Source organism: Saccostrea echinata, unplaced genomic scaffold, assembly GCF_033153115.1.
Source record: "Saccostrea echinata isolate AGI-Se365-2 ecotype Australia unplaced genomic scaffold, CSIRO_AGI_Sech_v1 ptg000054l, whole genome shotgun sequence".
In the NCBI taxonomy this organism is placed as follows: domain Eukaryota; kingdom Metazoa; phylum Mollusca; class Bivalvia; order Ostreida; family Ostreidae; genus Saccostrea; species Saccostrea echinata.
This window is the reverse complement of record NW_026889803.1, coordinates 39,088,745-39,140,000: the sequence shown is the minus strand read 5'-3', so window position 1 is coordinate 39,140,000 and position 51,256 is coordinate 39,088,745. Positions and strand designations below refer to the sequence as shown.

Sequence of the window (51,256 nt, the reverse complement as noted above, 5' to 3'; positions counted from 1 at the left end):
TTTTACCTGACTAAAGGAAGAAATACCTGCTAAAAATCGCAAAAAGCAAAAAAAAAAAAAAAAAAAAATAATAATAATAATAATAATCGTGGAAAAGCAGTATAATTTGTCGCGGAAAAGCGGGATGGAAAAGCTGTGTCGAATCGAGGAAAAGTAAAACCGCGACATAGGGCACATGGCGGACAGGGGATACTTACTCCTCTTTGGCACCTGATCCCACCTGTGGTGTTTTCAGGGGTCCGTGTTTTGCCCTGTTCACGATTCGTTTTGTTTTTACTGGAGGCTAATCACTGTCTGTTATCTTCACCTTTTACGTTATCTTCACCTTTTACTAGTATATGTTATCGTCACCTTTTACATGTTATCTTCACCTTTTACATGTTATCTTCATCTTTTACATGTTATCTTCATCTTTTACATGTTATCTTCATCTTTTATATTTAAGGAGTGAATGAAATAGCTATCCAAGTTATACTGTATAACCTGGGTTGCGGCAGTTTACACTTTATAAACCGCGGAGAGGTTTATAAGAAAGCGTAAACTGTTCCAACCCAAGATATACAAGTATAACTTGGGTAGCTATTAAATTTATTCCTTATAATTTAATTTTCTATCATTACGTGTAAAAAATAAGACAATTTTCCCTTCAAAAAGGCCTTCAAATTCTTCAGAATTTAAATATAACGTCAAGCGGATTGATACGTTTTTGACGTCAATCATTGTGACGTAGGCAACACGGGTTATACGATATAAACGAATTTTTCTATCCAATCAAGTGGAGTGTTACAACCAGAATTAAATTATTACTTCTTATTTCATTCCAATCCAATCCAAAGAATAGTTTGACAAACTTGATTTTTAATTACATTGATTTTGAATAACTGTGGTCTTACTGTTCTTCAAAAGAATTTTTAAATACAAATTTTGAAAACATTCCTCAGCAGGGCTCTCACATCACTTTTTGAGACCTGGGCTGGGTCCTTAAAAGTTGGGAAAATAAACGATTCTTTAGGGAATTTTGGGAAAATTATTTTACTTTAAAATCGTTATAATTGGGTTTCTGGTGACTGTTATCAATCTTTTCTGTATGAATTACAAGTTCAGTTATTAGCTCACCTGAGCCGAAGGCTCATGAAAGCTTTTCTGATCAAAATTTGTCCGTTGTCTGTCGTTGTTGTCGTCGGCATTGTTGTTGTCGTAAACTTTTCACATTTTCATCTTCTTCTCCAGAACTATTGGGCCAATTTCAACCAAACGTGGAACAGAGTATCCTTGGGTAAAGGGAATTCAAGTTTGTTCACATGAAGGGTCACACCCTTTTCCAAGGGGAGATAATTAAGAAATAGTGAAAATTGGGTGGGGTAATTTAAAAATCTTCTTCTCAAGAACCATTTGGCCAGAAAAAATGAAACTTGTGAAAGCTTTCTAAGGAAGTGTAAAATCAAGTTTGTTCAAATCATGACCCCCGGGGAAAGGAAGTGAAGTGAATTGAAAACGTCAATAGGATATACTGCATGCATGGCAAAAACAATCAAAAAATACATGTAAAGTGCGCACACTTATACAATTTTTATTTATATCAACATTTTTCTTCTTTCATTCCACATCAGAACTGGCATTTGCGGTGAACTATGTTCGGACCATATTCCTGATACTCGGCTGTGGTAATCCAACACTTCTGGAAAGTGGATAAAGACGCTAGGATCGATCCTCCAAACCAAGTCCAATAACATCTCTCAGGGGAAGCTACTACAGCTGGCCTAACTAAAGAAGAGAAAGCCAGTTCCCTTAATTCGGAGCCCATTCTTTCAACAAAACCTGTGAAAATTAACAAATCATACAGGTAGTTGTAATATTATACTAAAATTGTATACCATTGGACTCTCGATTTGGATATTTTCACTTCTTAAGATATAATATTCCTTAGGCCAACAAAAAAAAAATACTATAGTTGTGTGTGGTTTCATAGAGTGTGGTTTCATGTTAATATGTCGTAACCCTGGTCTAGGGCGAAGTCAAAATATAGAATTAAACAAGAAGGTTATGTTGATCATATTGATATTCAGTATCTCCATGTGGTGTGTTGTCATGTAACAATATGGGGTCAAATTGTTCCATGGGACAGTAGAGGATAAAACAATCTTAAGAGAAATCTTTTGAAGATCAGCATGATCAAGGTGACTTGGGTGAGCGTTGTGGTCCTTGGGCCTCTTGTTAAAAACTTGAAAACTTTCAGTTTCAAAAACTACGTTTATATAGCAAAATATATGAACAATCTTCCTGATTGAAAAATTTAATGCTTTTAAATTTCATTGATTCAAATTTCAAATGTGTCAATGATATATTTTCTTCACTTTTCTTCAAATAAACTGGACCGCCGAAATATGGCTGAAATATTGCCGACTCGGCGTAAAACAGTAATAATCAATCAATCAATCAATCAAATAGACTGGTGTATGTTCAAATCTGTTCCCTCTGTAATATATAGACCAATACATACCAAATGTAGAGAAAGAGTATCCTTTCTGTTGTAGAAGTCTTTGTAAATAACATGTTAAATCTTTCCCTGCCAGGTTTAGCCTTCTCATAGCTGAAAGAACCGTGTACCCTGTAAGAAGATATAAAACACACAAATCATTGTATTAAGAAAAGACCTAATAACGTACTACCGTAACAAATATCTGAAGCAAAAATTGCTTCCATACCTTCGTGTATAGGATATACTTGAGCAACACCCTCTCCTATGTTTACAACGGTACCACGGGCTCTTCCTGACGCATACAATGTGGGTATACCTTGATTTATTACAAAGAAACCAGGAACATTAAATTTTTCCATCATTATCTGAAAATAAGTTATAAATGTAGAAATAACTAAAGCATGAATGCATTGCCCTGAAAATTATCAATTCCTGAAATCTTCTTACGTTTTTTTTTTTTTTTATTTTTTATTCTATTTTATTTATTTATTATTTCTTTTTTGTGTGTGCTCGTTGCTCACCTGCGTCATTTTCTCGCGATTTCCTTTTGGATTCAAAATTGCGTCCGACATGAGCACATTTGATTTCTCAGACTTTGTTCTTAGTTCATTCTGAAAGACGTGCTGCCATATCAGCTCCATGTCATCCCAGTTTGTAACACCTCTCTCAATGGGGTAGCGAAGGGAGAGACAAAGCCTTATCTCCCACATTAGATTTTTAAAGATTATGCGTTTTAAATAGTAAATCTAATTACCTGGAATCTGGGTCTTCCTACAACTGAATTAAAATAGGACCGAGGAGCATCGTCTCCCGCAAAGCCCGCCTGTCAGGATCCGGATCCGTTGTCAATAACAACCGCACTCGACCAATCCTCATCATTATCACTCATGACATTTCTCTTTGTTCAAGTTAAATGAACTAGATGAGTAGGAGAAAACCTTCATGGTCTTGATTGTCGATTAAAAATAACACAATATGAGGGTTCAATTTTATCCAGGAGCGATCAGAATTGATAATGAAATAGAGTCTGCAGTTACTATCTATTCTTTTTGAGCAACTTCTAGCACCAAATATCTTCTCCTACTTTGCAGAAGACCTCAGGACCCCTGTTATCATATTCAGATTTGCAAGTGTATATATATGGACATAAATCAAAAAGTAAACTGCCACTGAGTAATGTGAAGGTTTTCATGCATTCCATTTCGCAAAATACCTTTGAATACATCTAAATAATAAGGAAACGTTATCAATTTTGAATTTACTGGGTGGAGGTAAACTCAAAATAAAAAAAAAAATTACAATACAACTAAATTCTTATTATTTGTACTTTTTATGTACATGGTCTTGTACATGTACTTGTATTGTGATTACTTATTATGGTATGATGACAATAATGGGCTTCAACCCGCCCTCCTTCCGATAAAAACATAGGTAATCAAAGATTACGAAACACACCTCGACAAACATCATCTATTAGTGAATTAAAGCAATGTCTTCAGGTAGTACACATATCTACATGCAACAACCATGCAATTTTGTTCTGGATAGGATTTTATCATAGTTTCTTGAGAATGTTCCAAAAACTGTTTGGTACAGTTTTATCCCTGGATGCATCATTCATGCAAGTTAGGTCAAAGTAGGCTTCATTATCGGTCGCAGCGACCAATCTCTTAAATTTGTGGTTGTGTTAGAAAGTGCACATGGGGAAATGAGACCTAATTTTTTTCTAATAAGTTCGGTAAAATAATTCGTTTATGATAACATGTATAAAAAAATATGATTAAAATATCTTGAAACTTGCTTTAATCTAAGTCTCGACAGCTGTTACATTTGAGAATTTTGATTTCATTTACTCATAGGATAATTAATTTATGACTTTATAAAAAGGGGTGTAGAATATATACTCCCCAAATTGGGAGTGTTTAAGATATGAAAGCAGATCGTTGGATTTTCCGGATATTGATATTACAGTGGCAAAGGTGATGAATCAAAATTGAAAAGTTGGTAGAACTAGTAAAAATTATTTTGAATATGCTACAGCTATGAATGACTCAACGATATTTTTTCTTCATTTTGCATTATTTTGTTGTCCATCACCAGCAAAGTCTGCAGAAATCATCGGCATCATCACGTGACAAAGATCCAGGTATCAGCACGTGGAAAGCCTGAAGATCAGGGGTCCGTTTTACCATAGACCCTATGCTTCAGGTCTATGGTTTTTCAAAAGAACATGACTAAGACCAAAATGTAATTTTGATAACTTTCTTTTTCACATTAATTTGAAAAAATTGTTTCATTCTTTTAGATATATATTTTTATGCAAGCAATTTTTAACAGAATTATTGATTTTGCAAGACTTTATTATCAACCAAAGTGTTTAGTTTTAGTCGTAATAATTAGGTCTTAGGTTATTAGGTTACTTCGGATGGACCTGCTCCAAAATGTATTTTTGAATTTAAATATCATTTTACAATCCGGAAGACAGGCCCCTATGTTCAAAAAATATTTTAGAAAGCTATAAAATAACACTCTGATTACAGTTTCATACAGAAATCAGTTGGCCAAACTTTTTAAAAAATATATATATATACAGCACACAGCTATGGTCCTAACTGGTGACCTTACAAATCTCCCCCGGAAACAAAATGTTGCTCAAGATACAAAACAGGCAAGCATAACAATAAGGTATAATAGTAAGTTATCGCTTCTTAGAAAAAGAATTCTTACTTTCAAGATAAAGTGTTGATAGTTTAATGGCTACGGGTAGACGTCAGGCATATCGTATATACTCGTATATATATGTACATATTTAAAGTATTTAACAATATCCGCTCGAATAAACCGAACGAAGATTGTGGACATGTGTTTACTAACCGGTAAAACCGATTATGTGTAAAATAAATATGTTTTTACATGGGCGGTATATATATATATATATATATATATATATATATATATATATATATATATATATATATATATATATATATATATATATATATATATATATATATATATATATATATATATACACCCCAAAAACGAAACAACTTTACAAGTTTACAGTTTCGTTGAGGGGGCGGGTCCGTCTTTCTCGTGGGAGAGTCCCAATTCATATTTACATGTACGACATAAATTAAATAACATTAAAAATTTTAATTTTTATACCGCAGGCACCGGTATTTTGAATACCAGTTCTTGTCAGCCCAAAACAATTAACATACAGCAAAGGAGACATGTCAAATGAACATGTAGGTTTGCCTGTTGAAGGAAATATAATACTTAGAGTCACTCAAATAAATCAAAAGGATGCTTAATTAAGTGGCATATAACTTTGACAAACTGTTTAGCCTTGTTTCTCCAAAGAAAAACATTTTTAAGAAGAATTTCAATATCTAGCTGCATGTAACAGGAGAGGAGAAAAATGCGACGGAACATACCGGCATTCGAACCCGGGCCCCCTGAATCTCCAGTTAGGTGCTCTATCAACTGAGCCATCTGGCCACCGGCGATCGAACCCGTTCGATCGAACACATTCCACCCTCCTTTAGGTCTTCGGCCCGCAAAGACACCAACCCAGGCTCTTCCCTGGCAGGTTCATTTGTCACTTCCAGGGCACGGCACCAAATGTAACAGGAGAGGAGAAAAATGCGACAGACCAAACCGAGATTCGAACCCGGGCCTCCTGAATCTCCAGCCAGGTGCTACCAACTAAGGTTTCTGGCGGCAGGCCACCGGCGATCGAATCGTCTGATCGCCACAGATGTCATTGAACATATATACATGTATTAATATTTCCATGTTATAAATAAGGATTGAATCCCATCTGAAGCAACGCCCTGGCGTAAGGATACAAAATCAGAAGTTTAACAAATGTAGTAGCATTACAAAAGGAATTTTTAAAGATTTGTTCCTGTGGTTCTAGAGAAAAGCCAATCAACTGTGTCTTGAAAATATGATAATAAAAAGCTTAAATTTTTAGTATTCACTTAAAGTGTTAAACTTCCTAATTCTCGAAATTTGACCAAACTGTTGTCATTGCATTAGTCATCTTACCATATGGATGTCCCTGTCATCTGCAACTGGAAGGTGAATCGATCAACAATGAGTTAGAAGTCTTTATTTAGTTTCCGTATTTTCGTATTGCAAGGTAAACGCTATAATACTGTAAATACATGATGTAGTATCCTCTAAGACAGACAGGCAGTAACAGGATCAAATCACCACGGACAGTAATACAATGTACGTATAAAGATGAACTTAAATATCAGATCATTTATCCATCTTACTATGATTACTAATGCTGTAATGTATATCAATTATCAATGGTCAAATCCTTCGATTATAAACATACGGAAGATGGTGACCCATAATGGACATAAAACTATCATTGCAAAATATCTAAGATCTGGCGACACGTTCCTCGAAATAGCTGTTTTTGTATCTCTTTGTAATAATACGCCATAAATATTGATAACCATTATCATGATTATCTTCCGATTTGTAAACTGTTTTCAAAATGTCTAAAAACATACATGTACCAAAATTATTTTATCAGCAATTCATGTGATTTCCAATAGGATTATGTAGTATACCATCCTCAGGAATCGGCACAAATGCCTGGTAATGTGCCTCGATTTTTGTGAGAAAACTTGTTAAAGTAACAATATTTCAAGCACGATTTCTTGGGAGGAAATTATGTATTTCAATTTATTTAGGAACGTATCATCTGACCTTAATTGAACTAATCAATGTATGCTGTTCCGCTCTATTGCTGTGTACGAATTTATCTCAAAAGTTCATATCTATAACAGAAATTAAAGTATTTTGTGGGTGAAAAAATGTGATGTTGGTTGATAAATTACGAAGTGTTAACATGATAACTTGAAAACAGTTCGAGTAATTAGAATTGTAGAAGTATGATTCCCTAACACTCAGAGCAATCTCCGATGTCAAAAAGATAAACATCACTGGTTCGGATTTTGGATTACTAAAATCAAATTCTTTAACTCATGATAAAGGTTATAGATATAAATGTGAAATATTTTAATTGTTATGACATGATTTAACATTAAAATATGTGAAAAAAATATTTGTTTGTACGTATCCAAAAACAGTTGTTAAAAAAAACTATGTTTCTAAAGATTTTTCGTCTATCTTCTCAAATAGAATTGCACAATGTCACTCATCGTTTCAAGCCACGGTCCGGAGTCCGCATATAGCTCTCTCCTACCCGTGGCTGCTTGATCACAAAAAGTGTCGTAATCTTGAATATTTACACCTTTATGTTGTGACGTCATTTTTATCCAATGACACTATTTGTTTCCATCGCAATTGAAATCAACAACTGACATCAACAGTATACAAGAAATGTTCGTATACTGCGATTGGGTATTGAAAGGTCGCGTCAGAGTTCATCATCCGACTATGCTTTACTCACATTGGTCAATATTTTAATGAGCTGCGAAATATTCTCTTCTCATTCAACCACGGCCAGAATGGGAGACGATCGTACAATTTTGGCCGTGGTTTACGACGATGAGTGTCACTTTGGCTTCCTCACATATTTAGAAACACAATCTCTGTCATTTGATTTTACTAAGGACCGGGAAACATTTCCATGTGTACCAGACGTTTGTGACATGCGTTTCTGTAGGAATGAATTAAAGTTTAGAACATTTGATCACAGATCCGTGCGCTGCCTGTGTCAACGCAGCCGCCACTTTCAACAAGTCAGATTTAAAACAAACAGGTCTATATAAGACGCTATAAAATTCATATATATACATCAAAATATGAGGTAAGGTACAGTAGTTAAGAACATTAGAAGTTTTTATCTCTATTTCCGAAATTCTGAGTAGTAAACAGATTTTGGCAAGATTTAAATATTATATACCGATCTTTAATTGCAAGTTTAAGGTACTGCCCGCCTTCTTGCACCAAACAATGAAATAATTTATTTATAAAGGATTCATCTGTGTAATAAGCCAATATTTCATTTATTCATGACCCCTGGTTCCTACACAACTATACGGTTGTATGCGGAAATTTGGGACTACCCTCGTATGTAAAGAATTTCTAGAATTACGAAAATGGCTAATTTTGAATGATTTTACTGCTCAGGTTTTCAGTCAATGTCTGACACGGATGAGGATTTTGTCAACAACATCGTTGCAGATATGGGATCCGGGACCTGTCATGTAGGATTCGCCGGCGAAGATAGGCCGCGCTCTGTATTCCCAACTATTCTTGGACGCCCCAAACTGCGAGAGGTATAGAAAACAACCTAATTCAGAGAATTTGTGCCCCCCACTTAAGGAAAAATATCATGACATTAAGTTTCATTGCAAAAGCATACAAAGAAGGATATATATAAATTTCTGACCTTGATCTTTGAACTTTTGACCTCTTTTCTTTAAGTTATATTAACTAAAGGTATAAAATTTCATTGCAAAACTTCAAAAAGATCTAGTTATTGTCAGGAAAGCATTTTATGCAAGATATGAATTTTTCACCCTGACTTTTTGACCTAAAAATCAAAAGGGGTATTCTTTAAGTCATTCGGAGTTACGATATTAAAATTTCATAGAAGAGGCTCCAGGAAAACTTAAGTTACCATCTGGAAACAATTTTCTGGATTGTACAAATTTCTGACCTTGACCTGACCTTTTGACATAAAATTAAAAGGGGTCTTCTTTAAGTCTCTAAGAGTTGTAACAGCTCCCAGAGGAATAAAGTTATCATTTGGAAAACATTTTTGCAAATATATGAATTTCTGATCTTGACCTTTGACCTTAAAATCAACAGGAATTTTTCTTTAGGTCACAGAGAGTTGTGTTATAAAATTTCATTGCAAAATCTCGAAGGCTTTTTAAAGATATCGTCCAGATACAAAAGTGTTACACACAGACATACTGTATGAATTTCTAACCTTGACCTTTTCACCTCAAAATCAAAAGTAGTCTTTTAAGGCCATAGGGGGTTGTTACATTAAATTTTATTGAGAAAACTCAAAGAAAACAAGTGTCATCTAGAAACTGGGTTTTTTTGCAATGTAATCAGTAGGAGGCTTCCTTTAGCCACATGGAATTGTGATATAAAATTTCATTGCAAAAGCTCAAAGGCTTTTTTAAGATATCGTCCGGAAATGAAAGTTTTACTTGTTTTACAGACCCATGAATTTAAGTCCTTGAAATTTGCCCTTTTGACCTCAAAATGTAATCAATAGGAGTCTTCTTTAAGCTATAGAGATTTGTGATGTAAAATTTTATTGCTAAAGCTCAGACTTTTTGAGATATCGTCCGGAAACGAAATGTTACACACAGACAATATGACAGACGGACGCCGGACAAAATGTGACCAGAAAGCTCACTTGAGCCTTCGGTTCATTAAGGATGTTTAAGAAAAATATTTTTTTTTCATTAAAATTGCGTAAACAAGTGTATTTTTACGTGTATCTATCAAGAGAATCGATTTGTAATAAAAAAAAAAATATAATTTTTTAAAACAATTTTTGTAAAAATACTGTTTAGCAAACAACTGTATCTGAATTTGTAAATGTGCTGGAGTCAGATGAAGTTGAGACGGGATATTATGTCCATTTTCCTGATCAGACAATACTAATTTACAGGTCGTTATAAGAAGATGGGTGAACAAGGCGTGCAAAATGCCTATAGCTTCAGATATTAAAAAAATCACATTCAATTTGTGGACTAAGTAATTAAGTAAAGTTCTCATAATTGAAATTTATGAAATTATGATCAAAAAAACTTTTCTGAGAAAAAAAAATCTCGGAAAAATTATTCTTTTATTAAAAAAATAAAATGGTATTCGTGGGATTCGAACCCCTAACAATAAAAATCCGGAATATCATATTGCTTTGAGACTAACACGCTACCCACTACGCTACACAGCTCCTGATGAATAGTGGCATTTAAATCATGTTTGTGATATATGACCCTTGACTTAATGGACTTCAAGTATTTTTCGGAAAGATGCGAATGCTTTGTCATAAAAGTGTACTTTTAATGTATAGTGGGTCTTTGCTCCATTTTTTTGTAAACCAAAAAATGCATATTTTTATGCAAACTTTTAGGATTAACTTTCAAAAAAATGGAGCGAAGACCCACTCATATCGAAAATTTTTGTTAAAGTGTGAGAAAATGACCCTTTTTGTCCTCTTAAGTGTATGTATGCTACTTCGTAGGCAAATAATTTTAGTCTTTGTGAGATTTTTGTAAATTATAGAGATTTTACATAAAGTATACTTTAAGTTTAGATGAAATATCAAAGAAATTTTGGATATAATTGAGATTTTATTTTTCACTTCATGTTTGTCGCACTATAGGCACTTCACCCGCCTTGTTCACCCATCTTCTTTATGCAGATTTTTTTTTATGAGTTAGTCCCATTATCTTTACGGACGTGCTCCCCCATGACTGGACATTTCAGGATTCTTCTGGCATCAGACCCATTTCTTCTATAAAAGATTCCATGTATATGTAGAAAGCTGTAGGCTAATCTATCTGCGTGTGCAATCCACACGCAACGTTTGAGACATGAATACCTGTACCGGTAAATATCTTTTTATTTTCGAGAACTTTATTTTCATAAAATTACGCGAAATGTTCATTCTCTCATGTACTTGTATTTTTAAAGATTAATATCGTATAACAAAAGCCAAAAAATCATGACATTTTTTCTCGCTTATAAATACATGTATCAAATTCCAAATAACTATTTCACGAAAATAATGTCGCGCCAAAATTTGTTGAGCTACAGTTTATCATTAGATGCAATCAAATGAAAAATGTTTACAAAATTGGTTATTAATTTTGGAATTAAGTCACTTTGAAATTGATTGAAATGTTGCTTGGGTGTTATAACATGTATGCCTTTAATTGGCCAAGTCGTTAAAAGCACACTATTAAAAGAGGACATTTTATGAATGTTCTCAACTAGAGATAGCGTGATACAGAGATACATAGAGTGCGGGCTATGACTGTCATGTTTCATCTGAATTCTACAGGTGTCGCCGGAAATCGGTCTTTTTGTCGGAAATGAAGCCCAGACAAGGCGAGAAGTCCTGGCTATGACGTCTCCCATTGACCGTGGTATAGTCACAAACTGGGAGGACATGGAACTTTTATGGCAGTACATCTTTACAAGTGTGTTACGGGTGTCTCCGGAAGAATTCAATGTTCTTAATTCTGAAGTGTCTAATGTGCCAGGTGCTTGTAGAGAAATGATGTTGCAGGTGAACATTAATTTGTTTTTAATATTTTTTTTGTGTTTCTTGCAAAAATCAGGAAAGACTCAGGCTATCCTTAAAAAAATTGTTAGTTTGGAATTGCCGCCTGGGAGATTTCAGACCCAGGAGGGAGGAAGGGAAATTATTGTTTTTTCCAAAATTAAAGTTAAATTAAAAATTAATGATAAAAATCAAAATAAGCAGTGAACACATTATTTTCTGCCTTTTTGAAAAGGGTATCTCCCATCAACCATGAACCCAGTTTTTGCTTAGATCCGACACTTATTAAGTGATTTTGTGGCACATTTGATAACAGGCCAAGAATTGATTGAATAAAAAAATCTTATTTTTGGTCAATAAAATTTTTCCAGGAAGGGTCATTTCAATGAGGCGGGAGGCAATTCCAAACAAACAATAATTTTATTTTGGCCTCACTTCTGATCGAATTCTCACACGAACACCCACTTTCGAATGATTTCCAATCCATCATAATATACAAGATGTCCTATAGCTGGTTTCAGTAGATGCTCTAGTTTGGAACAGAGATACGTTTAGTATCATTTTAACTGTTTAAAATGTTTTATTACATTTAAAAACATTTTAAATGTAATTACGTTCATTGTAACAGGAGTGTCTTTGGTATTTCATCTAAAATGGACCCATTGGAGACAAAGATTAATTATTTTGGTTATGGCATTTTTGCAGTTTCATTTACAGTGTAGTTTTATATATGTTTTAATTATATGTACTTTTGATTTTTTTTTTTACAGTTATTAATGGAAAAATTTAACGTATTAGGCTTCAATGCCCAGATGCAGGGTATTTTAGCTGTCATGGGATATGGACATACCAACAGCCTCATTCTGGAATGTGGTGATGGTGTCACACAAGCATTTCCAGTCTATGAGGGTAAAATAAATGAACATAGTTAATTAAAAATTCTTAAAGTCTATGGTTGAGGTTCATTAATTCTCCTTATATGTATTTTTAAACAAATAAATGAGTTGATAAGGACTGTTTTATTTTGTTAGTATACCCCCTCCCATTTCTTTTTTGCAAACTTAGAATAATAACTCTGCCATTATTTTTCACTTTTCACTAATGTTTACCTTATCTTTATATTCGTTCACCGTGCAGATCATTAACTTCTTTCTCTCTTCATCTAGGACACGCTTTCCCCGACACAATAAAAAGTATGGAGATCGGCGGAAGAGATGTAACAATGTATTTACAAAAACTAATGTACGAAAAAGGATATTCTTTCACTACATACTGTGCGTACTTCAACAGTATATTACGTTTGTATTTATTTGATCTGATGAAGTGAAATGAAGCCAGACAGGGATAAATATTGTATTCCGAAACATTTGATTTTAAAACCTATGTATTCTCGAATAGAATATAAATCTGCAGCGACACATTTTTTTCCAATCTAGTATTCTTATATGGATAACATGTTACCGTTAGTGTAACATTTTCGCCTTCATGAGCTATTGATACATTAAAATTGGAAAGGGGTGGCGCCCCAGGTGCCTGTAATGTTAAGCCGAGTAAAAACTGTCCACTGAGCAAGCTTACTGTAGTATATATGATATGCTGTTAAATTAACCTTTCTTTGCTATCTATTTTCCGCGATGGAAATTTGAGTGAATACAGTTAAACTTCGTAATCTCGAACACGATGGGATCAGATATCCGAGGATTCGAGATAGCGATGGTATTTTAGAAAACATGAAGAAAAAATGGTCTGGACTACCAACTCATTTCGACATATCCCTGGTATTCGAGATATTGGTGTTCGAGATAACTGAGTTCAACTGTAGTCCCGAAAAGAAAGGTTACGACCTCTACAATTGCAGTGCAAATGTTTTATAATGTGTAAACGTGCAAAATTTACCATTTAGCTGAAATTGATACCATTAGAAGGATGAAGGAAGATCACTGTTCTGTATGGCCGGATAGCAGTATTCTGGTCACGGCGACATCGTCGTCGACGGAGATTGATAAATTTACATTACCAGATGGTCAGCAAATATCCATTGGCGACGAGAAGTTTCAGGCCCCTGAAGTACTTTTTCGTCCATCTTTACGAGGTAGCGATTTCTATGCACATACAAAAGTCGAATATTTTATCAATAAGTTAGTAAAATTATGATAAATAGAAAGTCAAGGCGTTGGACTCGGTGAGCATACCGGTAGCTCTGTCCACTGTTCGTTTACAGAGTACACATCCCATAAAATTATTATGGTTTTCATTTTATTTGAAATTTACTCACTTTATGATACTTGTAAAAAATTTACTCGCGTGCAGTAAATTTAGTATTTTGGATGCTATCTGTCAAATAGAATGATAACTCAAACACTGACACGGAAACCTGATGATGGTAATGTAGCGATCCTAAATAAATAAATTACCAATTTCCATTCCTATACCCCTAATGTAATATTTGTGAATAATAATCTGAAAATGAAATGTTCCATGTTCCAAAAAAGAGCAAACAATACAATATCTATCTTGGTATTCTAGGTAATGACATTGATGAGGAAGGAGGAATCCAAGATTTGGTGCACGCCTCCATTCAGGCTTGTGAAGCTGACTGCAGGTCAAATCTCTATTTCAATATACTTCTGTCCGGTGGAACGACATTATTGCCTGGTATGTTTACATTAGTATACTTTTTAGCTCACCTAGGCCAAAGGCTTCTGTGAGTTTTCCTGATCCAGCAGTCATCTGTCTGTATGCTAAGATTTCATATTGTCAACTTCTCTTCCTGCATCACGAGGCAAATTCATAGATAAAGGGGATAAACATTAATTTTTCACAAAGTATAAAGGGCCATGCTCCTTTCCGAGGGAATAGACACCCTGTATAAATAGTAAAATTAAACCGGGATTATATAAACATTTTCTTCTCAAGAACCACTGAACAATCACCAAAAGTTTTGTTTGTGTGATATAATTTTTGTGTTTTAATTATCAATCGTTTTCCCCCTAGGTTTTAAAGAGCGTCTTTTGAAAGAACTCAGCAGCAAGACCACAGGTCGAGTCAAGGTGTGGGCGGATCCAGCCCGTGGAGAAATGGTGTGGATTGGTGGATCCATTTACGCCTCCTTGTCCTCATGCGAGACAAGATGGATCACCAGAAATGACTATCATGAATTTGGACCCAATATTATTCATCGAAAATGTAAACTGGCAGCATTCTAACTGTTTAAACTGTTGTTTTATGTTGGCAGGATTAATTGATATATGTTACATTGGAATGACTTTTGCAAAGATATGTTTAGTGTCATATGCATCATACTGCAGTGTAGTATCTTTAAATATGCATGTACTCTATGTTTCTTCAACTTTAATAACATTTCAAAATATGTTACAGTAAAATCCATATTTTATTCAATATTTTAAGTGTGTATCTGTTAGACAGATTCGGGGGTCAGATAGCTCGACTGGTGAACCTGTCGACATTTCAGGGGACAAGGTTGCAAATTCAGGCACAATCCGCGTTGCTTTTTCTCTGTTAAATTCGGTGCTGTAATCATGCACTTAAAATAAGTTCAAAAGCTGCTGGAGATGAGCCTGGCTGCAAAGGGCGGGGGGGGGGGGGGGGACAAAAAGCGTGTTGAAGTGGCAACCAGGTATATTCGTTCACTGAAGTTTAGATAGCCTAGTTGATAGAGTACTTGTTAAGACTTCAGGGGGCTGGGTTTGAATCCTGGTTTGGTCCATGCATTTTCTCTATTCAAGGGGAAGGAGGGAGAGTGCCTACACCACTAAAAAAAACGAGAGAAAGTTCGGATTCTGCAGAGTACACGAAAGAGCTAGGTCAGTCGTGTTCCATATTTCAAATTAAAAAATAAGAAATGTAAGTTTAAGGTTTTAGTACCGTAGTTTAGTTGTAGTGGTAGATTTTTTTAGATTGTTTATTTATGACAGGTCGTCCGGTTATATATACCGGTATGGAGAGAGAGAGAGAGAGAGAAAGAAAGATAGGAAAGCGCCCCCTCCCCCCAAAATGGTATTCTCGTTTGAGCATTTTCGTAGTACATGTACGCATATAAATGGACCAGCCCCTTCCCCCTTTTACACCGTATACAACGGGTAACGCGGGAGAATCGCTAAAAAGTGGGGGGGGAGACGTTTCAACGTATAGGGAAGTATGTTTTCACCGCTTCGGAGACGGAAGGAATGTGAGTCACGTCTTTTTTCGGTATTTGTAGAATGTATTTACAAAAAATAAATATCGCACGGAAGACAAGAATGGTAAAGGTTTGTACAGGTCGTTGATCCGGCTACCATATACGCCAGGTATTCTTGCACACTTCGGAACTATTTGACAGATTTCATATTTATAGGGATCGAGTTGTGAAAACATGAATGTTTTGCACAATCTAAGACTTGCATCGAGGTTCAGATAGTTGAATCAGCGAAAGAAACACTTAATCTCTTAAAAAGCAGTAATTGAAACTTTACAACTCTTTGAAAAAATGATTAATTTGGACATTTCTCTTCAAATTGCAATTGTTACGAAGGGGGAGTCGTTTATGGGAAAATAAAACGCATCGGGGAGTCTCACAGTGGTGTATTCTATTTGAATCTCGACTTGTCTTTTGCTGTATGCTTCTTGATTTACTTATTTTGATTTTATATATTAATATAAGCAGTATATATCAATAAAATCGTGTACCAAATATGATCTACTGTGTAGTGCATGAGTATACAATTTGAGTTTAGGTCTCCCAATTGATTCGATACGCAAGGGCATGTTCTATGTACGAACAATTTTTAAAGTGAAGCAAGTTATTGACAAATAAGTTGATAATACAAAGATATCAACAGTCTTGTTAAAGTCAACATTCCGCCAATTCTGAAGTCGATACAATGACCTTGTTAGCAAATACAATCTATCGTTGTAAAGTCGAGACTGACGTTTTTCATACAAATTGTTAGGCCATTATTTTCACATTGAATTGTTTACGGACTTTTCTGTTTGCTCAATCATGACAAGAGCACACGGCGGGCGTGACCGGTCGACAAGAGGTACTTACTCCTCCATGGCACCTGATCCCTTCTCTGATGTTTTTAAAGGTCCGTTTTGCTCGGCTCCCATTTTGTATTGTTCCAATGGACTTTTGAGCTTGATTACTGTTCGTTATCAATACCTTGAAACACTGGCTACGAGTGAACTCAGGACCCCTAACTTTGTGGGGGGGGGGGGGGGGCTCCCCATCAACTTTTTTCCGAAAAAAATCTTTTGTAATAAAGTAGGTTTTGAAATTTTCATTAAAATGTTATTTGGCCAAGCCCCCATCCCTTCCAACACTTTTTGCTGCAGTATGGTCGAACTCTCCCTTGTTAATGTATCCAATTTTTTTCTTATCGAAAAGAGAATTATCATGTTATAAATGTTAAATTTACTAGTGGAGGTAAATGCAAAATTAACATGATACCTAGTTGCCATATGTAAATTTTGCATGCACTTCCACCTAGTAAATTTAAAATTAACATCATGATAGAATGTTGGAACTTATCTCACCCCCACCAACACCTACCCCTTCACGAAATAGGTTTTTCGACTTTAGTTGTTTTAAACTGGTTAAAATTCTTTTAGGTACCTTGAAAATTATATTTTTGGGCCTCCCCTTACTTTGATAACCCCTTACCCCTACTTTGATTAATGGTGCCACGTGCTTGCACATCATAAACAAAATTTATATACATTGTAGGTGTAAATCAGCACGATGTATGTTACTTACTTTACTTAATTCGAAATTCAATCATGGTTCGATAATATGCTCCCACTCCTGAACCATTAGCGGGAAACTCAAATTTAAACACCGAAGACCTTCCAAAGCTTTTCAACGGTTGCACTTAAACATCAGAATTATACTAAGTCTATCCAGAGACATATAATAAATAGTCCCTCTATTATATGTCTCTGGTCTATCATAAACATTTCATTGTTAAATAAACCCTTATGAAATTCTTAGTAAAACATTATTATTTAGAAATTAATTAATAATTCTTGTAGGACAAAACATTTACAATAGAGATTTTTCGTCATTCTTGATATTTATATTCGATTAATTAGATGCCATAATAGGTACATGTAACAAACTAAGTGACAGAAAGTGTTTAAAAAAGTCCTTAATGCCGAACCTTCGGCTCAGGTGAGCTAACTTTGATAGAATGACCGTCAGACGGACGGAAAGGGGTTATTCTATATGCTCCGGCATTTCATGGGGGCATAAAAATATGTTGATGGGAACAGTAGGACTAAGGTTACTCAAGTGAGCGTTGTGGCCCATGGGTCTCTTGTGTGCACATAAGCATGGTTGGGAGGGAGCTTTAAATTTACAGTGTACAAGCCTTATTCTTATTTTGACATTTCTTCAAAAAGTGTGGGTAATTCAAGTAGGCATGGTAGGCCTATGTCGAAACTAAAAGATGGATTAACCAGGCCTCCAACAAAGATTAAATGCGTATTAACAGCCTAAACAGGGATGGGACCGTTCACTGAAATATATCCGAGGAGTTCCGAAGTAAGAACGTAAACAGAAATGGCGGCTATCAAAAAACACGGAAGTGAAACATGACAAAATCCGAGCTTCAAATAAAGGATTTCCTGAGAAATTTAGAAATATCACTCCTCGTCACATCATCACTGTAATGCCTCAAGTACATGTGTTATAATGGAGCAATTATACAACAAGTTTGTGGAAACATGGAATGCAGAATTTCCTCAAGAAGACCCACCGTTACTTGACCTACATGGCTGTATTTCAACTTCAGCTGATGGATTCGAGTCAGTAAATATAACCCATCTTGGAAAATTTTATAATGAATCAAGGGAAACTTCGAAGAGGCTAAGGCGAGAGTTAAAAAAGGCTGAGCTTATAGAAAACTTTTGGCACACTCTCATGAAAGACTGCAATGGATTTGAATCTTCCGAATACTCACCAAGAAAAAGTACAAGTAGAAAAAAACATCTCTCAAGTTCAAATGACTATGACAGAAAATCATCAGATGAAGTTGGAGGAAGGAAATATTCTTTGTTGGATGGTCTTGGAAAATGTGTGGACTCCACCTTAGAAACTTTTGTTAATATTGGTATGGGTGGTGATGTTATTGATGTAACTGATAATCATGAAATCCAGGTGAACGCGGTAGTAAGCGGTAATCAATATCTTAGAACAGATAATGAGTCAAGTGATGGAGCTACTGGAGATAACCTAGTAACACAGGTATGTGATAATCACAGACGGGACTCCGGTAGCACACCAAACAGAGAGCACAATTCATATAGGCCTATTAATGCTGGGGTTCTAGACAATGAAAGAAAAGCGCACAGTGATGATGATGAGGAAGATGAAGTAAATTATGAAAATCAGTGCACCAGAAAATTATCAGCGTCAACAGAAAGAACACCCTCTGCAAAGCCTGCCATTCCTCCTCGAAGACCAAGAGCTGAACATCCAGTTAGACCGAAACCTCCCACAGTCCCCCGTGGTATAAAACTCAGTCCCAGTTCCAATCATCGTAGCCCACACAGAAGTAAAGGGGAACCAGTTCAAACGAAAGTAAATCGAGGAAAGCATGATTTAAACATAGGGAACGTAACAACAAGGGCATGCACACCTGAGACTAACCTCGATGAATTGACAGGAACAAATTCTTTTGACAATTCTTCCACTGCTTCCTTAAGTGAATCAACTAGCTCCCACAAAACTGTTGAGGTGCAGGACAAAGACATGTTAAGAAAATTCAGGTTGAGTGATGGAGGAAAAGAAAAGCGTGGAAGTGGTGAAGTAATATCAACAGGGTACAAACACCTTAGCGGTGAATTAGACACAGTGAGTAGTCCTAGTGAAAAAATCACAGAATCTAGTCAGAAACTATCCCCAGAGTCTAATAAAGATCCCAAAAACAGGAAACGATTGAGGTCTAATGACTATGAGAATTTTTCTGTGGACTTTCTCCTAACAAGGAGAACACCAGTGTTTGAATTGGACGATGAAGATGACCGTGATAATCGTGGCTCGGACATTTATGACAATGTAGGCTCCACGGGGACCAAAAAATCTAGTGACTCAAGCTTCTCTAGTGCAGACTCGACCTCAATCACTAGTCTTACTAGTGGAGAGGTGTGTGATTCCAACACAAATGGTCCTGATTCTTCAGAGAGTGCTCTCAAGAAACGACCTGGAGATGACAGCACATCTCAGAATACCCAAAGTAAGTATAAATTACTGCAATAAAAAAAACGTCATAACTTTCATGGCTGTATGTTCTTATAAAGTATTAAAGGAAAAATCCAATTTTTTGGCACACTGCACTGAAAGTTCATATGTAAAAACAACATTTCTTTTTACTTCTTTTAGAATTTTACATGTTTTTGCATAAATGAGTATGCTTAGTCTTGATTATGTTGCTCAATTTATAATTGACTTTTATTATACTTTAACAAATAATATATACAAAATCATATGTACTAGCTTATTATTTTTTTTAAATCATCTGTTGGGTTACCTAAATATACATAAATATTAACAACAGTCACAGGTGTGCCATAGGTATTGCATGCATACCTGTTACATGTTAATATACATGTAAATACACAGGTATACTATTACATAGGTGTACACTTTTTGTATGCAATAAGGTTTTTAACCAGTTACAGTCTAATTTCTCTGGTCACCTTGTAAAAAAAAACAGCCCTATAGTTGTTATTCTAACTATGAAAAACTCTTTTTGGTCAAAAACACCAGCTGTTAGTGAGCGATGACACATGAAGATCTATCTATGTTTGATAATGATTATCTTCCTGTTGTCAGTATTCTAGCTTACCCCACAGAAAACAATTCAACTCTTTGTACTATGCACAATGTGAACTATACATAATTAATAAACACAAATATAATATATAATCCTAAATTAGATTTTTTATATTCGGCCCACACAAACTGTAATTTTTATGACGGTTTGGATAACTTGACTTTTGTCATTCTTGGCTACTACATTGACAAATCAATTATCATGTAGTTACTACAGGTAATTGCATTTTAGCATACTAGTAGGGGATCTTTATGTAGGACTATAAAAAACAAAAAACAAACAAACAAAAACAATGCTCATTTGTTTGAAAATAAACTTAATATGAATTGCACAAGAGAGAGAGAGAGAGAGATTTCTCAGTGATACACAAAATGTACTTATGCATGATTGATGTTTCATTTATGTTTCATCCTAGCATTATTATATTTAATGCTATTAAATCTGAATCCTGGATTCACAGGTCTTCATTATTAAGCTAGCGGATCATGGGGAGACCATGCATGTTTAAAACTGAGTTGGTATTATAAATTGTTCTGCATGTAAATCCTAGCTTATATACAACAGATGGTGAAATTTGAAATGTTTTTTCTTTGGAATGTGAGGTTTTGGCAAAGGATCCCAAAATGTATAGAATCTGGGGCAGATGTGCATATTTTGTTTGGGGTGTGATTTAATTCTTATGGTTTAGGATATAAACATGATGAAAATGTGTGAAGAAATAAGATTTATTGACACAGGTACAACATATATGAACACAATCCCTTCATTTGCATTTCAGTGTAATTCTACATCAGAAATGTCATATTACAGGGGTGTGCAATTACCGACGCCCGGGGCTATCAATTTTAGAGGTCGGGCTACGATAAATCTATACTGCGTTAGCCCGTTGGGCTAGTAAATCTAACACGAAAGTATACTTATGTATACATCAACTGAATTGATGTACAAATTAAATTTGTTGTAAAATCATAATCTTTAATTCGTTTTAACCTATATGTATTATGTGTTGCTATCGCCAGTCGTTTCAGTGACAATTATAGTTGATAAAAATAGGGAGAAGTACCTGACAATAACAAAGCGCAAACCATTATTTGTTTTATTTATTTCAACTTTAATGTTTTTTTTTTTTTTTACCTTTTTGTTATACATGTATTGTTTTTGGTAGTTAATGGGCTAGTGACTGGCAACCTCAGGCTAGTAACTTTGTTACTGCCACTAGCCCGACGGGCTAGTAACTAAATTTTGTAATTGCACATCCCTGTATTATAACCATAGTAATGACGTAACTATAGATCTCTTATTATAATTCAGGAGAACTTTGCATAATTTTACAAAATTGTTTCAACTGAAAATTTAAAGGTTTCATCAGTTATGATGGCAACTACCTCTATAAACTTTAATTCAGATCATACCCCCAAATCATCTTAGTGAAATATGTATATGTACCCCTTTTGTCTCATGATTGACATTTAAGTCAAACAAAATACAAGTGATTTATGATCACAGTTTCCATTAAAAATCTACCTAGTGTCATGCTGAATTTCTCAATGTTAAAGTTGTTATGCAGTCACCTGCAATTCACATTCAAGTAAATTTTGCAGATATATAACATATTCACCAAACAAAATATAGGCATTTGTAACAATAGTCTCGGGCAGCTTTTAAACAGATTGTAGGTGACATTTTTCTCAAATAAAATTTGTAAGCACAAAGTACATAGATAAAAGAAAACAGTTTTTCAGCATGTACTTTATTGCGTGCTGGCTATATTATTGTTTACTTTAGAATACCCCATTCTAGATAAAGCCTGTGTTTATGTTTTTTCAGGTGTCCCGGTCAGACCGTATAAATCATATCATACCCAGTATATTATACCCATAAAACGGTACATGTACAGTACCATTATGATGTAAGAATATCACCTTATTCAGGAAGTAAACTAATACTACATTTTATGCAAATTCACTTTTGTTTTTTTTTTTATAAGGTTAAAATAATCATCTTTTGAAAACTGTTATCATTGGTGATCTGCTATTCTGAAATGTTTCCTCATTTTTTAAAAAAAGATTCATTTTGTACAATATGTTGTATACATGTAACTTTAAAAAAAAAAAAAATTCTCACAGCCTCAAGGGTTCTACAAGTTATACATTACCAGCAAATGATACGAGCCAATGGTTATAATTTGAAAAAGTAATGGCCCTGATATGAAATTTAATGGGCATTTTAAAGATGTTAGGAGGAGATGGTTCCTATGGTTACTGTTAAGGAAATGGACACATGACTTGCCTCAAGAAGGAAATTGAATCATGTTAATTCCAGTAATACCAAGGAAGTTCCCTCTATCATTTCTAGACATCCTTTCTTATTTCAGAGGATGTCAATTATGTTTTTTATAATTTAAAAAATAAAGGAATTCCTTGACCTAGTTGTAGCTGGTTAAATTAATTTATAATTTCCCCCAAAAAAACACAACTTTTTTTTCAAAGGAATGTAGAAAATCTCATGTAACATGTAAATATAAATTGGTCCCAGTAGGATTTCTAATTACATATTAAATATATATCACAAGTTTGGCAAGATGTAATAATATGGAAGGAATGAGTTACAGTTAATTTGTTATTTGCATGGTCTTTCAATTTAATTTCAACTGATAACTTGCATGATTTCTTAGATAAAATACAAGTAAAACATTTAGTGCACTGCTTGAGAAAGATAAGACTTTATAAAACCTTAAATCTTAAAATAATCTATCAGTATATGAAAAGGAGTTTTATTCTGGATATCTCTGATGGTATCAATAAATCCAGATAACACACTGAAAAGATTTACAAAATGCTGCATAATCTACAACTATTAATAATTAATGTACTAAAAATCGATCATGTCCCATTAAAATTTCCGAAGAAAGTTCAGATTGTTTTGGAATGTGGCTGATCAAATTCTTTTTCTCATTTGATTTACTGGATAAGCTACTGTCACATATGATTCAGTGGGAAATGTTTTTGTAAAATCATGAAATTGATCATGTTGGTAGCAAAGAAATTATAAACAGCTTGTAATTAGTCACGTCATATCTTGTGACTGGTTAACAAAAATGTCCATCTCTATTAGTCATAAGGATTAAAGTCATCGTCCCCTATTTGTATTTTTGTCATCACTTTATATTAGATCTATACACGTCATGTTCAGTATTGTAAAACATTTTTAGAAATCTGAGTTTATTTGTTTTTCCGGACTTCTGTGTTTCCCTGCTCAATCAAAGTGTGTCAAGTATCTTGAGAATGTGACTGTAGTATATATATATCTGTCTATTTAAATCAAATTTCAAACATGGTGAATGATTCATTGCCTTGATATTTGAAATAAGTTGGAACGAAAGTACTCTTACACCCCTTCTAGTTTCCTAGAAAGGGTTTTCCATACTCCACCCATATCAATTTTTGTGTAGATAATCACGGAACATTTTGCAATCAGTGACTGTTGGCTTTTTAAGACTAAAACACATGACTAAAACACCCACCCTGGTTTTTATTGTTGTTTTATATTTTAAAAGATAGAGTTTATGGGTTAAAACTTACACATGAACAATTTTAGAATTGAAATCAGCAAGAGAAAGCATGAGGGAGAAAAGAAAATTATGTAATGTTTTGTACATAATTCTTAATTGTACATACCCATAGTAGTTAATGTTTAATATCTACTGTTAGTTCATTAAATTTGGGGGGGGGATGTTTTTTTTTGTAAGCAAATAAGAAATAAAAATCATTTTGAAGGAGACTTTTTGCAAATGAAATTTAGTCCCCATAAGTTTTTTTTTTAAAAACAAAAATTGAATTTAAAAGATTTCAAAATAATATTCTAATTGGTTTAGATTTTGATTTAAATACACCTTCAATTGGTAAAATACAGGTCTCTACGTGGTATTTAATTGGCAGCAAATTGTATGTGTCCTTGGATTGTATGATCTTGAACATTATATGCATAAATTACATACAATGCACTGCCAGCATATTTTGCAAACTATCATAATACAATTCTTGCTCTGGTTAATGACTGGTATTAAAAAAGTTCAACTTCAATGCAGATATTTAGAATCAAGGTGAAACTAACGTTTTTTTCTTTCATTTCAGCAGGTATGGATCTGGAAGATACAGAAAATACTCAACAGAAAGACGAGGTTGATGGGAAGTGTCATGTGATCACGGAGGCTCCAGGGGGAGACTCGGAGGACACAAGTGATACTGACGTGGTATTCTATTTCATAAGAAGAATGTCCTTAAATTTAGCATTTTATTTTATGTAAAATCTTGAGTGCTGATCTAGTTGGAACTTCTGTAGCAGTGATTTTTATTCTTTTTATAAAAGCATTTTTTGGTTCATCTTAAAACAAATCTTTAGTGGTCATTCTAGTAGATATGTTATGAAAACATTACGTACACAAATGAATTGCATATAGTACATATATTTTAGCCTGAATTGTCCAGAACTATGAGCCTTAGTAGTTCAAAGAAGATCAGAGACCAGAAACTTCACATGAGGAAAATTCTAGTCAAAGGAATTCTGGAGAGTGAGAGGACCTATTTATCCTTGCTTAAAGATATAACAGAGGTAAGCAAAATGGTTAAAGGGGGTTGGTTGGGGGGGGGTTAAATGTGCTTGAACTGCATGCAGTACTGTCTCCCAATTGATTCACTATGTATTTCCATAAGGTTGATATTTTGGTTTCACTGATTTAATAAATGTACTCTTCTGTAGTCCTGGTATAAGAACTGCATGAAGTAAAAAATATTTTCTCTAAAGGAAGGGTAGTGGATATAAATTTTATTGCCAGGCATTTTCATTGATATTGAACAGAACACATGGTCACCTGGGGCTAATTGATTTCAATCACTTAAGCAATAATTGGATGTGTGAAGAATTTCCAGTAGGTTGTGCTTTTTATTTTGACAGCTTAAACGGAAGATACAGAACCAGATAACCAATTTAAGAGATACCCCAATGTGTTCAATGGAGGATGTAACCACCATATTTTACCAGGTGGAAGAAATCCATGTTCAACATGGTAACTTCGTGGAGAAGCTACAGGCCAAAGTGGATGCCTGGTCAGATATCCAGAAAGTTGGAGATACGTTTAAGGAGCTAGTAAGTCTGAAGTGTACTTGGTATGCCTATAATATTACATTTAATCATGTTGAATTTACCCAGTTTAGTGTTATGTACTGCTCCTTAAACAAGTAGTGTTCCCTGGTGTGTAAAGCAGTTCTGTTTTTCCTATTGTAAGTGATACTTACACTTCAGTGTGTCAATTATACTTATATTATGTCAAAATGAGAGTGTTTGCAGTGGGCGTAATTCATTTAATGTAACTGTTATTTTTTGTAATCATGATTACATTATTAATAATTTGTTTCCATTGTACATGACCCCTTGGGGTTCTCTATCAGTGAATAAACTTATCTGTCTATACCATATCCCTTCATTTTACCCCTCACTTGAAAAGTGGTGGGTATTTAGTGATAGGGGTGTCCCTCCATTTGTCTGTATGTCCTTCTGTCATAACACTTGGGGTTACACATCTCTTATCCGCAACTCTTCCTATACCACTGAATAAAATTTAATGATACTTTCACAGAATCTTTGTTACATAGTGCCATTGTGCACCTTCTCTTTTTTGTTTCGATTGGACAGATATTGGAGGTTTCCCATATTTTAGTAAAACCTGGACACTGCCATTCTTTTTATAATACTGGGGGGCACCCATCTCTTATCTGCAACTCCTCCTATATCACTGAATAAAATTTAATGAGACTTTCACAGAATTTTTATTACATAGTGCTGTTGTGCACCTCCTATTTTACATTTCAACTGGACAGATATTTGGGGTTTCCCATAGCAAAACATAAACTTTGCTACATGTATTATACTCGTATGGGAGTGGGGGTATCATTTTGTGAGCTCGGTGCTCACAGTACCTCTAGTTTATAAATGACACAAACTTATGATGTTTTATATTTTGAGGGTTTAATCTTTTATAAGGTTTGAAATTATAAATTGCATGCATGTAGTTGTTTTAACGGTCAAAAAGTAGAGCAATTAACCAAAACCAAAGATAATTTCCTCATTTTTGTTGCTGTTTTATCAGCGGTGAGATTTCCTTATCATGGTTTATAAATATAATAAAAGATCAGATTCAAACTATTATTATGATAGCCAAGTTCCTAGAAAAACTGAATATTCAATAAAAAAATTTTAATAATATGGATTTTCAAATTTTATTATTGTAGGCTTATGTCTGGGTTATGTTTGGGTTTTATGTATGTTTTATTTGCAATGCAGTATTATTTAAAATTATGAAAATTATATTTTGTTTGTTCAATTTCAGATTGTTTATTTTCCTATGTATATGAAATATGTTAATCACACCCACGAAGCAGCAGAATGTATACTGAAATGTAGCAACAATAACGAGGAGTTCCGAAAGCTGGTCTCCTCTGTTGTAAGTCTATGAATAATTGCATTTTAAATCAATTATGATAAATTGCACCAAATATGTGCAGAATATTAGAAGGTCCTGTTCTGCAAAGAAAATATTAGTCTTGCTGATGTGGTAGTCAATTAACATTCTATTTATTATTACAGACATTAACCAATGGAGGCCAGCATACACTGCAAGGTAAATATGAATAAAATATTTCATGAACCTTGAAAGATAAAAAAATTGGAATACCGGTACAAAATACATGAATAAGGAAATGAACTAGTTATATAATCTCTCTAGTAGCATTGAACTTATCATTATCAGATTTGCGGACAATACATCTACTAAATGGTGTCTGCAAAAATTCAGCCCTACTTTAATTATAACAAAATCTTTAACAAGAAAAAAAATTAGCTTTCCCTTCTTTCTTTTCATATGTTTTACCAATTTAAATGATAAAGTGTAATTTGTTTTGCATTGCCTTTAGAATTTAGTTAATTGGCTGTGTTTTTTATCTGATTCATAGTTGTTGGTTTGTATATCTGATATTTTGTTTTTATTTGTAGAACTTTTATTTACACCTGTTCAGAGGCTTCAGAGAAATACTCTAGTCATACATGTAGGTACTACTCTTATAAAAACAGAGATATACTCTAGTCATACATGTAGGTACTACTCTTATAAAAACAGAGAAATACTCTAGTCATACATGTAGGTACTACTCTTATAAAAACAGAGAAATACTCTAGTCATACATGTAGGTACTACTCTTATAAAAACAGAGAAATACTCTAGTCATACATGTAGGTACTACTCTTATAAAAACAGAGATATACTCTAGTCATACATGTAGGTACTACTCTTATAAAAACAGAGAAATACTCTAGTCATACATGTAGGTACTACTCTTACAAAAACAGAGAAATACTCTAGTCATACATGTAGGTACTACTCTTACAAAAACAGGGGGGTGGGGGGAATTTTAGAGAGCATTTTGGGTTTTAAAGAAAAAAAATGAAGATTTTCTTTTTGGAGTGGGTCATAAAATTGAGTAGCATGACCTGCAATGTCATCTGTAAACAGTTATGATTTTCACTTTGTTTTTTATGTATTCAACAAAAACTGTTGGTATTAGTCCAATATGGATTAGATGTAAGAAATATTAAGTATTAAAGTTCAGATCAGGATGAAAGATATTAAGATGTAATGAAAAGACATGATAACATTTTTTGGGTTTATTATGCCAATAGGATCTCCTGAATTATACACCAGAAGATCATGATGATTATAAAGTCCTGATGAAGACCTTAGATTTGGCTGACCATAACTTAAAGAACTTTGCCACTAAACCAGATTCAGAAATAGCAAATGTAAGTTTCCTCATTATAGTTTGATAAATCCTGGTCTAGGCACCAAAAATGTTCCTGACAATGCATGTTCTTAAAATGTACATGTAGCTCCAATAAGTACATGTATAAGATGACCTAATATTTAAAGATATTAATTATTATTTTAAACTAATGCAGAGAATGAATCAGCTGAGTTTCTTGTGAGTAAAGTGGTTGATATGTGTAACTAATAGAATTTCCCCATGTCACTTGATTGCACTGATCACTGACTGATCACAGAACAAGAGTATTGCTAACAAAAATGGGTTTGAGTATTGGCTTAACTAATGATGTTGTAGATTAGAAATGCTAAAAGTTACTATGTTTGTAGTCAACTTTTTACTGGCACAATTTCCTGACACAAATCTTTCCCAGAAAATATATTGTATTTTAAAAAATTGTTAATTTGATTCACTTTTTACCCGAGAGAAGCCAAAAAATATTCCTTTGCTGTTAAATATTTTTTTGTCAAAATATTTAATGATTAGAACATGTATAACAGTATTTTTGAGTTAAGGTGACCATGTATCAAGCATTGAGCCTGAACTTGAATTATAATAGGGTCACATAAGCTGATTTTAATATGAAACTGCATACCTATGTCATATTTTGAATAAGACTAGACCAAATGATGAAAATTGATGCTCTATTTTGCAGACAGAAGACCATCTGGTGAAGAGTGGCTTTGTTGTGGAGATGGTAGGAAACTCCAGAAAACTTAGATTTCTTTTCTTGTTCACCGATGTCCTTGTGTGTACTAAGCACAAGCAAACAGGAAGGTATGTAATGTGTACATATGTTACTATATTTATTAGTTCTACATGTATTTTATTCTGTCAGGTGTTTTCATATGACTGGTAAATTGGAAAATCTCTGCTACACAATGGTGTTATCTTTATGTTGTTAATGAATGTTCTTCTTCATGTTCTGTACTGAATATCTTTGAACAAAACCTGAAAAGAATGGTTCACACAGAATGAACCTCAGTATTTGTTAACACTGCATATTTGTATTTGTAAAAGTATATGAAGCCTCCTCATAATATGAGCAAATGTTAAATCATTCGGAATGATATATTCTGCCCTTCCATAGACAAAGCATCTTTTTCCATAGTTGACGCCTTCAACGAATTCCTTAACTTTGAATTGACAAATTTCTATATTGGTCATCTTGTTCAAGGCAGACTTTCCGAGTCTTGTTCTTGAGATTGTCAAGTACTGGTATATTTTTCTCCAATGATAATTCCTTTTCTGCTTGGTGAAAGATGATACTATACACTTTCAAGTACTTTTCCCCAACATACATCCTCCCTAGATGTATTTACACTAGGTATTTTAAACCAGGACTTTCTAAATTTAATAAGGATGTAATTGTCTATGTCACAGTGTAGATTTTCCCTTTATTAATAGTGTAAGATTTCTGTATGAAATATATTTTTATTAAAACCAATTTTGATTATTTTTTTTCAGAAATCGTGTAAATGTATTTGAAGTGAAATGGTTTCTGCCAGTACCACATATCACCATGGAAACTAAGTGTAAGTCATTGAAATTCTTAAAAATATTTCCACGATATATTTTTACAAGTTTTGTGACATCTTGTAGATAGTGCTGAATTCTGTTTTTCCTTCCTGGTGGTGTATGTACTCCAAAAGGATGTGGCACAGATCTGAACTCTGTTGTTGATCTGCTGCCCTTACACAGTTAAATGTGTCAATATATTCACACTTGATGTAGGAAGTTATTAGGTTAACCTCAAGGTCCTTGTTAGTGAACTCATTCAGTGATGAAGTTGATAACAAGAGAATAAAACAGTAGACAGTTGTTAATGAGGTCTTTCCTCTTTTTAGCTCTTCTGAGCCAAAGGCTCAAAGAGCTAATGCGATGGCCATTTGTGCGGTGTGCGTAAACTTTTTAGAATATGGGCCATAACTCAAGAACCCCTTGGCCAATTATTGTCAAATTTGTCACAGGGTATCCTTGGCCCAAGGACTCCCTTTTATACTAAAACTGGGGTTGTGACCCTTTAACAAGGGGAGATAATTAGGAAAATAGAAACAAAAGTACTGGTTGCTAAAAAATCTTCTTCTCAAGAACCACTGGGCAGATTATCACCAAACTTACACAAAAGGATGAGGATATGTTGTAGATTAAAATTTGCACGGGGATTTACCCTGGGGCAAAGGGCGTGGTATCAAGGTCACTTCAAAGTTGACCAAAAATCACATTTTATTAAAATGTTGATATTTTTCTTACTATAAGGACTAGGATCATCAATTCTTGTCAGTTGGTGCATCTAAGGACCTCATATCATGTTGACTCAAAAGTAGGTCACGGTGACCTACTTTTTAAATTTTGCGGCCATTCTTTTTCAAAATGATTTAGAGGTATATTTTGAACAATTTAAGGCCTATGATCATCAAACTTTGTCAGTTGATGCATCTTGGGTCCTCAAAGTACGTCAACTAAAAAGTAGGTCACCTTGACCTACTTTTTGAATTTTATGGCTAATCATTTTTAAAACAATTAAGGTCATTAATTCGAATACGGGGAGGCTTAGAATCATTAAATCTTGTAAGATGATGCATCTTGGGGCCATAAAACATATTTATTAAAAAGTAGGTCACAGTGACCTACTTTTTGAACTTTGCAGGCATTCGATTTCAAAGCGTTTTAGAGGCATAATTTGGACATTTTAAGTCCGATGATCATAAAACTTTGTAAGTTGATGCATCTTGGGTCTTCAAAAAAGGTCAACTGAAAAGTAGGTCACCGTGACCTACTTTTCAATTTATATGACTATAATTAAATATTTCAGGTACTAATTGGCTTAGAATCATCAAACTTTGTCAGTTGATGCATCTTGGGTCTTCGGAGTAGGTCGACTAAAAAGTAGGTCACAGTGACCTACTTTTGAAAATTTATGGCGTTAATTTAATATTTCGGGTACTAATTGGCTTAGAATCATCAAACTTTGTCAGTTGATGCATCTTGGGTCTTCAGAGTAGATCGACTAATAAGTAGGTCACCATGACCTACTTTTGAAAATTTATGGCTTTAATAAAATATTTTGGGTACTAATTGGCTTAGAATCATCAAACTTTGTCACTTTATGCGTCATGGGTCTTTGGAGTAGGTCGACTAAAAAGTAGGTCACCGTGACCTACTTTCGGAAAATTTATGGCTTTAATAAAATATTTCGGGTACTAATTGGCTTAGAATCATAAAACTTTGTCAGTTTATGCGTCATGGGTCCTCGGAGTACAACAATTGAAAAGTAGGTCACGGTGACCTACTTTTGAAAATTTATGGCTTTAATCAAATATTTCGGGTACTAATTGGCTTAGAATCATTAAACTTTGTCAGTTGATGCGTCTTGGGTCCTCGGAGTACAACAACTGTAAAGTAGGTCACGGTGACCTACTTTTGAAGTTTTATGGCTGTATTTAATATTTTCAGGAATTATTTGGCTTAGAATCATCAAAATTTGTCAGTTGATGCATCTTTGGTCCCCGGAGTAGGTTGACTGAAAAGTAGGTCATTGTGACCTCCTTTTGAAAATTTATGGCTGTAATTAAATATTTTGGGTACTTATTGGCTAGAATCATCAAACTTTGTCAGTCGATGTATCTTTGGTCCTCGGAGTACAGCAACTGAAAAGTAGGTCACGGTGACCTACTTTTGAAAATTTATGGCTTTAATTAAATATTACAGGTACTAATTGGCTTAGAATCATCAAACTTTGTCAGTTGATGCATCTTGGGTCCTTGGAGTAAAACAATTGAAATGTAGGTCACTTTGACTTACTTATAAAATTTTATGATTATAATTTTAAAAAATACTTTAGGTATTAATTGGCTTAGAATCATCAAACTTAGTTGATGGGTCCTCAGAGAATGACAAGTGATAAGTAGGTCACCATGACCAACTCTCAGGTACTAATTGGCTTAGAATCATCTTGGGTTCTCAGAGTGTGAATTGGAATTTCAAGGGTTCATGTAAATATACAGGATACTTCGAGGCTTCAAATAGAAGTGATAGGTTGTACAGTTTATCAGAAGAGCGATTCAAGGCCCTTGGGCCTCTTGTAATTGCAATAACATCATGATTCATAATTACATGTATAAAGTTTCAAGTCAAAAATAAAACTCTTGATTTTAATGTTTTTCTATTTAACAATTTTCTTGTTTTGCTATGCACAGAATTATTATGTCAAGGTTAACTTTCCTTCCCTATATATGTTAATCTCACGTGACCTCACTGGAAATTAAAACAGATCTTGTGAATTATAGTACCTTAAAGATATCTTTATACAACTTAAGTCACAGTGTTTCCTAAATATATCAAATAGGCTAGAAAATAGTAGCTAGTAAATGCTGATATAGAGTGTTGAATAAAACATTTTTTTTTTTTTGAGTGATTCTAAGAGGAGTTGGAAAGAAATCTTAGTTCCATCACCAGGAAATATTATTTCATAGAATTAACAATTCATTTTTGTATTTTAGAGATTTTTTTTTTTTTAAAGATGCAAAATTTTGAGTTGTGTCTTCTTCTTTTTTAAACTCAGCTAAGCTGAAAGCTCGAGAGCTTTTCTAATCACATTTTGTCTGGCTTCCATCTGTCCATTGGTCTGTAAACTTCTGACATTATCCACTTCTTCTCCAGAGCTACTGGGCCAATTTCCTCCAAACTTGTCACATAGCATCCTTGGTGAAGGATTCAACTTTAATAAAGAGCCCAATCTCTCACCAGAAGACACACTACACAAGATTCACTTTCACCTGTGTTACTATCTAAATTACAATAATCTTGTTGAAAGATAAATGGTAAAGTTACAGTTTAAATTTCCGTGACGAATGTAAAGATACTTTTTTATATCAATTTGAATACTATTTCCTTCATCATGAAAATATATACCAAAATATCAAAATGTGTGTGGAACTATTTTGCTTAAATTTCTACCCCTGTTACATGTGATACAGGGACTACTTTGGAGATGATTACGAGGTGTAACTGAAGTTTGTGTCTTATTAAGTGAGATTGAAGAAGAGCCATGTCCTTTTTTAAGGAGAGATGATTAAGAATTAGGGCAAAATTTGGTTGCATCTTTCAAAAATTTTCTTCTCAAGAAACATTGGGCTAGAAAAGATGGAAGCATGTTTAGGTAGAGTAAATTCAATTTCGTTCAAATCAAGGCCCCTGAGGGTTAGGGTGAAGCCCCAACAGGAAATCAAAGTTTTACATGGGAATATATAGAAAAAAAAGATCTCTAAAAATCTTTTTTTTTCTGAAGACCAGCAAAGTCATGATTACTCGTATTAATATGCATATGCAAGCATCCTCAGGTATTGTAAATTTTAGCTTGTTCAAATCATGGTCCCCATGGTTAGTGTGGGACAATAAAAGGAAATCAAAGTTTTACATCTAAATATGTAGGAAAAAAATCTTTAAAATTCTTCATCTAAAGAACAACAGGGCTATTATTAGTCATATTAAAGCATCTGCAGAAAGTCTAGATTAAGGTTTTTTCAAATCATAGGCCCTAGGGGTAGGTTGGGATTTGGGGCTACAATAGGAGATCGAAGTTTTGCATGGGAATATGTAGGAGAAAAATTCTTGAAGAACAGAAGGGCCATGATTACTGGTAGTCATATTAATCTGCATGCAGTGTAGATTCAAGTTTATTCAAATCATAATTAACCCATGAGTTGAGGGTTGCTTTTTAATGAAAATCTAAAAAAAAAAAAAAAGGGGGGGGGGGCAAGGTGACTCTGGGCCCATGGGCCTCTTGATAAAAAGTACCGGTAAATTTCTAGATTTAATAATTTTTATTCATTTTGTTTTAGAATTTTTTAAATTCATATTTTACATCCATTTATATATTTATGTAAATTTTTCAGTGGATAAGGTGTTCTCAATCAAAGAAGACACAGAGAGCATGAAAAAGAAGATTGTCAGTTTGAAAGCTGAGCTGAGGAAAGAGATGAAGATCCATGATGACAAGGGAGAGGTCAGTTTTTCTTGTATCTAAAGTGAATTAAAGTAATTGGAATCATAAGAAACCATCCATACTTTGAAAGATTTTGTTTACAGTAATTTTGGTTGTTGTTTCCTTACTTTGATTGATATTAACATTTCATGGGTCAGTGAAACACAAACTTGATAATGATGTCACAGTGATCAAATGTTTGAAAACACAGGTTAAAAAATAACTTTTAAAATAGAAAGTGATCAAGGAAAGCAACATTAGTGTTGAATAATTATTTTCAGTTTTTCATTGTCTAAACCATGCAGATTTGCATGTCAGTTTTATAATAATTTCACTGTAAAAGCTGGTAAAAAAAAACAAAAAACTGATAATTACTGATATTCAATTCAAAATAAATGACCTTAAATTTGATTAAAATTGATTTAATTAATTTTTTTATTTTAGAGGACATCCTGGTTATCGTCTGGTACCAGGACAATGGAGAAATTAAAAAGGAAAATCGAAGAACAGGTTTGTAAAAGTGTCAGTTAATGAGAAAGGAAGGTATAATCAAATAAAATAGATATTATTGGTTATAAAACTTTAAAGGCTCTACAAAGGATACAAATGATCAATTTAATTATTATGTATTTACTTATTTAATACACAGGCACTTGGGGTATGGACCTCCCCCCCCCCCCCCCTTTCCATTTTTTTTTCTTTTTAAATCTGGGGTCCAGTCACCTTTTTCCTATTTTTGTATTCTAATATGCACTATATATTATCAATAAGGCAACTCTTTTGTTTCTATCAGCTGTTTTTTAAATATATCGTTTTCGACTGATACATAAAAAGAGAGAAGGCTTGCAACTCTTTTCTCATCGTCTGCCTCACCTCGCTTTAACTTCGCCTGATTATTTATCTAAAGCATAAGAACACATGAAATATGCATATGTCAATAAATTTGTTACACATTCTTCTTCCTTTTCGTATTTCCAATTAATTTTTATGTGCCCCCAATTTGTAAATATTTCGATTAAATCACCCACATTTAGGGTAAATTTTGTTGATGTGCACCAGCTGGGACGGAAGTGCCCGGTATTTTCTGGCGTCATCATTAAGTGTAATGTCATTCGGAACATTAAATGCGAGAGGGAAAAATCCCGAATTTTCTCTTCATTTTACATGTAACGGTAAGTTCTGTGTATAACAAGTTAACTGTAACTATCAGGTTCTGATGGATGAAGATTAACATTTTACATACGACAGAGACAACCAAATTTCACAATACATTTATTACAAAGCCTGGATTTTTTTTAATGCAGAACATTTGTAAAGTTAGAGTTACCGTTATTGCACTTCCGTCCCAGCTGGTGCACATCAACAAAATTTACCCTAAATGTGGGTGATTTAATCGAAATATTTACAAATTGGGGGCACATAAAAATTAATTGGAAATACGAAAAGGAAGAAGAATGTGTAACAAATTTATTGACATATGCATATTTCATGTGTTCTTATGCTTTAGATAAATAATCAGGCGAAGTTAAAGCGAGGTGAGGCAGACGATGAGAAAAGAGTTGCAAGCCTTCTCTCTTTTTATGTATCAGTCGAAAACGATATATTTAAAAAAACAGCTGATAGAAACAAAAGAGTTGCCTTATTGATAATATATAGTGCATATTAGAATACAAAAATAGGAAAAAGGTGACTGGACCCCAGATTTAAAAAGAAAAAAAAATGGAAAGGGGGGGGGGGTCCATACCCCAAGTGCCTGTGATTTAATAAGTGTTGGCAAGCAAGTCTCTGCAAGTTATTTTCAAGAACTTGCTTGACATAAGGATGACATTTACTCAGATGGCAAAATTCAACTGAAGAGAATGATTAAACACTTGTTCATTGTAGACCTATGATTGTGGTGCTATTTTTCACTACAAATCAAATTTCAAATCACTTTCAAATATATAGGTCAATGACCTATTTTTCATGCTAATGGCCTCTGAGAATTTCCTGGAAGGTTCACCAACAATCTAAATCATGCTTGTTTCCTTTCCTTTACACTGTTACAGTTGTTACCTTAATCATAATGGCTATTGTAGATGGCCTATATCATTGTCTTCATTCAAATTACAATAAAACCTCTCTGGCTTAAATTTTGTCTTCATGTCAGATCAAATGGTATAATAACTAGCCTTATACATATTATTAATTCTCCTTCCCCAAAATTTAGGAAGCTGCTTTGATCCTTGCTTCGCCTCATCTGCCATTACAATTCACAATGAAGGAGGACTCCAAAAATCACTGTATCCTGCTGTCTACTGATTACGAGAGAGAGGAGTGGAGGGATGCTGTGTATGCTCAACAGAACCATCATCATAGTAAGTACAAAAAGGGGGTGGGGGAGGGGTTGGGGGATGCTGTTAGGCTCAACAGAACCACCATCATGGTAAGTACAAGAAAGGGGAGGGATGCCATGTACACTAGTTTGACCAAACATTATTAGAACTAGTAGACTAATTGTTCACAGAACAATTAGAGGTCTTTCCACCTTTTTAAGTGTTTCCATGTAATTTGGGCTGTAAAAAAGAAGAAAAATGGGGAAAAAAAATTGTTCTTCCAGCAGGGATCTAACTCAGAACCCTTAGCTTGAAAGGCAGGCGCGCTAACCACTACGCCACGAATTCCGATGAAGATGTATGCAGTAAACTACCTATTTAGGAATAAAAAAAAATTGTTGTACAACGTAGTTATCGGAATTGAATAGTTTTGAGAAACATGTTTCCATATCATTTGGCTTTCAAAAGAACAGAAGAAAGAAAGAAAGAAGAAGAAGAAGAAAAGTACAAGAAAATAAATAAAATTAAAAAATTCGTCTTTTGCTATAGATTTATTGTCAGGCTCGTTTCTCTGTAGAGTTCAAAAGTTCTTCGCGCAGCTCCAAAAAAAGATTTTTTTTTTTTTTTTTTTGCAAATTAGGGGTCAATTTTTCTCTCTTTCCCTTCTCCCTTCCTTTCTCTTCCTCTCTTTTTTTCTCTCTCTCTTCTTTTTTGCTTCCGTGTTGATGGCATTTGTTACCATGGAAGTACAATGCATGACATGTGTTTTACTGTGCATATCGTATTTCTCTTTTTGTGCATTATGCTTACGAAGGTTTAATTAGAGGTGTTAAATGTTCTGATTTAGTTAAACTACTTAGAAAAGTGCCGATAATATAAAACGGACTCGAGGCTAATGGTATGTAGGTCGTCATGTGGGAAAACATGGATTGGACTCAAAGCGGCCTGACTGCGGATCCTAAGATTGTTGCAGGTTCAGTATGAAGATTCCTGAATGAAACAAGCTTCCATGTGGGTTATATTAAATGCAGCTATGATGAATAAAATGTTCTACATGCATTTTAAGAAGAAAACAAGATAATGAAAGCATGGAATAGTTTATTTCATACATTTATATTGGTTTAGCCCCCCCCCCCCCCCCCTCATATATTCTGTATTTCTCATATTTTGCATGACCTTGACCTTTGACCTTGACCTAAATATCAAGAACAAAAATGCAAGAATCCATTTCAGTTAGTCCCATGTCTCTACGTCTATGCGTTAAATTTTTTTTCAAATTTATGTCAACAGCAAAAAAACTTCAGGGGCAATAACTCATATAAGGCTTTGATGAATCCTTTTGCATTGATAGAATGGAAAGCACTCTTAATTAGTGGAAAGCATTGGCAAAGGTTTTGTATCCATACGGTTCGTGGTTTCAAAGGAGTAGCGATAACAAGCTACTCTTGCGAAAGGAGCAATAACTTCATTAAATGTCATCGATCGAAGTCGTTGGGTCAAATCTGAAAATCATTTAAGTAGTCGACTAATATGAAAGATGCATCTCTTTGATAAGTTGCGAAACAAAAAATCAGCGGAAGAAAAATGATAATAACTAGTAGACTAATTGTTCTCGAACAATTAGAGGTCTTTCCACCTTCTTTAAATTTCATATATTCTTCACATTTAACTCTCTTCTTCTTATTTTTATATAAAGGAAACCAGAAATGGCTTGAGAGATGGAAGAAATGAAAATTTTAAAATTTTTGAAACGACCTTGACCTTTGACCTTGAACAAATATTCAAGGTCAAAGGTCAAGGGTCACATTGCAATTAACCCCATGCTTCTACGACTTTAAGTTTTAAAGTTATAAGGTTTACTAGTAAGCGCAAAGACGTTAAAGGGCGATAACTCATATAAGGGGTCACCGGATACTTTCGCACTGATAGATTGAAGTTGTGTCTAAAGACCCTGAAAACATTAGTGAAGGTTTCATGTCTCTGCCGTTTACGGTTTCGGAGGAGTAGCGATAAAAAGGTTTTTCGCACAAGGGGCAATAACTTTTAAAAGGGTTCAGCTTAGGGGACAAGATTGAAATCTTTGAAATAGTTTTAAAAGTACATATAAAAGATGCAAAGATATACTGTATATGTTGAAAGACAAAAAAGCTCTAAAAAGAGCTTAATTTCTCATATTTGGAGTGACCTTGACCTTTGACCTTGACATAATCTTCAAGGTCTAGGGTTAAAGAATCTAATGCAGTTGGTTTCATGTCTCTACGACTTATCGTTTTGAAAATTTTTCATTATTTGTAAACTTCAAAAACTTTCAGGGGCAATAACTCATAAAAGGGCTCAACAAATCCTTTCGTAATGAATAGATTGAAGAGTCTTCTCAATTAGTCGAAGACATTGGTGAAGGTTTCGTAACTCTACGGTTTACGGTTTTGGAGGAGTAGCGATAACAAGGTTTCTAGTGAAAGGGGCAATAACTGCAAAAGGGGTCATAGGTTATACGCATTGGGTCAAATTTGTTCATAATTTTTTGTGACCTTTACGATGAACAAAAAATCTTTTCGATAAATGTCGAAACAAAAAATCAGCGGAAGAAAAATAATAATAATAGACAGAAGAATATCAATAGGTCTTTCCACAGAAAGGTGGAAAGACCTAATAATAAACAGAACAATTTCAATAGGACTTTCCACAGAAAGGTGGAAAGTCCTAATGACAGCAAGATTAAAGGGGAATAACTCTGGATTTCTTTTTAAAATTAGTGACATGATTTGTTTGTGCTAGTAATGGAAAAGATTAAGAATTATCTGGTTTCTGCAGCAGTTTAATTTTTGTGTGTTTTATTTTTAACTATGAAACTAATATTGTATTGAATTGACTTTTAAACACTGATATAGGCTAACTAACTGTGAATTCAAGAACATGTTGAAGTGGATTTTGGGTTAAAAAAAATTACCAGAAGCAAAATCAGAGCTGTATTAAATAAATATGATAAGTAGATGTCATTGATGATTTTAAAAAAGAAGTAATCAAAGTAGTCTATCTTTGCTTTCCACAGGTGGATTTTACAGACAATTGAGTGGCCATGATGTCCAGGCCAAAATCAATGAAAGCAAACAGGTAAATTAAAAACTATTAATTATTACAGAGTTAAAACATTTAAAACAAAAACTTTTACAGCACAATTTATTTTAAACTAACAAAAATAAAGGTAAATTATCTGTTTTTCATATTATCTGAGTTTAAAATCCGAAGAAAAAGCATTTCAAATTTTCTGTCTTCTTAACATATTTTTAAATTTAAATCTGTGAATCTGTCTCATTTTAGCTTCCGCAAGTTAACAATGTAGGAAATGTTTTGATGAAGAAAGGTGAGTTGTACAAAGTACCATGACAAATGCATTCATGAAAAAAATATGTGTGTTGATGTATTGTGAAATAGAAAAAAATTGTGTTGTTGAACATGCATATAGAGCAGATGAATTGATTATGCAGATTTATGCAAGTACATGTACTTGCATGTTTGTCAAATTTTACATATATCTACATGTATTATGTAAGCTACATTGATATGTCTTATGTTTTAAACATGTAATTTAGATGATGAGATGCTGAATGGATCCCTAAATGTCACAATACATAAAATGGATGGCCTTGAGAGTCCTTGTGGTAAGACAGGATTTTCCTTGTCCTTTGGAAACTGTCTAATCCTACACCTGTGCAATCCATTTCACTGTGAATTCTGACCTTTATATAAATTCCCATTTTACTGTTTTCTATGTTCTTTAAACTGTGGCAATTGAACACCTTGTCTTTTCTGACACAAATTTGTCTCCCAGTGCATGTCAGATTAGACATGTTTCACGACATGTTTCACTGCATGTACAAAGATTTCACAATGGTTGTTCTTTTAATAAAAAAATTGGGGTTGTGACTCATTGTAGCTACAATGTAAACATTTTGTGTTGTAATTTTCAATTTCATAAATGTCAAATTAAAAACAAGTGGATACATGTGTATAAAAGTAATCTGAGTGATTTGAGATTTTCATATTTTAATAACGTATTCTCTTGCAGACACCTATGTACAGCTTCATCTAGATTCCTATGGCTATTTCTTCATGCAAGCCAAGACTCGTCCCTGTGTGAACTCAATTGAGCCAAACTGGGACCAGGATTTTGAGTTAGAACTGGAGGGATCTCAGACACTGAGAATTCTGTGTTACACTGTAAACAGAGAGGGAGAAGATGAGCTGATTGGCAGAAGTGCACTCGAGGTACGCTCACTCGAGTCCATGTTAATGTTTAAAATGTCATATATTTATTCTCTTAACAAGATACTTGTATTTCAAAAAGAGCAAGAGCCACTTAGGGCCTTTTTTGGCCCTAAGAATTTCTGAAAAATCAAAACTGCTAAGTTTTGGATGAAAATACAGTATTTATAACTTTGACCCTTGGTGACCGTGTATCTATTGAACATGACGTAATTTTCTCTCTAGTCAATGCATTATGACGTCATAAAATGCGTCATTTTCCCCATATCCTGTAAATTCCCTTAAAAATGGCCAAAAGTTGAGGTATTTTTTCAATATTTCATATAGAGCACAACCTCTGATCCAAAATGTGCACTTATATAATGAAAGATCTGTTTCTGAAGATTACAAAACATGTTTTAATTTTGGATCGTGGGCTGTGCTCATATTTTAATTCTTTGCTGAAGGTAGTCAAATACCCATGTTTTCTGCAAAATTCAAGAACATTGCATTTTCTCAAAGCCTGTTTTCCAATACTTGGATTCTCAAAAATAAATTTTACTATAGGAAATGAGAGCACTAAGTCTCTACTTTATTTTGATATATGAAATGGGTGATAGTCAATTCATTGATAAGGGACAGGGCCATTTTATGCATAAAGTGAACCTAGCTCTTTGTATATGTTTTAGTTTTAAAACAAGTTTATCACTGGAACAAGAAAGATTTAATTCACTTTGTAGATGGACCGAGTAAATTATGTAGCTGTAGAAATTGACTGACATTTTGTTCATACAGTCGTATTTTGTTTGTGATCTAATGTGAGAGAGTTTAATAAGGTTGTGTTCCAAGAGAAAAAAATGTTGACAGAGTTGTGCAATATTTGAATACCTACAAGAGACAGTTTTTGCAATATTTTTTTCAGAATTTGATTAGAATTTCAAAAAATATTAAATATGAATGTTTCAAAGCACAATTTGCAAGTTTTAAAAATAAATAATCTTTGTTTCAATTTTCAGCTCAGTAGAGCTTGGCTCAGTAGCAGTTTCAAAGAACAGAAAATCAGTATGAACACAGTAGGTCTCATTTAAGCTTTTCTTAAGTTCAAAATAATGAAGAAAAAAAACATTTTAGATGAGAGACTTTCACAGATGTTTATCATTTTGAAAAAAAGAGGTTTGTCCATAGTATTAATGAATGAATTAATATATGAGTGCCAAATTAATAATGACTGTAACAGGCAAAACCAATGATTTTGTACTCGCAATAAAGATTTTTTTCAGTGTTAATCTGATGATGTCCATTGACAAACGTTAGTAGAGATATGAATTTTTATACATTTTCTGTGTGATTTTCTTCTCAGCTATCACTGATGATCTCGGTGAGACACACACCAGCCACAAAAACACTGAAGAGGTCTCCCTCCAAAATCCAGGGAGGTTTGTTTGGAACCAAGATTGGGGTTGTCTGCAAGTGAGTATTGTTTAATATCTCTTCTAGAATATTTCATAATGTATTTGCTTATATTGGATTTTGACTATGATACCAAAGAATTGATAGGAGCTTTGGAGTATTATTTATGTAAAACAATGTTAAAAATGAAAGAATTGTAAGTTAGCAGCACTTACTTAATGTACTTAATATCTACAAGACTTAATATGAATTTACGCCAAATATCTTTAATTTTTATTAAGTCGAGAACGCAAGCCAATTCCAAGTTTTGTCACTGCTTGTATCAAGGAAGTAGAAGCCAGAGGTAAGTACAGTTTAATTTTATCAGGTGTAGTCAATTTTGTTTATTCACTTTCTTTTATATCTGTTCAATTGTGGGCATTTTTCTTGACTTATTGTCAATGTATCATGATTCAAAAAGTATACATGTATGTAGCTATAAAGCAACTCTGAGTATATGGCCTTTGAAGAGTTATTCAAAATTAAAAATTGTTTTAAAAAATTTGTTCTTTAATATTGTATTTTTATCTTTTTTTTTTTTAGGAATGGAAGAAGTTGGTGTGTACAGAATTTCTGGTGTGACATCAGAGATACAGAGGATTAAGAAAGCATTTGACAAAAGTAGGAAAACGTTAAATTCTACATCTGATTTAGTTAATATCGCTATACCGGGTCCTATACTAAAGAGTGAAATCATTTAATAGCAAACTTATCCTCAATACAAACTAAAATTATGTATTTGATTTAAAATACATTAAACTGCAACTCCTATAATAAGATAATCATGTTTTGGCAAATTTATTTCTTTTGAAAGATGAATCTTTATCTGGATTTATTTAACACACATGCAAAGGGTCTTTGAATGATATTCAAATCATTTACTTACTGTAGCAGTTATGCACTCCATACTCTTTTGTAATATTTCATTTACAAGAAACAAGAAATGGTAAAATACTAAAGTACTTAAACACTATACAAAATAGCTATAACTGTACTTGCATACATGCATTTATGAACTTGTACACTGTACAAATATCTATTGCTGTTCTCATGTACATTCATGTACATGTACATTTACATTACAATGTATCTTTCATTTCCCTTTGTTTTACAGAGATTTCCTCAAAATTTATACATGAGGAATTTATTTTACCTCCAATATATGACACATTTTCAGATTTAGACAGTAAATGGGTCCCAGTGTGTAAATATATTTTTTTTTGTCTTATGAATTGCTGATCATGGAATGCTCCTATATAAAAAAAAATCTTCACCATTGGCTTTTAATATATAATTGCAAAGTGCATAAAGTTTTGTATGGATGTTTGTTGGAGTGACTAGACTTAAGTAAGAAATTTGAAATTAAAGTGAAATCTTTCCAAGATGATTCATTTTCCAATTTCGACTGAGAGGGAACTGAAAAATATCCAACTTTTCAGAAATTGTACTGATAAAAGAACAAATTTCATCATTTTAATTCTTTTTTTTTTTTAAATTAGAAAAGATCTACTGTACTCTCATTGTACCTTATTTGATGAATGTAACATAGAGCACATTTGTGTGCAGTTTTTCAGAAAAAGATTTCATGATTTTAGTCTGCAGTGTAAATATTAAATTTTAAAATAGAAAGACTAGAACATTATGGTTTCTTATACGTTGTCACTTTTGATCAGGCAATTTTTTTTTTCATTTTACCTTATACATGTATTTTGCAAAATCTAATGAAGTAAGCAAGCTGATATTCAATTAAAATGACATGAAAATTCATGCTTGTGCTTAAAATACATATAAATTCTTCTCTTTTTTTTTCAAATTACTGGATTAATTTTTTTGTTATATTTGATGATATTAGAAATGACTATTTGATGACATTAAGATACATGTAGGTAGAGCTCAATGAGTGACCATTAGGATTGTTTAAAAGATGAAACTACACTAAAATTTCATTCAATTTGCAGTGGTTTGTTTAATAAATCAGAAATTTTTATGTGACATTTGATATGAGGATATACAGTTATACAAGTACAGTTACCAAAATCATCAAATTGTTTGATTTGTCAGTATTCACTGTTGAAATGTGAGGTACTAAATAATTCACCACAGCATGGTTGGAATTTTTATAGAAATTTAGCTGAAAATCTGTGTAGTTTTGTTTGTAGCAGAAAGATTTCTTTCCAAATGGTCAAAATCCAAACATCTATGTACGGATGTGAGATTTTATTGGTATACTGGTATATTGTGATTTTTTATTGCTCAATCGATATCGTGATACAGAGACTAAAATATTGGTATTTAGTAAATAATTCTAATTACCAGAAAAATTCATTTTATTGTTCAAAATTTTGAATTGCAATTTCCAGGTGTTTTAAAAAAAAAAAACATTGGCATCCTAGCATCCAAGCATGGTTTATTAATATATATTTACATTTCCAATAAATTTCCCCTATGATTCTTCACAAAATAGAATACAGTTCATTTTCTCATGAACTACCATGAATGGGCATGAATATCTCCATTGTTACGTCATAATACCTCACTTGACGTCAAAACTATAGTGCAAACTCTTTTGCTTTAAAAATGACAGTTGAATGGCGTTATATGAGACATATCATCAGAAAAATAATGTAAATATAAGAAATGAATTTAATTTTTGAAAATTCATGAGGTACATGAACTACAACGCTTCACGCCGGCATATTTATCGCTACTGCGCTTCATGAAATATGCCGCCGTGAAGCGTCGTAGTTCATGTCCTCATGAATCTTCAAAAATTAAATTCATTTCTTAAATATAAATAAAAATGAGAAAAGTGAAGTTATTATATTTTTACAACATATTTTTAAAAAAAAGTTGGAGAGATTCATTTAAAATCATAGTAAAAATTGTGTTAAAAAATATCATGATATTTCGCAATACAAAATTTTTATGATACTCATCCTTACATCTACACTGCACTTTCACAAGTTCATGTAACAAAATTGTAAGAAGCAAATTAAATTCTAATATGTCTTCTCTATACCGTACTCTTATGTATCCATACTGTTGTTTAAAAAACTGTACCTGTATTCTTAATATTTTCTTTTCCAAACCACTGTAAAACACTTTATGTCCATACCCCCTGTAGAGAAAGTGTATACCTGTCAGACCACTTTGTGTTCAGACCATGGAGATTCAATAACGAAAAAGCAGTAGGAAAAAATAACATGAACTGGTGTATGAAGAAATCAATCTTTATTTCCTTTTTTTAAAGAGAAGGGTATATGTACATTGCAACAAGTTATTATTCTCTTAAACTGGAAAACCATATTCAACAAAATACATAGGTGATATCAATGTAGAGTGTATGATCTTAAATCTGAAGGGATTATTACTTGTCTTAACATTGGCAAATATTTTTCTGCTGTCATATTGCATATATCACATCCACAATTGAAGCATATTTACAGAAACCCATTAAGGACCTATCAAAAAATATTTTTTTGAATTCAATATAAAGAATTGTCGAATTTGTTAGAACGAATTTAATTTGTAATAACAATTTTTTGAATTTGTTATAAAGAATTAAATTTGTTGTAACAAATATATTGAATTCATTATAATGAATTCAAAAATTTGTTATAACAGATTAAATTTGTTCAAACAAATTCTAAAATTTGTAGTAACAAATTAAATTTTTTTAAACAAATTCTAAAATTTGTTATAATGAATCAAAGTCGTTTAATCAAATTCGACAAATTGGGCCTATAGAAAAGTATTTATGAATTCAATATTACGAATTGTCAAATTCATTTAAATGAATTTAATATGTAATAACAAATTTAAGAATTCATTTAAATGAATTTAATTCGTTATAACAATTTTTGAATTCGTTATCAAGAATTCAACAAATCTTTTATAACAGATTTATTTCGTTATAACAAATAATAATTTTAAAAAAATGTTATAATGAATTAAATATAGATTATTTTATGAAATATACAAATAATCACTCTTAATTGACTGTGATTATAATAATTTGTGTAACAGTACTGTCGCTGAGTTGAATAAATGTGAAATGAATTTGACAGTCTTGTCTTGCATTCCTTAAGGCATGGGAATAGTGGAAAAGCAATTTAACGGTATGAATTATAGTAAAATGTAGTATGGTTCTATGTAGAGTTAGCAAGCAACTCAAATACTAAGAAAGTTGGTAATGGTTGAGTCAACATCCAGACTGTTCAATTAATTCATTTTAACAAATTCAACAATTCGTTATATCCAATTCAAAAATATTTTTTGATAGGTCCTAAATGGGCTTCCTTACATTTCCATTTATCAATTATGAAATTGATTTATTTACATACTGTATACATGTATATATAGCAAACTGCATGGGTGCATTTTTTTGTTTTATTCGATTCTGTTTATTTTCGTAAAGTCACATTGCAATATAGCATGGCATCTTCAAGCACACAAATTAGTATGTGATAGTTTTTTTAATTTGTTGATATATTTTTGTTAAAGTTAATTTCTTTTATTTGATTTATCAATGGATATCTCCTATGCACTGCCTTCATCAGTTAACAATCTCTTGAATACAGCCAATTGGTGACTCTTTGAAATTCTCAACAGCTAGCTGCGTTACATTTACTAATAATTTTTTTACCTATTTTTTTTTTTTTTTAATATCTTTAATTGTTGTCCTTCTATTAAAAATACATCTCCATAATTCTGCATTTTTTTTAACAGGAAAGGCCTTATATGCTAAACACCACTTTTCATTCTTTCAATAGATCTGAGAGCAGGCTTGAACCTCCTGGGAGACAGTGACATTCATGCAGTGACTGGGGTTCTCAAACTCTACTTCAGGGAGCTGCCAGAACCACTCTTTACTGAAGCCAGCTACAAACAATTCATAGCTACAATAGGTTAGTTATCTGCCTTGAGGTAGTACAACAGATAAACAGGATTTCCATTCTATACGCTGATTCATTTTAGGAGAGTTATCCTGCCATAGCTACAGTTAGTAGATGTAGTTGGTAGGTTTTGTCTCATCATAGGTCCAGTAAGTGTAGAGTCGTCTTGTTAAAGCTACAGTATGTTAATGAAGTCTGTCTCATATAACCACAATTCAGTAATAGCCCCACCCCCTTCTTATAACACTGCAGGAAGAGGTTTAATGAGTCCCTATAAAATTTGTTTTATTAAAATTAATGTTTAATTATAATTTGATAGCTTGTTGTATTCAATAGCATTTTTTTTTTTTTTTACAAAACAAACTGATGTTTGTAACAATGTCACAACTACAATGGGTTGTTGATGGGGTTTTTCTTGTCATAACTACCACATGTTGAAGAGGTTTTTCTTGTTATGACTACCACATGTTGATGAGAATTTTTTTCTTGTTATACCTACCACATGTTGATGAATTTGTCCTGGCATAGCTACAACAGGATCTTGTTGTTAGTCTTTTCATAGCTACCATAGGTTGATAAAGTTCTTCTTGCCATAGCTAACATAGGGTAATAAGGTTTAATTGTCATAGCTACTATAGGTTGATGAGATTGGTATTCATAGCTACCATAGGTTGATGAGATTAGTATTGTCATAGCTACCCCAGTTTGATGAGGTTTGTTTTGTCATATCTTGTAGCTACCACATGTTGCTGAGGATTTTCTTGTCATAGATACCACAGATTAAGGAAGGGTTTCTTGTCATAGCAATTGCAGATTGATGAGGTTTATCTTGTTATAGCTTTCACATGTTGATAAGGTTTGTCTTGTCAAAGCTACCACACGTTGATGAAATTTGTTTTCTAATAGCTACATGTTGATGAGATTTGTCTTGTCATAGCTACCACATGTTGATGAAATTTGTTTTGTAATACATGTAGCTACCACATGTTGATGAGATTTGAAAAGTCATAGCTACCACATGTTGATGAGGTTTGTTATAGCTACCACATGTTGATGAGGTTTGTCTTGGCATAGTTTCCACGGGTTGAAAAGGTTTGTTTTGTCATAACTATCAGAGGTTAACAAGATTTAGCTTGACAGACCTACAGTAGTTTGATTCGGTTTTGTCACAAGCAAAACAGATTTTGAAATTTTCCTGTACTAAGCAATAAAAGTTTATAAGCATTGTCATGTTTTCAAATTGTTTATCATTTCTAATATTTGAGTTTGGTAGACAGACTAGGTATTATCAGAATGTAGAACTGAAAACTGTAGAACTGAGAACTTTTTTTATTAAAATGAAACACAAAAAATGATCCTTGCAAATTTGATTGATAGTTCTCAGATTTTGGAAACCCTATCCAGAAAAAAAGTGTGCTTAACAAAAACAATGCATAAAATGAATAAGTGCTAATTTACTAGTTTATTTCCTTTTTGTAGGATTGCATGATGGTGATTCAAAAGAAAAAGTCTTTCTTCAACTTCTACATGACCTTCCAAACGAGAACTACTACTGCATAGTGGCTATAGTGGAGCACTTAGTCAGGTACCTTAAGATCAACATTTATTAGTACACATGTACTGGACAAAAGGCTCTCTTTTTCAGTGTACTATTACAGTGATATATATATATCAGAGATACATCTGAATGAGTTCGTTGTTTACATTTATCCATTTCTTCTGTGTTTCAGGGTCAGTAAGTATGAGAGTAGTAATAAAATGTCATTAAGTAACCTATCGACGGTGTTCGGCCCAACCCTCCTTCACCCTGCGGTCAGTGACCAACAAAACCCCGCCCAGCTGATGCAGGATGCCCAGGATGTGTTTCTACAGGCAGGAGTACTGTATTTCCTCTTACAGATGGTTGCCAATGGAAAGAGCATCAGGAGATGTGAGTCAGCCATTGAAATGCATGGAGAGGATAGGCTGGTATAGGGTGGATGTAGAAAAAAAGTGGATATAGGGATAGGCTGATGTAGAGTGGATTTGATAGAACAGTGGATCAGTTACGCTTAGATGGATAGACAATGGAAGATCACGCTTCATTTGAGAGATAACATGACTTACTTGCGATAAGTGGTAGAGAAGAATGGACTGTGGAAGTTCATTCTGTAATGGAGAGAGAACATGACTCCAGTTGAAAATATCTGCTACTGTTCAAGAGAAAAATTAAATGAAAATGATATTTAATTTATGGATCTTAAAATCAGCTTCAAATGAAATATAAATGATATGTAATTGTTGAAAGTATTAGAATTTTGAAAGGGAAACATTTTAGTCAGACACATTTGACTTTCATTTTGATATACAACCATGACATTGAAATATCAAACCTTATGTATAAAAATCACCAATATATAGATACCCATATTGGGAATAATTATCATGAGAATAAAATTGATATAACAGTAATGTACATATATTTGAGGAGATTTTTTTTATTGTTTTTTTCAAATTATTATGAACATAATCAAGAAGATTTTATAGTTGCATAATAAAGAAGGAAAAAAAGTAATTTTTGAAAAAAAAGAATCATACCTTTTGTCATGCAACCCTGCACCAGTAGTATGAATTTGTTTCATTGCATACAAATTCATTTCCCTGATTTTGTATGAATTGGACCAACCATACAATGTATGTTCTATTCTTGTTAATTTATGTATTTTTTAGATTGTTGTTGTGTAAGCTTATTTGTATTTAAACTTTAAACAAGAACCATAAAGGCCAGACTTGCCTTATAAGTGTTTAATATATGTATATTATAAAATACAAATATCATGTAGAAATATTCCTGTATTCATTATGCCCAGAATTTGACTACTGTGATAAATTATAGAGGACCATTTTATCAGTCTTCATTTAGTTATATTTACATTTCCAAATATTTTTCCTTAACATTCTTTGCAAATTAGAAGGCTGTTCATTTTCTCATGAACTACCATGCATGAGTATGAATATCTCCATTGTTACGTCATAATACCTTACTTGACGTCAAAACTATAGTACAAACTGTTTTGCTTTAAAAATGACAGTTGAATGGCGTTATTTGTGGTAACTCGTCAGAAAATAATGTAAATATAAGAAATGAATTTAACTTTGAAAATTCTTGAGGTATATGATCTACAATGCTTCACGCCGGCATATTTATCATGATGCGCTTCATGAAATATGCCGGCGTGAAGCGTTGTAGTTCATGTCCTCATGAATCTTCAAAAATTAAATTCATTTCTTAAATATGTATGATGAGATATAAAACCATGATTTTAAACAAGTAATGTATTGTAACAATTTGAATATCAATATGTTTATTATCCAATTGAACAGCATTTTTTCTTTGCAATTATACAAAAAAAAAAATCACAACTTTGCATTTTGTTCATTTAACATTTGGAGTAGTGCAGGTGTGTGTGTAAAATAGGGCTGAAATTTTTAACCTGTATACTTTTTATACTTTTTTGTGCAATCAATTTTCATTTCAACCTGTGAAGAGATATGTAATTATATACAAGTTCTAAGGAATCATAGACGGTGTATATACATTTATACTTACCACTCAAAAGTGCTAATGATTTAAACTACAAGTAGAAAGTATTACCCAAGTAACTTAATAGTGCAATTCTTATACAAGTACTTTTTGTTAACCTTTCTTGTTTCAAAATCTGGTTCTGTAAGATTGTTACAATAACAAATGTTAATACACTGTACTTTGGTAATTTTGATATATTCACACAGTGGAAAAACAGATTTTTTTTTACATCTATAACTGTGATGAAGAATATTGAAAATCCTGTTCCTTAATCATTAATTCAGTTTAAGCAGACCATCAGAATAGTAGTGTTAATAATAACAAGTTCTAAAGTTTTCAGCTGTATAAATATCTTAAAATTACCATT

General features: G+C 33.2%; 2 protein-coding genes and 1 pseudogene across 5 annotated transcripts; 2 read left to right on the top strand and 1 right to left on the bottom strand.

The window, feature by feature from the left end:
- Positions 1–1,606: 1,606 nt before the first annotated feature.
- LOC133171996 (actin, muscle-like) lies at positions 1,607–3,368 on the bottom strand (annotated as a pseudogene).
- Positions 3,369–6,645: 3,277 nt separating this feature from the next.
- LOC133205232 (actin, cytoplasmic 3-like) lies at positions 6,646–15,123 on the top strand. Its single transcript, XM_061340998.1, has 8 exons — positions 6,646–6,721; positions 8,603–8,751; positions 11,508–11,735; positions 12,500–12,638; positions 12,896–13,003; positions 13,633–13,821; positions 14,256–14,384; positions 14,724–15,123. The coding sequence occupies exons 2-8, from the start codon at positions 8,614–8,616 to the stop codon at positions 14,933–14,935; spliced, it is 1,143 nt and encodes a 380-aa protein (XP_061196982.1). The 5' UTR covers positions 6,646–6,721; positions 8,603–8,613; the 3' UTR covers positions 14,936–15,123.
- Positions 15,124–18,259: 3,136 nt separating this feature from the next.
- On the top strand, positions 18,260–50,510 carry LOC133172008 (active breakpoint cluster region-related protein-like). Of its 4 annotated transcripts, none has more exons than XM_061306807.1 (25): positions 18,260–19,963; positions 24,697–24,815; positions 25,037–25,174; positions 25,517–25,708; positions 26,949–27,062; positions 27,206–27,239; positions 27,611–27,663; positions 28,295–28,414; positions 29,090–29,211; positions 29,902–29,969; positions 34,332–34,441; positions 34,865–34,930; positions 36,630–36,777; positions 39,788–39,849; positions 40,057–40,099; positions 40,329–40,397; positions 40,805–41,004; positions 41,997–42,053; positions 42,341–42,450; positions 42,672–42,733; positions 42,973–43,050; positions 43,607–43,633; positions 47,202–47,336; positions 48,804–48,909; positions 49,055–50,510. In XM_061306807.1, exons 1-25 carry the CDS (start codon positions 18,421–18,423, stop codon positions 49,296–49,298), a joined length of 4,020 nt encoding a protein of 1,339 aa, XP_061162791.1. In that variant the 5' UTR covers positions 18,260–18,420; the 3' UTR covers positions 49,299–50,510. The 4 variants fall into 4 exon arrangements, with proteins under 4 accessions (XP_061162791.1, XP_061162793.1, XP_061162792.1 ...); XM_061306808.1 differs by having other exon boundaries at positions 18,261–19,963; positions 24,700–24,815; XM_061306809.1 differs by lacking the exon at positions 43,607–43,633.
- The last annotated feature ends 746 nt before the right edge of the window (positions 50,511–51,256 follow it).

Excerpts from the sequence above, each read along its gene's own strand:
- LOC133205232 (XM_061340998.1), top strand. The coding sequence starts at position 8,614 with ATGTCTGACACGGATGAGGATTTTGTCAACAACATCGTTGCAGATATG. Across the intron at positions 13,822-14,255 it reads TTTTCGTCCATCTTTACGAG|GTAATGACATTGATGAGGAA; the intron begins GTAGCGATTTCT and ends TTGGTATTCTAG. Across the intron at positions 14,385-14,723 it reads TGGAACGACATTATTGCCTG|GTTTTAAAGAGCGTCTTTTG; the intron begins GTATGTTTACAT and ends TTTTCCCCCTAG.
- LOC133172008 (XM_061306807.1), top strand. The coding sequence starts at position 18,421 with ATGGAGCAATTATACAACAAGTTTGTGGAAACATGGAATGCAGAATTT. Across the intron at positions 27,240-27,610 it reads AGGCCAGCATACACTGCAAG|AACTTTTATTTACACCTGTT; the intron begins GTAAATATGAAT and ends TTTTATTTGTAG. Across the intron at positions 47,337-48,803 it reads ACAATTCATAGCTACAATAG|GATTGCATGATGGTGATTCA; the intron begins GTTAGTTATCTG and ends TCCTTTTTGTAG.